Source organism: Macaca mulatta, chromosome 8 (genome assembly GCF_049350105.2).
Source record: "Macaca mulatta isolate MMU2019108-1 chromosome 8, T2T-MMU8v2.0, whole genome shotgun sequence".
NCBI lineage: Eukaryota > Metazoa > Chordata > Mammalia > Primates > Cercopithecidae > Macaca > Macaca mulatta.
Window position 1 is genome coordinate 33,433,275 of NC_133413.1, and position 72,089 is coordinate 33,505,363.

Consider the following 72,089-nt stretch of genomic DNA (forward strand, 5'->3'; position numbering starts at 1 on the left):
CAGTCCTGAAGCTGGGATCTGGCAGGTACACTATAGCATCCACTCCGGTAGGTAATGTAATGATGAAGGTTAATAGCACAGTCCAAGAGACAGATACATTGGCTTGAAACTTGCTTCTATCACATACTGGTTATGTAGCCTTGGGCAAGTTACTTAACCTTTCTGTCCCTATGAAGTGGGGATAAAGATACTGCAGGTTATCTCACTGAGTTATTGTGAAAGTGGATGAGTTAACACATGTAAAGCTTATAGAAGTTCTTGGAATATGGTGAGAGCTCAACACTCGTCAGCCATTATTATTAGAGGCTGCTATAAAATAACAAAACTGGTTTTCACATGAACTTGCCTATATGAATATTTGTTCCTGTTTAGGTCAGGTGGGCTAGTAACAAATACACTCCAAATCTCTAGTTGCTTCAAACAACAAGGATTTATTTCTTGGCCATGCCACATGTATATCATGTGTTGACTGGTTTTTCCTCACTTTAGGACTCAACCTGACAGAGCAGCCACTAGCTGGAACATTGCCACTGCTGTGGTGGAGAAAAATATAGCATTTGAAATGCATGCTGACTCTTAACACTTCTACCTGCAAATGAAACATGCCATTTCTACTCACATTTCATTGGTCAAAATGAATCATGTAGGTACATATAACTCTAAGGGTGGGAAGGAAAATGTAATCCCGCCCTCTTCCTGGAAGGAAAACCAGAAATACTTCAGGAACAGCACTAAGATTATGGCAATTTAAGTTTTAAAAGTTATCTGGGAAGATACTTAGTCTGAAAGCTAACTTTTCTTGAGCACTTAGTATCAGCTAGGCATTGTGACAAAGAGCAATATTATGAAATAGATTCTATTGCAGTAATATCCCAATATTGTACATTTCGGAAAAAATCTGAGGCCGGGTACAGTGTCACACCCATAATCACAGTACTTTGGGAGGCCGAGGCAGGTAGATCACCTGAGATAAGGAGTTTGAGACCAGCCTGGCCAACATGGTGAAATCCCATTTCTACTAAAAATACAAAAATTAGCTGGGCGTAGTGGTTTGCACCTATAATCCCAGCTACTTGGGAGGCTGAGGCAGGAGAATGACTTGAACCCAGCTACTTGGGAGGCAGAGGTTGCAGTGAGCCGAGATTGCATTACTGCATTCCAGCTTGGGAGACAGAGCAAGACTCTGTCTAAAACCAACCAAACAAACAAACAATAAACTTACACTTACAGAAACTTGATCAATACCATATATCTACAAGGTGGTGAACACAGGCTCTTACTCAGGCCTATGTGGTTGTAAAGCTCATACTCATAACTACCACTCTACTTCCCCACAAGAATGTCAGTGTTGCCAGCATGACTTGAAAGTTTTTCAACACATGTTCTAAGTTTTTTTCCAGGAACTGCTTTCTGAGTCTACGGTTTAGAGGAATCTAATTCCCTAAATGTATAAAGTCTCACAGGTAGTAGAAACTTCTTTCTTGCTCCCGTGATGGTATCAGATGGGTAGATAGATCAGTAGAGTGGTCCTCTTCCATAGAGCGACAGACTGATGGACACTCCATCTTCTTTGGCACAAGGTATTCAGGGGTTATCTTCTTCCATACGGTCAGAAGGATGCCTGCGGGCCAGGCCTGGAAGTGATGCACATAACTTCTGCTTACTTTCTACTGACTTGAAACTCAGTCATAGCACTATACCTGACTATAAGGAAGGCTGGGAAATGTAGTTTAGCTGTGTTCCTAGTGAGTCTCACCTGTGATGTATGGACTGTGCTGTGTGTTTTCATGGGATTGAATAGAACTTAAAATTGGGTAAATGTAATTGTGGACAGCAGGGAATCTCTTAAAGTGACCTCATTGTTTGGCCTGTAATCCTCTCTCATTTCAGTATTCCAGAATATTGTCTTATTTGAGTTTATTCCACTAACATTTAGTATCCTGCACTTCTTAACATGTTTTATATTTTGGCTTTGTGCTAATGGAAATTTTATGGTTAGAATTCTTTACCTTTCCTTTATTTTTTTTTTAGCATGGATACAGGATGATACAGAGGACACTCTGATAATCATTAGTAAACAACCCTGCATTCTGACCCCAGAGGAGGGTTTCACATGCTCCTTGGCCAGCACTGCATGCTTCAGGGGCCCACAAGGCCACCAGATAACTCTGAGGTCTGGTGAGAAAGCAACATTTTCAGACTTAGCCCCCAGAGGGCTCCTAACAAGTTTTTAAGGAGCTTCATGAGGGATGGAGTGGGAGAGTGGACTTTGAACTGGAAGGGAATTTTGAAAGCTATTGCAATGAATTGCAAAACTTAGCCTTTATTAATGTTTTAGAAACTTGCCTTTGTAGGTTGGGCTGGAGCTGTTTTATTGCCTACTCCCATAATTAATCATAAGGTTACTAAAGGTTGGGTTCTGTATCACGCCATAATTCTAGGGTGCTCGTCATTATTGGAAGCATGAGGAGTCCAGTAACGTATATCACTTAAAAATTTTTAAATGTTTTCACCGGCACTATATTTTTTTCATTTTGTTCACTAGGGAGAGTCAGAGTCTATTCTCTTCTCCCTCTACTTTGTATTTCTAGACTAATCTGGGGTTTTTATATTTTGTTACATGGAACATGTATGCATAATGTCTCTAAAAGTTAATAAACAGATACCTGCAACATTATTTGGTGGAAGAAAAACCGGTTCAGCAAGGTTCTATTACTTTCCTCAGGTCATGTGGTTGGTAATAACATGTCAAATTTTGAAGCAAGTTCTTGTGACTTTTCATTGTTCTTCTCCCCAACTATGTTGCTTATCATATTTGTTAGAATGCACTCAAGAGAAGCAAATATTCACTCTTTGAGGATCAATTCCGGTTTTGAGAATAGCCAAAAGTTGCCTGGTATTAAAAGTTGGTGACTGAGTTAGTTAACATTATTGTGGATAAATAATAAGGTATGTTTATAGACATATTTGAGGCTCATAAACTGGCACATAATACATATCCTTAAAATATTTGTTAGTTTCAATTGACAAAAATGCACAAATATTTAGAAAATGCATAAGCTGACTATGTATCCATGTGATTATTAATTATTTTAAGATCGGAACCGGATCTAAGGAAATTGAAAACAGAAACTAGCTGAAAGAAAACTTGGCAGAGTTCAAACAATGGCCATGCTTAAAAACTGAACTTTTGTTTTGAGTGATTTTTTTTAATGAAGTCTAGTATGCAGCACTAAATGTGTGATTTGGCCTTTGAGAGGGGTTATTTATAAAGATGGAGGGGGAATGAGCAGTTATTCCTATCCATTATGTGTTAGGTGATTTATTTCATTTAATCCTTATATCTGTCTACGAAACAGATAATGCTTCTATTTTAATGATGAGGGAAAGGCTCCTGGTTTTCAGTAACTGATCAAAGGTCACACAGCTAGAATCACACAGTCACCATAGGAGGCATAGCTTGAATTAGAATCCAAGTCCATCTGTTATGAAGCCAAGGTCTTTCTTCCAAACAATGCTGCTGCTTTTCAAAGGGATAAGAAAGGATGGGGACGAAGTAGGTTGAATGGTGGTTTCATCCATGAATGGTTGTTCTGAGGGTCTTAGTCATTGCAATAAAGAACAACAACAAAAATAAAAATTACAAAGATTACAAAAGAAGAAGTGGAAGTGTTCCGTGTTATAGACTGTTCCCAGAGGAAATATGCAAGTCTCCAAATCAACTACATGAACTAATGAATTCAGTAAAGGCACAGGAAACAGAGTTAATATAAAAGAATCAACTGTTTGTTATGTAACAGCAGCAACAAGTGAAAAGTAAAATGATATAAAATCCCATTTATAGAGCACCAAAAATACGAAATATTTATGAATAAATTTAACCCAAAAAGTTCAAGACCACTACATTGAAAACAATAAGGCATTGCTGAGAGAAAAATAAAGAGGGCCAAAGTAAAGGTTCATGGATTAGAACACTCAATATTGATGACAATTCTCCCCCAATTGGTCATAGAGTCAATATGATCTGAATAAAAATTTCGGCACACAGTTTTGTAGAAATTAAGAAGTTGATTATAAAATGTATATGAAACTACATTGCCAAAGAAATTTTTAAAAATAAGAATGGAATTGGGAGACTTATCTTACCTGATTTGAATACTTACAACAAAGCTACAGTAACAAAGACAGTATGGTTTTGGTGAAAGCACACCCATATAGTTTAGATCAGAACAGAGTCCTGAAATAGAGCCACAAGTACTTGATCAATGAATTTTTGACAGAAGTGCTAAGGCAATATAATGGGAGAAATAAAATCTTCAAAAAAAGGTCCAAGGTCAACTAAATACTCATGTGGAAACAAAATTAACATCTATCCTTACATCACCCTACATTCAAAAATTATATTAAAATGAATCATAGATGTTAAATGCAAAATCTGAGATTGTAAAACTTCTAGAAGAAAATATAGAAAAAATATCTTTGCAAACTAGAGATGGGAGAAACATTTTAGAAGAAAAATGCATGAAACATGAAGAAAACAATTGACAAATTGGATTTCATAAAAATAGAAAAAATTGATTTTTGAAAAGACACCACTAATAAGATATAAAGTCAAGCCACAGACTGGGAGAAATGATTCACAACACACATATCAAGAAAGTAACTTATATGTAGAATATGTAAGGAACTTTCATGACTCCATACATAATAAGACAAACACTAAATAAAAAAATAGGCAAAAGGTATGAATAGACTTCTCCAGAGAAGATAGATGGATGGCAAATAAGCACATTAAAAAAGTCACTAGGGAAATATTAATTATGATCACAATAAAATACCACTATATACATACATATTAAATGACTATAAATGGTAAAAAATGACCATTCCAAATGTTGGCAAGGATCTGGAGGAAATAGAAATTTCATAAACTACTAGTTTGATTGTAAAATTGTACAACCACATTGGAAAATACTTTTTGGCAGTTTCTTTGAAAGTTTTATACATACACTGTGGCCGAGACATTCCACTTCTAGGCATTTACTCAAGGGAAACAAAAACATATGTTGACCTAAAGATAAGATACACATGTTTATAGAGTTTTACTTATAATATCCCCAACTTGCAAACAATCCAAAGGTCCATCAGTGGATGTATAAATAAACAATTTGTGATATATCCATGCAATGGAATATTACTCAGCAACAGAAAGAAATGAGCTGTTGATATGTGGAACAACATGTACAAATATCAAATTAATTATGTTGAGTAAACAAAGCCAGGTAAAACCAGGGTATATATTGCAGGGTTCATATTTCATGTTAATATTGTTAAATGTAAATTTATGTATAGGGATAGAAAGAAGACAAGTGATTGCTCAGGGAAGAGGTGAGGGAATGCATGGCTTATAAATAGGCACAAAGAAACTTTTAAGAGTGATGGACATATTTGGTGTTTTTATCATGATGACATGTGTATACATGTCAGGTTGCGGTTGCATGCCTTAAATACGTACATTTTCAAGCACTTCAGTTATACCTTAATAAGATTGAACAAATTAGCACTAATAGACAGGTCTGTAGATTTTCCAGCTGTGGAGCAAGTGAGCATCCATTCTTAAACCCTAGGTTAAATTCCAGATTCAGATGGCATAAATCTAATTTATTTACTCCTGATACTCAACCAAATCTGAATAAAGGAATTTTTTAAAAGCCACAGACCTTTAAGAAACAAGAATAGGGAAATGACAACAATAAAATTTTGAACGCTTGAATCAGACTGAAAAGTAGTAAATTACCTGAGAATGCCAAATCTTCAACTGGGAATGAGTTAAGTCAAGAATCAACTTGCATAATGTTGCAAAAGGCTCAGGAATTATCAGCACTGAGTACTCTTGGAAGTGGGAATGAAAGGGTGAAGGTAAAAAAGAACTGTTTGCATCCGATTTAGAAGCATTAGATGCCTAGATTCCCGCTCACCTGCTCTATGATCCCATGCACTGCCCTTCTCTGTCCAGACATGGAACTGGAAGTTTATTCCTTGGGTCGAGTAAAACAGAGACTCTCTGGACTGGAGATGCCTGGCAAAATTGAGAATAGCGGTATTATACTGACAATAAGGTGCTCAGAGAATATGTACACAATGAATACTGAGGCTCCTAGCCTACTTCCCTTATGGGCTTGAGAAACAATAGTAGGCAGACTTTTCCTTCTGGGCAGGAGATTGAATGCTCTATGGAATCTGACCAGCCCAAGAGGAAAATATCTAAAGAAACTGACATTGAAGGTTCCAGATGAACAGTCCACCCAGTTCTGTTGACTGTGAAATTCTTGGTACAAAAGCTGTGCCGTTGGACTTGTAGCTTCTGTCAACTTTTTAGCTCCCTTTCCTAGATATGAGAAGACAACCAAGAATTACTAGATAGCTGATGAAATTTCTAAAGGAGATATAACAACTAAAAAAGAAAAATCCAATTTGGTGGAAAGAATACTTTTCAAAAACTCTCAATATCTCCAGAAACAGAATTTAAAAATTATATACTTACAAAGAACAGGATGCTTCAAAATGAATATCCCAAAAAACCTTGGAAATTTAAAGTGGAAAAAGAAATAAAATACTCAAAAAAATACTTGAGAAATTAAAGGAATTTCTTCCTGTGAGTACTGCAAAACCAGAACTCAAAGCAAAATAAAACAAACAAACAAACAAAAAACAGAAATGGAAACTAAGAAAAAAAAAATAAGAAAATCAGAAGACCAGCCCAAAGTCCAGGAGTTTCAGAAAGACATTCGAGAGAAGTGAAGGGGAGGAATTCATTAGCAAAAATAATTCAAGGTTATTCCCCAAAACAGAAAGATGTGATTTTCTGGAATGAAAAGATGCTGCAAAGTCATTAAAAATTGATCTACTACCAAGGCTCATCATAATATTTCAGAGCACTGGGGATAAAGAGAAGATCCCATAAGCTTCCAGGGGAGGGGAAAACCAAGTTATATAAAAAGGAAAAGAAATTAGACCAGCTTCAGAGTTCATAAAAGTAATATTGGAAACTATAAAACAATGGAGCATTATCTTCTACATTCTAAGGGAAAATAATTTCCAACCTAGAAATCTATACTCAGCCAAATAGTCAATAGAATCCAAGGACAGTCTCAAAATGTTTACTCCCATGTACCCTTTCTTGGGAAGCTACTAAGGATACACTTTATTAAAACAAGTTTGTGAAACAAGAAAAAGGGAGAGATTGGATGGAGGAAACAGGAGATCCAACTCAGGAGACAAGCAAGCTCCCTTTGTTTGATGGTGAAAGGAAATCTTTGAATGAGAATTATCAGGCATTAAGGGGAATCACTGGAGTGTAAATGAGGTTATAATTTCAGAGGGAGAGATGTCTTCAAAAACACAAAGTTGATAGAATAGTTAAGGTAAAGAAATATATCAAGAGGGTATTTAGCGACATAGGGAAAAACTTGAAGCTGACTTAGGGATAAGTACACACAAAGTTAAGCAAATAGGAGAAAACCAGAAACAATGTTAGCTCCAGGGTAAGTAGGATATTGAGCAGGGAAGAATTTTAATCATAATTTATATTATGGCTCATTTTTGAATTATATACATAGATTTGATAATGAAAATACTGACTAATCAAAATTTTGACTTTACTAGAAAGGAATGGGGTATGGGGAGTGAACATTTACTTGGAGAGCAAAAAGAACTACACTTTTACTTTCTATAGTTAATACATAACACCTAAAACTGAAAAGAAATCTACAAATAGCAATGTGATCATGTTCTTGGGGCAAATACTGAGACTCAGCTAAGAGTTGAAAATGATTATGGAAGGAGAAATGGAAAGTGGGGGTGTCTTGAGATTCCTGTTTGTATTAACAAGTCATAGAAGTAGCTTACTCTTGAACTATGTGCATGTATCACTTAGATAAGAAACACAAATTTAAAAAAAATTGTCCTCAGTTCTAGAATTTTCAACCCTTAGAAATTTCTATTCACTCTGGTGGAAACCTTGAGAACTTCTAACACTCCTCCCAAATGTGTGATGAGATTGTGGATCTCATAAGCTCTTTGCTCCAGGGCAGTTTCAAGCATGGCTTACGTCTGACACAGCCAACCTCCTGGTGAATGATAGACAAATGAGAATATCCAGGTAATATTAGCCCTTAGAGATGTGGAGAGTAACTAAATTTTGTTAAGTTGGGGAGAGAGACAAGAGGAGAGTAGTTCCACCATCAGCTAGTTTGTTAGCAGAATTTTAATTTTTGAAACAGAAATATTAACAGAAAAAAATGCATCATTAGGTACGTGAGTGATATGGTCTGAATGTATGTGTGCCCCCAAATTCATATGTTAAGACATAATCCCCAGGGTGATGATATTAAAAGGTGGGGCCTTTGGAAGATGATTAGGTCATGAGGCTAAAGCTCTCATGAATGTGATTAGTAACCTTATAAAGGGGCTTGAAGGAGCCTGTTTGCCCCTCCTACCATGTGAGGACCCATAGAAAGTTCCATCTTTGGAGAAGAGAACAGACCCTCAGCAGACATCAAACCTGGCAGCACCTGGATCTTAGACTTCCCAGACTCCAGAACTGTGAGAAATAATTTTCTGTTATTTAAAAGTTACCCAGTCTAAGATATTTTGTTATAACGGCCTGAATGGACTAAGATAGTGGGAAAAGTAAAGATGATAAGAACAGATAAGTTCAGAGCAGATTCATTCATTGGATCACAAAGGAAGATCTTATTCTTCATTTGGACCCATAATTAATTTCAAGGGGAAGTTTGCTGTTTTATATAAAATGGGAAATTCTGAAAATATTTCTAGATGAGGCACTATGGCAATATTACTCATTCAAAAAGGTGGAACTTTATAAGGAACTTTTTCTTCTTTGATTTTATGTTATTTATAAAGAATTTAAGGTATCTCTTAGTGTTTCATGCCCTTCGTTTGGAATTCTGGACGTAATTTCCTATGCAAACACTTGCAGGTGTTTGGGTCTACAATGCCAACCCTCTAATGACTCATTCATCTCTGGTTGCCACAAAGCACTGGACTAATTTTTCTATGGAAAAATTCAAATATGCCTTCATATTGGGCAGTCAGGAATACTTGTGACCTTATTTTGTAATGGAAATTAAAAAGTACTGATGATAGGTGGGATCAGGAATAGAGATGCTCTTTAAGGGCAGGAGAGTATTACTATTGGGAAAGGTACAGCTTAGAGCAGTGAAGATTTACAATTCTTCTTCCAGTGCCTCTTGGCAGAAAATACTGTGGTATCCAGACCCCATTCTGAATCTGATTTGATTTAGTTCTTGGGCTAGAAGAGAATAAACATGTAGTTAGGAGCATTTCTAGGCAGTAATAGATTGAAGAGACAGGTAGAGTGGAATCTCAAGAAGAAAGAGGGAAAGAAGGAGATTTCTTTGGTCACATAATATTCTAGTTCTGGCTCAAGATATTTTATTTACATATATATGTATATCTTCTGAGTTGGGTGCATGCACACATATGTTGAGCTCATATAAATCAAAAGCTGTCTGTACACCATTTTGGTATCTTGTCAATCTCACAAAAACTAGTATCAATGAATGTTGTGAAATTTCACAATTCATTAGAGAGTAACGAAGTCTAAATGGTAAGAATATAAACTCTTAAGTTAACATGCTTAATAATTAAGAACTTTTGCCTTGGAGCAGATAAGAAACCCAAGAATTATATATTAACTTAACGAAGAGAAAAATATCTATTTAAAGAACTGACCATTTTCTAAAATTTCAGAACAGTGCACATAATTGGTTGCTCATAACAACACAGAAAAGGATGCTCAGTCTATGAAATTCAATCTCAATCAGTTTTGCATTTTATCTGCATCTTTAATATCAGGATAGATATTATAACTACATGCTTTGCTATTTTCCTGAATATTTCCTTTGGGAGGCTGAATTTTTTCATAGATAAAAGGGAGGTTTACAGATATGTTCAATCCTATTTACCAGAATGAGTTTTTGGCTGATCTTTCATATTGTTTTACTGACTGCTAGGAAGAATTGTCCTCCTCCTCTTTTATTTCATAGAACATTTCTCTTTTCTTTCTTCTCTTTTTCTTATTCTTTTTCTCCTTCTCCTCCTCCTCCCCTACCCCTCCTTCTTTTTCTCCTTCTCCTCCTTATTCTCCTCCTCCTCCCCCTCCTATTTCTTCTTCTTTTCCTTCCTCCTCCTCCTCTTCTTCCCCTCCCCTTCCTCCTCCTCCTCCTCCTCTTCTTCTTCTTCTTCTCCTTCTCCTTCTCCTTCTCCTTCTTCTTCTTCTTCCTTCTTTCTTCTTTCTTCTTCTTTCTTCTGAAATGGCCTCACTCGGTTGCCCAGGCTGCAGTTCCTTAGCACAATCATAGCTCACTGCAGCCTTGAGCTCTTAGGCTCAAGGGATCCTCCCACCTCAGCCTCCTCAGTAGCTGGGACCACAGGTGTGCACCACTGTGTCTGGCCCCTATTACATAGAACATTTTACTTAGTTTTCTCACTGATTTTGTGATGTTGCCCTAATTCTATGCCTGGCACAAAGATTATATAAGCAGTAGGGTACTTTGTGGACTCATGTGTGGCCAGGTTTGTCCTGGGATCTTCACCCTTTCACTCCCTTACTTGTGACCCACCCCAGCCTATACAGAGGGAAGAAACTGAGATGAAGGGATTCACAGAGGTAATGAGCCCTTGGATTACTGAGGAGGGCTGTGGCAACATCCTCCAGCCCCCCAGCCCCTGCCACCTCAGGTAAAGGAAGCAGAGGTGAGAGGAGGCTCTTGTAACATGTCCTTTAAGCCAACCAAGGAGTTGGCTGCAAGGGTACTACTAGGAGACAGTGAGGGTACGTAGAATAAGAGGAAACTCGCCTTCTTGTCCCCAGCTAGAGACTTTCGGAAGTACAGAAGCCCTTTGCCTTTCCTGGGGCTGCCAGGGGAATATAGAATGGGGAGTGAAACTTATCCTGAGTGAGTGCACAGTGCTCCTTGATGATTACGCCTCCGTAAATTCAGAGACTGGGGCTTCCTGATTATCTGGGGAATTCTGAAGGCAAGAGGGCAGCTGGAACAGCCATAACAATAGCAAAATGAGGGGGTGTCTGAGAGTAGCCTGCTTTTTAAAATCCTTTGGCGTGGAAAGGATGTTTGAGTTTCCCACAGATTAAGAGGATGCTGTGAAAGGTACAAGCTACCTTAAAGGTTTCTTGCTCCAAAGGTGGCTTGCTAAGGCAAGAGAACACCCTAGTAATAGGTTGGGATGGGAGGAGATATACCACAATGGGTAGGTAAGGGAGAATGTCAAGAAGTGAGCACAAGCGTATGCTTTCCACGCTTCTAAAGAAACTTCCTGTGTACCTCACTGAAGTGCTAGGATTTGGATGTCTGACCAACCCAGAGGTAACTGATGGCCAGCCAGTATTAACCAAGGGAGAGCTAAAATGCACAGTAATTGAAACCAACAACAAAACATGCACCTTTCCTTTAGTCTTCTCTTCCTCTCTCCTGACCTTAGAGAAGCCAGAAGAGCAGGGGAAGGATAGGAAGGAAAAGAGAAGGAACAGGTCAGTTTCTTCTCCACCACTGAAGCCCTGAGTTAGGGGAGTAGAAGAGAAGCTTTGAATTGGATATGAAATTAAATTTTGATTTAGACTGGACCAGATATCTTTAATCCCTGCATGGATGTCACCATTGATGGAATGGGGCTTCTTTGTATACCTGAGAGAATGCGGCAGCTATGGGATCTGCCTGAGACAAGGACTGAGAGATGCATGTCCAACAGAGAATGCTTAAAAGCAGTGATTGGAGAGAAGTAAAGCCATTTCCCACTAAATTCGGACTGTTCAGTCAATTGATGATACTGAGAGAGATTATGCAGTAAAGTTATTTTGCTGACTGGTAAAGAGTCTCTTTGAGGATGGTATGCAACTACCACAGAAGTTGGTAGATTTCTTCTGTGAATAAAATCAATGTTTGGGGCTCAGTCTATTGGGAATGACTTATTACTAGTACTAAAATTTGTGTGTGTGATTTACTAAGTCTTTAATATGGTCTTCATTTGTTGCTTCATTTATTCAAATGTTTATTAATTGCCTCTGTCTTACACATAGAAAAAAGTAATGCTAAGGCAGTTGTCGCTGTGCTCAAGGAGAAAAATAAAATAACAGTAATTTATACATGTTAGTATGTGCTGGGAACTATTTTAAGTGTGTTATGCACATAAATCTAATGTAATTAATTTAATCCAAAAGGTAGTTCCTCTTATAATTGTTTAATAATGAATGAAACTGAGTTGCAAAAAGGTTAAGTACTTTGCCTAAGATTATGTAGCTAGTAAGAGTTGAAGCTGGAATTTGAACCCAGGAACTCATGCTATGCTGCTTCTCATAATATAAGGTATTTCCTCTAATATAGAATTTAATTTAGACTATGATTAAGTTTAAAGACAAGATTACAAGGAGAAGGATTAATGTGACCTGAAAACATTGGATAAGACTCCAGACTCATATGTTCCAATGCTCCAGGAAGGCCAACCATAAATGGAAGGTATATCTTTAGGACTTGGAATGAAAGGACACATTAGTGTCATTTCCGAGTTTCAGCTGTTTGTAATATTTATTATCTTTTTTGGTGTTATCACCCAGAGACATGTTCTTTGCAATAAAATAGATAGCTTAATAGATTTCCTTAATATTATTTTGGAGTAGACATCATAATTTCATTTAGACTTTAAGCTTTAGGAGATATCTATATATGTATCTATAACATCTGTATCTATATTATCTGTAGCATCTGTATCTATTTGTATTTATATCTGATAATATTGGTGGGTCCTTTGTAGAGTTGTCCTTGAATTCTGGAACAAATCTCTTCTGATGCATTCTGTAAAACATGAGGAAAAAGCCTTTAACTCTTTCATGTCCTAGTTTGGGCCAAGGGAACTCATAGCTATAGAAAAATGACACACTCAGCAAACAGGAACAATTAGAAGGCTATTGCTTGTTGTATTTTGGGAACAGCTTTTGAATGCTGGCTTTGTGGCACCTCTTACCTCAAAGTAATGTGGAATTATCTTATACATGGAGAATTTAGCATTCTAGCTGCTGAGAACTCAACATTTCTAAGGTGCTGAGATTATGGATCCTATCACTTCCAGAAATGGTTTTTGGAAAAAAAGAGTCTAGGCGTGCAACTTCTTAGGAAGGCTTAACACAGCGTTTCTAGTTACACTATTGTGGCTCCTAGGCAAAGTGCAGAAACAAGAGAGCCAATACCTGAGTTCTAAACCCCCTTCTGACAACAATCTGCTTAATGACCCTGGGAAAGGCAAGCCACTTTCCAAAACCCTTTTTTAAATCATATATGAAATTAAGGGGTTTGGACTAGGTATCTAGGATTCTTTCCTGGTCTAACATTTGATGTGTTTCTCTATGGTTCAAAGCATAACCTAATGGGGAAGTTTATGCCATTCTAACATGGCATGCTGGGTTAGGAGTGGATGATAAAATATTTATACCACTCTTTCATTCAGTAAATACAGAAAAAACTGGTGTGAAACTTACCAGTAGGGCAGGAAGTTGATTACTTCTCTTGTTTTGATCTCTTTTATTACATGTCTTTGTTTTGCAGGCTTCTACACTTCAGTGCCCTCCTTGACATCGCAATAAACTCTACTCCACACTGAAGCCTTCACTGAAAACTTCAGAATAGAAGTTGGCATAAAGTATAGTAATTATGGCTTTCATGGAGTGACGTGTATGTTAAGGACTTCAAAGCATCCTACTATTCACATGTGTGGACTGTGCTAAAGTAGAAGAATCTATAAAACCAAAGGAAAACAAAAGTGACAAAACTGGAGGACTTTTATTTTTATGGAGGCAGATGGGCAAAGTAAGGTAGGCTGAATGCCACTTCAGTTCTAAAAGTCTATTTATTTTCTCTTGGTCTGACTGGAAGTGCTGTCTATATAGCCCAACACTTTCAAGGGAAGGATGACGTTGGAGGCTGCCATGGCAAAATAATAAGAAAATTGTCAAATTGTCAAAAATCGAGTTTTAGGATTCAACCTTTGAGACTCATAATTCACAATCTGCTTTCTTTGCCTTCTTTCTTTACTCAGTCGTGGTTCATGTTACTTTAAATGTTTAGACAAAAAATTCTATCGTAAATATGACCATTTAATTTCCTACAAGGTTTTCAAAAGTTTCTTCTTGGGTTTATTCATCCCTATGGAAAATTCCTTAGAGAGTTTTAAGAATCTTCAGTGAATACTTTTGGAATAAAGGGAAAGAAAGCAAAAATGCTGTTTTATCATCGAGAAAAATGAAACTCAAAACAAGCTTAACCATCAAACCTCTTCTTTATTCCAATTTGGCATATTTGTAATAGCAACAAAAAGCTGTTCTTAGAAATAAAATGCATATTTCTTACTCCTAAATACCACTGTACAATGAGATTTCCAAGTCAATTTTTGGGGGAAAATGTGTAACTTCTGTATAATGTATTTAGGGTCTTAAGTGACATATTTCTGTTGGGTGGTTTATATGTTATCTGTAGATAGCACCTCACTACTAAGGCATAAGAAAGAAACTTGTGCTCAAAGAGGAGGGATGCAATAAAAATAGAATTTGATTTCAACAAGTGGATTTGATCATTTGCAAAATGGTGATAATAACCCCTTCCGTACCTCACAGCATTGTTACGTTATTAGTTAATTATAATGTTAATAGTACTAATAGTCATCATCTCAGCATTCCCAAGAGAGTCCCAGGGAGGTCATATTAACATCAATTCTTATATTTTCCAGTTTGTTAGCTTACAAAGTGTAACTGCAGAGTCTTAACTTGATATTCACCATCCCCCACCAGCTCTCCTCAAGTGTGCCCTAGTGGGAACTCAATTTGTTACCCTTTTTCTGTTCTTTTTCCTTAGGGGGTGCTGCCGTGAGAACATAGATCCCCTACTTCTCTGAAAAGTGCCGTGACATTCCCACTGCTGTGTTGTTCCCCCTTAGTTTCTTCAGGACACATCTACAATTTTCCTTCCTCCTAGAATTGGGAAAAGCTCTTTTATTCGCATGGACTTTTGCTTTTTCACCTGAGTTCGAAAGCACCGGGCATGGTTGTGCCTTTAAGTTTCACAGTGTTCTTCACAAAAATGGTCTGAACTGCAGCATTTCTTTTTTCCGTGAGATGGAGTCTTGCTCTATCACCCAGGCTGGAGTGCAGTGGCACGATCTCGGCTCACTGCAAACTCCGCCTCCTGGGTTGAAGCAGTTATCCTGTCTCAGACTCCTGAGTAGCTGGGATTACAGGTGCCCACCACACCTAGTTAATTTTTGTACTTTTAGTAGAGATGGGGTTTCACCATGTTGGTCAGGCTGGTCTTGAACTCCTGACCTCATGATCCGCCCACCTTGGCCTCTCAAAGTGCTATTACAGGTGTGAGCCACCGTGCCCAGCCTGAACTTTAGCTTTTACTTGTAGTCTCTCTCTCTTTCTCTCTCTCTCTCTCTGTGAGAATGAGCCCTTGTTTTGCTAAGCCAGCCTGGGGAATACAACCCATTCCACCCTCCATTTTTGATCATCCTTCTTCCTTTGTTTCTTCTTCAAGTCTCTCTTTTCTCCTTCAGAAAACAGACACAAACACACACAAATACACACACACACAAACACATGGACAAGAGCAACAAACCAAGGATATCCCACACACACACACAAAATCCTCCAAACATCATTAATTTATGGAAATAGATGGGGAGAGACAAGATTGTCAGCCGCACACCAGCAATCACTGACTCAGTCTAAACAAAGAGTAACATAATAATGGTACACAGCAGAGAATCACCATTTGAATTTTATGACCAGGTCTTTAATAAGTATCTTGCAGCCTGTTATAGAAAAGCACTTTCAAATAGTATGATAAGTCTCATAATGGGAAAAGAATCCCCTGGAAGTATTGAGCTTCCAGCAATAAAGGCATTTAAGTAGACATATTATATGATCAACTTTAAGAGGCAGTTTCCAATATGTGTTGTCCTCATTGCTGGAGTGGAAGAAACCTGGGGGCAACGTATCATTTATTTAGCGTAACATTGTATTTTGCATAACACTAGAGTTTCTAAAGAATTTTCACATATACTAAGCTATTTTAATCCTTGCAAGCACCCTGTGAAATAAAGCAAGGATTGTGCTTATTTAATAAATAAGGAAAGAGGTTCAGTATGATTGATAAATTTTCCTGGAGTTTCAGGGCTGGCAAATAGCAGAATTGGAGTCTGATGGCAACCAATTATATCCTTAAACTTTACATATATTGCCCAGTGTAAAAGTTCAACGAACGCTCATTTCTTTGTTGTCTGGAAAGGGCTATTGAAAAAGCAAACCTAAGTGAGACTTTTTGATCGTCCATGCCTGCCCCAAAGTTCCAAGAAGTTTTGAATCACGTAAAAACAATCAGAAAACCCTGTTGGTTTTATTCGTTTTTTTCCTCCATCCCAGCTGGACTAAAATATGCAAAAGCTATGGGATTTCATGTCATACCAACTGTACAAATTAGCGGCACAGTAGATGGTGAGTTTCTTCAGAGTAGGAACCTTTCATCTTTTTATATTTCCCCCTTATGCTACATAGTATTGACTTAAAAACACATCACCACACACATGTAATTAAAGAAATGGATAGATGGAGAGATGGATGGATAGGTGGGTAGGTGGAGGTGACTAGGGACCCTAGAGTCTGTGACATAAGGAACTAGGCCCAGTTCTTAAAGACTCATATTGCAGCTGGTCTTCTAAGAATCTCCCTAACTTTCTCGCTACCATTTGACAGACAGACATTCTGCTACATTTTCTCTCCTGGGTGACCTATAAGGGTTTACATTCACCAGTTCTTGTAACTTGTTCTTCACTCAAACCCAGCTTGCTGTTAATCTGCTGTGTCTAAATAGTAATGGATCCTGCACCTGCTCTAAGACAGGCTGTGAAGTGAGGCTTCTTTCAGAGCCTGCAAATTCAGGACTCCAGGAACCGCAGAATGGTTGTTTCATGATGTATAGCTGGAGGTGTGTACTTCTGTGTGTTGTTGGTCAATGATGATAAAGTAGGTATGAGTGCCTCTGTGAATTTTCTGTTGTCCTTTCAATTACCACCATTTAGGAGCATTTAATCAGGTATAAAGTGCTAGCGGTGGGAAAACCATTTCAGGTTGCCATTGCACTGTGGAGGCAATTGTGGCCTTTTTTTCCCCCCATATTTTCTAAACTACTAAAAATAGTGTTTCACATTTACCTGCATAATTTGATGTCTGCTCTTTCCCTGCTTGAGCAGATAACATGATGACAGCTGCTCTGATCCCTAATTTTCCTTTTATTTTCAACTTTGACCATGGAAACATGTTGAGCCCCAAGGAAGCACTCAGTTTTACTATCAACAGGTAGAGTTGCCCCCTTAACTGGTCATAATGTCTCCTAAATAGTATCAGGCCCTAGTAATCCAGGAGGCAATCCACATTCCCTTACTGAAATAGGGAAGGGGAAGATTCATGATAGAGGGGATATTGAATATTTGAATGTCGTGCCTAAGTATGCTTACAGGTTAGTATGCTGTGGATATTGATGCTTATAAATCTCAAGATTTTGGCAGTTCTCAAAGTACAGTCTCTATCACCAGCAGTATCAGTATCACCTGGGAATTTGTTAGAAATGCAAATTTGTGTCCACCCCCATCCCCAATCTACTGAATCAGAAAATCTGGGGGCAGGGCCAGCAATCTGTGCATTTGCACAGATGATTCTGATGCTCACTAAAAATTGAGAACCACTGGTTTTAGGATGTTTACAAAAGACTGAACCTTTTTTCTGTCTTTTTAAAACAGTGGTGTGGACAAATTAAATTGTCCCTTTTCTGAACAGCATTTAATCATACTGAACAATTATTCATACCTTTTCTCAGGCATATGTTAATCATATTAGAAATGCCATTCCCTTATCATGCAAAAGGGTAAAATCAGCAACATCCTTCCAGTGTGGGTGGGTAAATGAAGGCTCCGGTACAAGAATTGAAATGAAATATGTATGCAAACAGTTCTTAGTACTGAACAGTTTAAAGAAGGCCTACCTTTGCACAGAAAATGTCTATAAGAATTACTCACTAATGCCGCTTAACAGAGAGAGGAAGAGTAGAAGATAATGTGGGAATAGGGTCTTTTTAAAAAGATACCATTTTAAAGAAGAAACTTATGTTTTATCATAGACAAAATGCTTTGTGTAGTACTAAGAGGGGCATATCTATGCCTTTAATGACACTCTAAGCCAGTGCTTTAAAATTTTATTGTTGTTTTTATTGCTTGGAATTCCATTTATCTATGAGAGTGTTGGGTTAATGTGTGATAAGCACATTGCCACATCAGTCCATGATTAATTAGCTGACATTTATTGAGTACTTAATATTTGCCCCAAACTGGATGAAAATTGGGGAATATAGAAACTATCATCTCTGCTTTCTAACAAGTTTGCAATCTAGTTGGAGAGATGGGAGTAAAACTCCTGAAAAACTTGGGGTCAATAAGATAACATGATCAAGAATGAGAAGACATGACATAGACTGCAAATGCAGGGAAAGTGCACTTTGGGGAGTGGTCGCTCCAGTGTTTAGTATGTCAGAAAGTAGGCTTCATGGGGCAGATGGATCTCAAAGGATGTCTAAGATCAGCAGTGGATTGTTTGCAGAAATGGCCTAATTCTTCCCCTGCTTGTATCTCTGCTCTTTGGCATTGCAACTTTTCAGGTCTTTATGTGAAGATGTAGAGTCTACTCTTCTGTCCCTAGAATTTGAGCTGGACTTGTAATGGTGGCAATGTTGACATGCTAATTCTGAGCCTAGACCTCAAAAGACCTTACATATCTCTGGCCACTCTCTTGAAACACAATCAGCTGCCAAGAACAGGCCCAGGTTAAGTCTGTGGGAGGAAGAGACCACATACTTTATGAGATGAGATGTTTCAGCTGAAGCCATGGGAGACTAGATAGCCCTCAGCAGAGCCATCAATGAGATCAACAGAAGAACCCCCTAGCTGAATCCAGTCCAAATTGCCAACTTGCAGAATCTTGGGCTAAATGAACCAACAGGTCACCAAATTTTGAAGTGGTTTGTCATATAGTGACAGATAACTGATAGAAATCTGAAAGGTAGAGAAGAAGAAAGTGTTCTAGGCCAGAGCTGTACCTCCCAAAAAGTCAAGTCAGAAATATGTGAGGCCAGGCTAGAGAGAAGTAGAGAAACTAGTAGGATTGGATGTTTGAACCACTTTCTTTCAGTAAATCGCTAGAAGCACCAGGCAGGGTTCAAGCGAACATATGCTGGAGGCCAGACCTGCCCAGCTATGCTGCTAAATGGTGATCTTCTCCTGAAGCGCTCCATCAGGGAATGAGAAACAGGATCTCCCCTTGCCGAGACACACAGGGAGCCTGATGACCCTGTCCCTCCAAACTGCACTTTGAGAGAACGGAACCTTGTTTTGTAGCCAACTATATTATGCCAAGAACAAAAAGATCTTTGTAGTTTACCTTCTGTTTTTATTTTTTATATAAAAATCTAAAGCTTCTATGACATACTTTCAAGAAACTGCCAGAGGCAACACGTAGAATCCCAGAGTAAAGATATCATGAAGTTAGAGTACTTTAAAATTCTTCAGTTCTCACAATGTGGATCTATCGCCCATTGAACAACAACTTTAACTGTTTTATGAGGTCACTGAATATATTTTTCACCATAAAAGAACATAAGAGGAAATATTTACCTTGAAGTGCTAAAAATGTGTTCCCTTTCTGTGGAGTGGTATTTGTTTGAAAAGAATATCCCGGGAGACGATGGATTCTTGTTTTAGAAATAGCTCTTTAAATGTGGCAGGACATGTGGGGATAGGGGGACAGATGGGGGTGGAGGTGGGGGAGCTTGGTATTCAGGTGGCACAATACCAGGTGGATGTTAAAGACCTACAACTCCTTATGCCTGGGATCTTTTGTTCCAGTAGCCATAGGAGCTTCTTTCATTTCATGTTTTATTTTTTGCAAAACCATTACTTGACAAAGTGCCATAAACTTTATACAAAATGGCCTCGTTGAGCAAATATTTTATTCAAACTATGCTCCTATCAGCAGTACCACACATGTCATAAAGTCATGGTGAAGCAGGAATTTCAATAAAAGAAAAAGCGGGGGTCACGAAGACCGAAGGATCAAAGGAGCAAGGAGTAGAGGAGGCGTTACACCTGAAGTGGACACTGTGTGTGCGCGTTGCAAGGAGAGAGCGCGTTATAAAGTTGTTGTTTTAATCGCTGCTTGTCGCCTGCGAACATGTTGCTCCCTTTTAAGTGTCAAGCAAGCGGTTCACCCGAAACTTTTCTGCACCGAGGACCCGCACGCCCGGGGTCCCACCTGCCCCTCTCTGCCTGCCTCCCACTGGCGCCTGGGCATCCTGCGCCGGCTACAGGTCCTTCCTCACTGAAGCGTCACCTCTCACTCCCCAGTAAATCTCCGCAGCCCACTCGGACTGCAGCCTGTTTGCCGCCCGTCCTCCCATTGCAGCACTCGGGGCGACAGAGAGGGAGGAGGCGCTCGGGGACAGGGACGCCCAGGAGGACCCACTCGCGGGCCCGACTCCGCTCTGGCAGCAGCATGGGGAAAGGACGCGCGGGCCGAGTTGGCACCACAGGTAAACAGACTGGCGAGGCGCAGGACGCTGTCGCCGCCGCGGCCACCCAGCGATTTCCAGGCACGCAACTCCGCCTCCAGGGCTCTCTCCCTCGCGCTCTCTCCCAGCCGCTTGCTCGCAGCCCCAGCAGCAGCCGCAGCACCACTTCACACAAAGGACTGTCACCCGCGGAGCAGCTCCTCCACCTCCACGTCCTCCTCCGGTGACAGCAGCCCCGACAGCAGGGCTCGGGCGCGGCGGCGGCAGCGGCGGCGCGGGGGGTGGGGGGACCTGTCACTCCCTGCAACCAAGGCGGCGGCAGCGGCTTTTTTGCCTTTTCTATTTTGCTCTTTTTTTTTTTTTTGCCGTTATACCTCTTCTCCTTTCTGTGGCTCCATCCACTTCTTCCCCCCTCCTCCTCCCATAAACAACTCTCCTACCCCCGCACCCCCAATAAATAAATAATAGGAGGAGGGCAAGGGGGGAGGAGGAGGAGTGGTGCTGTGAGGGGAAGGAAAAGGGAGGCAGCGCGAGAGAGCCGGGCAGAGTCCGAACCGACAGCCAGAAGCCCGCACGCACCTCGCACCATGAGATGGCGACGCGCCCCGCGCCGCTCCGGCCGTCCCGGGCCCCGGGCCCAGCGCCCCGGCCCAGCCGCCCGCTCGCCGCCGCCGCTGCCGCTGCTGCCCCTACTGCTGCTGCTGGGGACCGCGGCCCTGGCGCCGGGGGCGGCGGCCGGCGACGAGGCGACTCCCGCGGGGGCCTCGGTGTGCTACTCGTCCCCGCCCAGCGTGGGATCCGTGCAAGAGCTAGCTCAGCGCGCCGCGGTGGTGATCGAGGGAAAGGTGCACCCGCCGCGGCGGCAGCAGGGGGCACTCGACAGGAAGGCGGCGGCGGCGGGCGAGGCAGGGGCGTGGGGCGGCGATCGCGAGCCGCCAGCCGCGGGCCCACGGGCGCTGGGGCCGCCCGCCGAGGAGCCGCTGCTCGCCGCCAACGGGACCGTGCCCTTTTGGCCCACCGCCCCGGTGCCCAGCGCCGGCGAGCCCGGGGAGGAGGCGCCCTATTTGGTGAAGGTGCACCAGGTGTGGGCGGTGAAAGCCGGGGGCTTGAAGAAGGACTCGCTGCTCACCGTGCGTCTGGGGACCTGGGGACACCCCGCCTTCCCCTCCTGCGGGAGGCTCAAGGAGGACAGCAGGTACATCTTCTTCATGGAGCCCGACGCCAACAGCACCAGCCGCGTGCCGGCCGCCTTCCGAGCCTCTTTCCCTCCTCTGGAGACCGGCCGGAACCTCAAGAAGGAGGTCAGCCGGGTGCTGTGCAAGCGGTGCGGTAAGTTCCTCGCCCTTGGGGGCGCGAACCCGCGGCGAAAAGGGCGCATTCCGAGCGCGCGGGCACCGGGGCTCGACGGCCCCCCAAGCAGAGCAGAGGCGCTCCGGGTCCCAGTTGGTTTCAGGGTGGGGGGCTCTCAGAGAGGGAGGTTTCGCCTTCTCCAGCTTCCCTTGTCTTAGGCTTTGCCACTGGGGAAAGCCCAAGTTTGGTCTTCAGTTGGGGCCGCCTGAAACTTTTTAATGCTCTGGGGTTTGGCTCACCAAGTACATGGGAAATGTGCCGGCTGCTTTCTTGCATGTGGGTGATATGAACTTGGTTTTGGTTAGGAGTTGCTGATTCTGGGCCTCCTTTGAAGGAGGAAGGGTGAGTCCCGCAGGATTTTAACGCTTTCCCATCACATGGAGTCCAGTGTGGAGATGGTTAGGGGTTTGCTTCTGTGTCTGAGAAGTCTCTGCAAGGAAGGGGCAGTGAACTGACATTCCCCGACAGATGAGGTAGAGCTTTTTGGCAACTCAATGTCCAACAGAGAGGTGAGGTCTGTACCTTGTGACTATGTGCAATAGGTGAGAAGTATAAAGTTGTTATTGGTGGGGTTTTTTTTTTTGGCCAAATCATCTCAAGAAATTTTGTTTTCACAATATTTTGGTTTGGAGGATGTTTTTGCACTTCAGTGAATCAGAACAGATGAACGAAATTATGGAGTATCACATGTAGGCCCTGAAGAAGAATAATTTTGGAAGTTTAGCAGTTGATCTGCTACACCTTTTCCCACTCACCACTGAAAAGTATTCTTCCCGGGTCTGCTTCATATGATCAGGTTTGAGAAATTAGCTGATTATCTCATTATGTTGCCGAGGTAGCGTTATGTTTATGCCATTCATAAACTAATTTCTATGATCTAAATATCTGTATAATTTTCTGATTACCGTATAATCACTAACACATAGCGGGGTTTCTTCTCAAACAGTAAATTAACACGATTACACATCACAAATTCCAACATGCATAATAGCTTTTCCCCCTGGTCTTTATGTATCCGTCTAATAGACGTTTGGGTTAATTGAATTTTTATAAAACTCAGCACCATGCCATGCAGAGTCTGCCTGTGATGGAGAGTATGTCAGTTCTTTTAAATTTGTGTCTGGTGGGGGCCAATTATTTAAATTTCTAGTTGATATTTGTGGTGCTTATGTCCTGCAGTTAATTAATACCTGATGATTTGGTTTTAATGACAGCAAAGATCATTGTTCACCCACCGTTCCCTTATCTGAACAATGTACTTTGTATGCCAGAGACCTGTTAGGATTGCACCACTCAGTGGACAGAAGCTGTTCAGTGAGAGTGGTGCTGAAGAAAGCTGAGTGGCATCGGGATTCCCCGAGACCCACTGATAGATGTCACTCTAAAGCATGGGAAATGCTCTGCTGGGAACTGTCTTATTAGGGAACAGAAAAGCTCAGCACCACTATACTGCAGCATATTTTATTCTCTTATAGAATTGGAAACAAAACCTTTTAAGCAACACCACTGTCCAGTTTTCACATGTTTTATTGTGTATAATTCAGGAAGGATTTTCCCTTTATCCCAAGTCATATGAGTTTTGAATCTTTCACTCCACAAGGTGGGAAGTTAATATAAAGGGGTTGGTAGTCAGCTATGATGCCTAGCATTGGGGGTGCATTACCAGATTATCAATTGTGTTAGTTATGCCTTTTAACTAGAAAGAAATGTAAGACTTGAGAGGTAAAGTTACTATAAACATCCAGAGAATGTTTGGAAATGGAAAGCCCATGTTGTTTGGAGGAATCATATTCTGTTCTTGTGCTTCTAAGGAGAAAAAACTTCACTGAAGGTACTTAGTTTTGTCCCTCAGTTTGCCAGTCAAATGAAATAACACATAGTTGTAAGTTGTGGCACATTTTTAAAAAGTGGGTTTTTAGTGAGCTGGAAATCTTTCTGCATGTAATCGAGTATATTAAGACCACAAAGTGACTGCCCTGGGTTTCTATCGTTATTGTGTGTGCTAGGTGATTTTAGTGTTATGTGATTTAAAGTAGGATATTGCTTTTAACCTCAACTAATAGATTTAGCTAAGTTCTAACTGAAATCGTGCTAAAAGTTTCTCCTCACATTTTTACAAACATAGTGTTTCTTGTAATACTGGAGGATAAAAGTAAATAATACCAGCTATTTTATATAATGTAAATTCAGTAAATCTGTACTTGGAATATTGAGTGTAAAAGTGTGTGTGTGTGTATGTGTGTAAGAGAGAGAGAGAATGAATGAATGAATGTGTGACTTCATCCAGTTGTGTGGTCTAAGATAATGCCATTCAGAATCTGCCAGGCAAAGAAACACACAAAAGTGGAAAAGAGAGAGAGAGAAACGAGAGGAGAGAATAAGAATGAGAATGGGGATTGATTTGTCCTGGTTGAGCTGCTTCTGGTCAGAAGATTTCAGGGAGAGTGATGGAGCAGAAGGCCCTCACCTAACACCAAGCTGCCCTGGGGGCGTGATGGTTGTGTGCAGGCTTGAGCCATAATGCTAGGCTGGAGAACGAATAGAGCAAAGTCATTTTGTGATATCATACCCAGGGGAACAGTTTCCAGCTCTGCTGCTGTCAGCTGCAGTGCTGTTTCCTACAAGTTGTTTGCTAGTGTAGAAACTACACATGCAACAGATTAGCCTTAGGGTTGAGTTAATAAAAATCTTTCCTCTTGAAATTCCTTTTTCTCTTTCCCCCTCATCTAATATAAACTCCTGAATAATGTCGATAAAACAAGAAGCTCTTTGAAACATGGACCTTTGGAAACAGAAACTATTAGTGTATTTTAGAAGACAACATGGAAATTCGTAGCTTGTTTGCTTTGTAGTTGAAGTTTGTATAAATTACACTTCCTTTACAGTTATTTAAAGTTTTTGTAGTCTTCGCTTTTTCTGTTGCTCACTGAACGACCTAAGAAATATTCCTGGGTTTTATGTTCATCGGTATGCAGGATAATTTGCTGTTCAATTAAATCTCTATTATTCAAACAAGTCATTGTTTGATGTGCTACACTTTTAGCTTCCAAAGCATTGTGGTTATTCGAGGCAGAAGCTGATTTCCAAAAAGGAGTACAAACACTGAGGTTGGATAACATCTACAACTGGGCCATGTCAGATTTGTACATCAATTCTGATCTTACAAGCCAATCTAAGTATTTTATATCATATGATGGTAGAATGAAGATGTATGCATGTATTGATAATGTAAACATCTTTGTCAAATATTTACGATACATAGCACTTGCTCTTTTTAATATCTTCAGTCACTATTTAATAAAGTGTGCTAACCTTGTGGTGTTTTGAAAATGAAAGAAAATGCTGCAGAGATTTTCCAGTCAGCATTTAAGAAAACTATTCTTAATAAAAGCTATATTAAGGAAACAGAACAGTAACAGATATAGCCCGACTGCTTGTATGTTGTAAATACACATGTAAATTTAATTTCCCAAGTGTTTGTGACTGCTCTTTTTAAACTTTGTAAATCTTGCTGTCAAAAATATATACTGAATTTAAAATAGCTCCTTCTACTGAGTAGAGAAACTATATATATATTTGTTTATATTTATGTTAAAAATGAAACCTACATAGGTCATTTAGGAAAAGAACTCCTTAGAATAAAAATATTTTAAAAAGTGGATTTAAGTATCTGAGTCAGAATATTTAACTAGCACTAGGGGATCGTTCTCATCAGTTCTGGAGTATCTATATATCCTCCGAATCTAGGGAAAGTCTTACCATATGTCCTGATGTATTAAGTAAGACTAGGAGGTTTAGACAACAGAGAATTAAAACAGTGAGCTGTACTTCCTCTGGCTGGTATATTTATAGCAAATGAGAGCAAAAGACGTGATTGGGCGGGTTATTGCCCTTGTCAAATATAATTTATTCATTGTTCAGGAAATCTCCTTTGCTTCCATACCTATTTTCTTCCTGTTTTTTTTTCTTAATTATAAACATAATGTCTTTTACAACCCTCTTGTACATTTTCATGACAATTTATGAACTGCTTAGATATCCAAAGATCTCTAAATCCCCCTAGCAATACTTAGCCTTTTATTTGTTTTTAATATGGTTGAATGATCTGAAAAAATGATCTCTTTTGATAGGTCTAAATGAATGGCTATTTTGATTAGCTTTATATAGATAAATGATAATGAAAACGAAAAGCATACAGTTAGGGTTCTTACTGATTCAAGCAATTTGTTACCACCCCAAAACAGTGTAACATGGCTTAGTGAAAGTCTTCATAAGAAAGCAAAAACTAATTTATTTCTAAATAAATTATTTCTAAATAAATTATTTCTAAATAAATTTATTTCTAAATAAGATCACATTTGTGTGATCTTATTTCTATATCACAGAAGTGGGCATTGTGGACAGTTTTCAACCCATATAGAATGCTCTAAGTTTGCGCCTGCATATTGTTACTCTGCTTTTATATTATAACACGTAAGTTAAAATTAGTGTTATGAAAGAATATATAACCTGGCTAGTTTACCCCCATCCTCTCCAGAATATTGGTCGCTTTCTAATACTTGAACGTTTGCTTACTGACACATTCTGTTGAAATCTAATGTTGAATTATTTGTGGATTTACAGAATATACAAATTCACAAATAACTGTATGACTAAGACAAAACTTGGTCTTTTTAAGTTGAGGGATTGTCCTAGTTGAGAGGTTTTGTCTTCATATTGCCTAAGTTGTTGAGTGCTGTAGTGCACTTGAAGTAAATCTGTTTCTGAAGTCTTGCCCCCTGGATTTTCATCCCTAAATGCTCCATACAGGTTGAAGCAGATAAAATACAAGAAATTTTGGTAAAGTTGAAGGTGAAAAATAGATCAACTAGCCTCTTCTTGGCATGGATACAATTATTAGGAAACAGTTCTCCCTAACATAGACTTGCCATCCCGGCATCCTAGAGAGAGATGCGTACGTGGTAATTTACTTAAATTTTTGGTCTTCTTCAGTAGAACCAGGATATTTTTCCCTATGGAAAATAGTTTGTTAGGAAGTTCTTTCCTGGCCCTTGATTTACCTCATTTGGACCTAGTAAAAATTTATATCTTGTTTTAAATTATAACTAAAAAATCAAAAAGAAGAAATTTTACCTACAGTCTGGATGGATCATTGGAGACTGTCCTACTACTTTCTAACTCAGACTTCTGTTTTCTTTTTTTTTTCTTCATCTTTATTTCCCCTATGAAGATACTACAGGGAAAGCCTTGGGTAAATGATGGGGCCCAGGAGTAGATTTTGGTGTGTGAGTATAGGATTGCTAGTCATTATCACGCGGACTAGCCTTCTCTTGAAACCTTGAAATTCGGCTGTCTGGGTCCAAGAAATGTTGGAAAAGAGAGGTCTTAGATCACAAGACTGTGAATGCAAATGGTCTTTCTGTTTCTGATGGGCTCTTTGTCTATCCCATGAGGACGTGGATGGTAACCTGCATTGCATCTCTAGTTCAGAGGCTTTCTCTCCAAAGCCCAAGGCTCTGTCTTTGGACATGTGCCCTGGCTTGCTGGGAGCAAGAAAACAGCTCTGAGTGGTGCATGAATCCGGAGCTGGTAGCCGGATTCAGGAGGTAGCAGTGGCCCAAGAGAACCTAGAGGAGGGAATTGTTTCCTTTTCTTTTGCTCTGCTGTGCCAGAATATGTGAGCTGAATCAAGCCCAGTGCGAGGGAACATACCTGATGAGGGCACTAGAGTCTCGGTACTGGGTATACCCAGGAGCCCAGGGGATGGATGAGGGATAAGAGATGTGAAGTACTGTCAGCTTTGCTAAATTTGGAAAACCCATAGCGGTAATACTGTCATCCCAAATGGTTGTCTTTTATCTGGGAATTGCCATTAAGGCAAAGACACCTAAAAAATTGAGGGCATACTAAAACCACATAGTTGTAACTACGACTTATGGAGTTGGTATATTTTTTTGGCCTCTTTGATAGACACATAGAGTTTGATTTTTATGTGTAGATTAAATTCCTGTTAAATAATTAATGAATAAATGACTGAAGCACCCCAGCTGGTTGGATAGTTCTAGCAAGATAAAAACATACTTTTGATTTTTTTCTCTTCTGGTTTCTGGTATGGTGAGTTCGATACCAGAACACTGTTCTCTTCTCTTCCCATCCAGAGCCTTACTGTAATCTGGATCGACCTTTGGGGCTTCAGAGAAAGGTTATTTAATTTCCCAAAACTTTTCTCTCACTTATTTTTAGAACAGTATTTGTTCTGTGTAGCTTATAGCCCAGCAGGAAAAAAAAAAAAAAATTCCAGTGTCGTAAATACTTAAAAGTACAGAAGAGTTTTGCAACAGTCTATGAACCCTTACCACTGTTTTCAGCAGAACCATTTGTAAATCATCCCAACTTATTTTGGGTGACAGATCTCAGTATTCAGAAATTTTATGTTCTCCTTGGATCTCTCCTCACAGGTGTTTAACCATCTCAGTACTATAAGTGATACTTTATATTGAAATCTATTCTCATAATTGAAGACGGAAAAACACAGCTTATATCCCTAAGAAGTAATACAAAGAGATTTTAGATCAGTTCCTCTTCACTTACTTTTCTTGTTTCTAACATCACAAGAGCTCTTGGTTAGCCTGCAGGTGGGGTGGCACGTGCCCATTTGGGCTCTGATGAATAATGAGGTTCTTTGCCTTCACTTCCGTGGTCGGCCCTGGAGGCACTGTGGGAGACGATGTGTTATCAGTGAAGCAGCAGATGTGGTGGCAGCATTTTCCTCCACTGCAGGGAGCATCCCGGCTGTACCTCTGTACAGAGCAGGGGAGCTGTCTACTGAGAAGGAAATGGATGACTGTGTTTGCTTCACATAGAATTTCTCATTAGCCTTGTGAAGTGGTTCTGGCAGTTGGGGCCACTTAGTGATTGCCAGAATGGAGAGGTTCTGCTCAGAGCCGGTGTGCGCATTGTCCTGTCATCAGCACATAGGGCCACAACATTGAGATAACCTAGGCATGCTGCTGCTCTGCAAGCCTGGATACCTCCGGACGACCTTTTCCTCTGTTGTCTTCATTCTCATCCATAGAGATGGGTTGCATCTTGTCCTCAGGAATACCAGCACCTTTCTTTTTGTTGGAGCAGAAATTTTATAAAACACCCTAGCATTTTGGAATATAGTTTTATTCCAATGAGCAGTTTAGAAAAATTTATGGTAACATAAAATTTATCATTTTAACCATTTTTAGGCGTGCAGTTCAGTGGCATTAAGTATTTGCATTGCTGTGCAACCCTCACTGCACTCCATCTCCAGATTTTTTTTTATCTTCCCAAAATGGAAACTCTGTATTTATTAAACACTAACACCCCATTCCCTTTCCCCAACCGCCGTTCTACTTTCTGTCTTTACACATTTAACTACTTGCAGTACCTTTTTAAAGCATAGAGTTCAGAAGTATTCAATACATTCATAATGTTGTACAACTGTCACCACCATCCATCGCCATGCTCTTGACCTTGTTAAACGGAGATTCTATACCCGTTAAACTACAACTTCTCATTTTCTCCTCCCCCAGCCACTGACAAACACTATTCTACTGTTTGCCTCTCTGATTTTTACTAAGTGCATCATTTAAGTGGAATCATATGGTATTTGTCTTTTTGTGAATGACTTATTTCACTTACCATAATGTCCTCAAGGTTCATCATATTGTAGCATATGTCAGAATTGCCTTCTGTTGAAAGGCTCAATAGTATTCCATTGTACGTAAATACCACATTTTGTTGATTCATTCATCCATCCATCAGTGGACACCTGGTTTACTTTCACATTTTGGCAATTGTAAATAATGCTGCTGTGAAATGTCTTCTCAAATCCCTGCTTTCAATTTTTTTTGGGTATAAATGCAGAAGCAGAATTGCTGAAACATATGGTAATTCTTTTTTTCTTTGAGATGGCATCTCACTCTGTCACCCAGGCTGGAGTGCAGTGGCACAATCTTGGTTCAGTGCAACCTCCACCTCCTGGGTTCAAGTGATTCTCCTGCCTCAGCCTCCTGAGTAGCTGGGAGTACAGGTGTGTGCCACCATGCCTAAGTTTTGTATTTTTTAGTAGAAATGGGGTTTCACTATGTTGGCCAGGCCGGTCTTGAACTCCTGACCTCAGGTGATCCGCCTGCCTTGGCCTCCCAAAATGCTGGGATTACAGGAGCGAGCCATGGCGCCCAGCCTCATATGGTAATTCTAGGTTCACTTTTTGGAGGAACCATCACACTGTTTTCCATAGCAGCTGTACTATTTTACATTCCCATCAGCAGTACACAAGGGTTCCAGTTTCTCCACATCCTCCCTCACACATGTTATTTTCTACTGTTTTGATACCAGCCTTTCTAATGTACGTAGAATAGTGGTGAGCAGTTTTTATATTGTTGTTGTTTTCTATACAAAGTTAGTGTCTCTAATTACACTGTCATTAATAAGAAGCAAAAGTTCTCAGAAAAGAGAGGTGTTCATCTATTCAACTCTTAGTTTAAATAGTATGTAAGATCCTGAATCTGAAGCTGTGAAATAAGGAAATTACAATGGATAACAGCTTAATAAAAACAATGGTTTAAAGAGTAAGCTTAGAAATAAAAACAATGAAAGATGTAAAGAATAAGCTTAGAAAATGCACTTACAGAAAACAGTCCTCCAAGGCTATCATAAGAATGTTATATTTTTATTCATATTGCTATCAGTGCAGTCCAGAAAGGAACCTTATCATACTTTGATTAGTTTCAGAACCTTTTAATTGATTTAATGTATTCATTAATTGCCCCTACCCCAGCAATTTCCCTGTCTATATTCCTGTCCATTACTCCAATCCCCTTCTAATCAGTACTGCAGAAGAGGCTGAGTCATTCTGAAATAATACTTTTTTGTTTGTTTGAGATAGGGTCTTTCTCTGTCATCCAGGCAGGAGTGCAGTAGGACGATCTTGGCTCACTGCAACCTCAACCTCGTGGGCTCAAGCAATCCTCCACTTCAGCCTCCCGAGTAGCTGGTATCACAGGCCCATGGCACCACACCTGGACAATTTTTGTATTTTTTTGTAGAGATGGGGTTTCGCCATGTTGCCCAGGCTGGTCTTGAACTCCTAAGCTCAAGCAATCTCCCCCACCTCAGCCTCCTAAAGTGCTGGGATTACAGGCATGAGCCACTGCACTTGGCCTGAAATACTACTTTTCTTAAGCCATGTTCCCTACTCAAAGTTTCAATGGATGCACCATAGTTAACTCAAGATTTCAACGTTCAATGTCCTCATTAGCCTCAATAAAGTCTTATCTTTCTCACCTTCCCATATGAACACTTTATCCACTCTGACTGCTCCCTGAGCAGGCCAGGCACTTTCGTAACCCTCCTGTTTTTACATATGCCATTTCCTCTGCCTCAATCTTCTTCCACCCTCATTTCTACCCGTGGAATTTCTGTTCTTCCTTCTAGGAACAGCTCAAATCCTACTGCTTCCGTAACGAAACTAGTAATGATTCCTACCTGAGATATGCACTCTAGAATTTGAACACAGAACTCCTCTTTCCTGTGTACTTTATACAAGGTACCGTTAAAATTTTTCCTCTGCCATATTGTGTTTGTTACAATGTATGGATTTTTAAAATTTTCTCTGTTTTTGTGTGTCTTGCCTCACTGGCAGCCAACGCTATTCTTGCATTTGGACACTAGCAGGGTCTTCAGCTTACTTGCCAGTGAAAAGTGCCCTGGCCTCAGATTCAGAAGAATCCTTTCCACTTTCAGCTTTGTAGTTAGTACCTGTGTGATTGTGGGACGCTGACTTTATTCACTTGTTTGGGTCTCAGTTTCCTAATATGCAAAATGAGAAGGTAAAATGCTTTTCAAGGTCCGTTTAAACTGTATTTGGTCCTCAGAAATGACCCAAACATACAAACCTCCTTTCTCTAGAGCTTTTCTCTTCCTCTCCTCTTATTTAGTGTTGTTCTCAGGAGAATACACGGAGGAAAACAATTGTCAAACTTTTAGACACTCTAAGAGAAGAGAAAGAGAGCTGAATGAGAGGGAACCTTCAAGGGAAGGTGGCTTCTTCCTCTAAATCTTATCTCCATGGCCTTTCTGTGTCATTTGTAAAAATACTAACAGTTATTTGTATTTGCTGGCATCGTCTTTTCAAAAAGCAAATACCATTGCCTCTGCAAGCCTGTCTTTGAAATGATAAAGTATGATTAATCCACAACTGTATACTTTAGAATGAGAAAGTTCAGTCATTTGTGGTGCTAAAATGAAAAATAAAGATTTGAATGGTTTTACTATTTACTATGAATTTATTTTTACAATGTAGATGGGGCATTGTTTTAGGTTCTAATAATTAGCATTGTTGCTGAAATGGATGAGGTCGGCACGGGGAATGTGGAGACCTTGGTTTTCAGGGAGATGGCACCATTTCTGATGGCTGCAGGGAGATGCCAGGGTTGGGTTCTTTCTCAAATTATGATTTTTATGGTTTCGGCAAGAAAAGGATGCATTTAAGCCCTTTTGTAAGTAAAATGAGCAATGCTTAAACAGTTGTCAAATAGGAATAGTTTGATCTGACTTCTTACATTTCTGCATGAAGAGGTATTGGCAGCTCCATGACATTGGGGCAGGATGGGCAGGGCTTAGCTGGGCTAGGTCCCTATTTTTTTTCTTTCAGTTTGATGTCTCCGACTCCTGGTGGATTCGCCTACTGCAGAACAGCCAATGCTGCTTATGAAGTATGTTTCCTCAATCTATATCTCTAGCCCAGACCTTTCTTTTTGGTTCTCGATCTGTACATCTAACTACTTACCTGGTAACCTATGTCCTACAAACACTTTATGTGAAATATTTTAACCAGTGCCTCATCTTCTCTGCCAGTCCCTCTGCACATTTGTATCCTAATAACGACTCTACCCTCACTGCTAGTATGAGCACAACAGTTATTCCCAGTGACTTCCTTGGTCAACTCTTATCTGGTGCCAGAGTAGTAGGTGCTGAGATAAATTCAGTTAACCCCTCACCATATGGCAGCATTAATATTTTTTAGTTACCTCAAACCAGAAACCTCTCCTGCCCCATACCAGATTAGTGACCACATCCCATTGATTCTATGTCCTTAACAAATCTCAGATTCATCCCTTCTTCCCTCACTTCATCTTCTCTGTAATAGATTCTTACAGCAACTGTAACAACCTCTTTACGCATGGATTCTTTCCCTCTTTCATCCATTTTCTATACTGTTGCTAGAATGGTCTTTCTAAAGTAGAATAGATGGTACTGTGCTTTTACCTAAAGCTTTTTGGTTGACATCAGGATAAAACTCAGACCCCTTTGAATGGCATGTAAGGGCTTTTAGCTTTTGTCCCAAGTGTTCTTGTCCAGTTCCTTCTCCTCTCTGGAACCTTGTGCTACACTGATGACATTCTCTACATGCTCCAGGCAGCTTTAGGGCTCCATGGATTTGTACGTATTGTTCTCTTTCTCTTTTCCCAGAATAGTCTGCTTCTCTGTCTACCTGTTTGTTGTACTGTCACTACCTGTCATTTCAGATTGACTGTGCTTCCGTGGAATGGTTAAATAACACTGGATAACTCTATAACGGATTGTGCTATCGTCTTTACAAATCTTGTTTTAGGAGAAAATATGATGACTTAGAGATATGTTTATAGCACATTGTCAAGTGAAAAGTGTTGTATAATATATGTGTGATTGACTTTTCTCTTTCTTTTCTTTTCCTTTTCTTTTCTCTTTCTCTCTCTTTCTCTGTCTCCTTTTTTTCCCCTCTTCCTCCTTCCCTCCCTTTCTTCCTTTCTCCCTTCCCTTCCCTTCCCTTCTCTTTTCTTCCCATTGATCTTTCAATAAAAATAAAAGCCTAGAACTCTGTATAGCTAAATGTTAACAGTGTTTATCTCTGGGTATTGGGATTATTGATCTTTAGAATTATCTTCATTTTGTATGTTCTAAAGTTTCTATAACGAATGCACATTACTTTTTGACAAGAAGTAGTAAATGCTATTTTTAACAAAAAATAGTGACTTGTGGCAAGTACTATGTCTTACTTATCTTTGTCTTTTTAGAACATTGCCTTCCTCATGGAAGATGTATTAGTTAGGGTAGACTAACTGCTGTAACAAATGATACCCTTAATACATAATAAGTAAAATGCAATAGTTTATTTCTACCTATTGAATGAACAGAACACAAGATGTTCTGGTCCTAATTTTCCCCTGAATAAAATCTGCACTACCACCTGAGGCATAGCCAAACCTCACCTCCAGACCAAATTGGTTGAAATAGGCAGGGTTCCAATTTGTGATGGCCATTTATTTTTAATGGCCTTTCTATTCCCTGAAATGTAGACAAATTTGCCCTTTGCTGCCTCATTGCAGTGGAAGAGCCCCATGCCGGTGTGCAGAGCTGATGATGAAAGGCATCTATGTGTATTGTAGATAAATAGTGTATTAACTATGTGTAATTCCTTATGTTCAACTTAGCATTTTATGGGTGAGTTTTGCAATAAATCTTCAACATTTAATGCTCACTACGTCTTGTTTCATTTGATATCACTGAAAAATGCAGAGGGTCAGGCTACATTCACTCTGTCTCTCCCAGGCATGTTAGGTTGCCTTCTAGAGCTCTGTGTTTCACAAATCATTTTGATGTAGAGACTGTGGAGAAATATTCTCAGGCTTTATCACCGCTGACTTAATTGAGTTTCATGATGCACATTTTTTTTCATAGTAGGATAAATTAAAAATGGCTGATAAAGCTGCCTGTAAAAGCAGAATTGTTAGGTTAGACCTGCCTGGTGTATTAAATGTATTGATAAATAATTTGGCCACCATTTTTAATCACTTTTATTAACTCTCAAGTAGTTTTATTTCCAGTAACTTGCAAAGTAACTGTCATTATGGGCTCAGTCATATTTCTCTTTAAAATACTATTGAAAAGTCCATGAAAATGATTAAAGTGCCAATATCACCCGCCTACTTCCTGTTAGCAAGAATTGTTGGTGATTTTATGGTGAGCTGGGTACATGGTTGTGCTTTCTTTGTGCAACCCAGGAGGAAACACAGCCAGTTCATCCCAGGTGAATGGAGATAATGAATGGGTTTGAAGCCGTGTAAAAGGAGTAGTCTTTTGTGCATCTGTCTCATGTATGTTATTGCTATGCTCTCTTTAAAGCATTTTATTAAATGTTGAGAAGACAAGATACTTGTGAATTATGTGTAAAGTATAAAGAATCATGATACATGCAATGTGCCTTTCAGTGTCATTTTTGCCATCAGTCATTTGGCTTTGTGAGGATCTTGAGTTCAAGGTCACTGAAGAACAGCTTAACACATTGTCTTGCTCACAGGTCAATAAGGAATGTATCTCTTCATTAAAATAGATGAGAAGTTTGTCATTACTCTACTGCTTTGGCTAGATATGGTGGCTCATGCCTATAATCCCAGTGCTTTGGGAGGTTGAAGCAGGAGAATTGCCTGAGGCCAGGAGTTTGAGACCAGCTTGGGAAACATGGTGAGACCCTGTCTGTACAAAAAAACCCAAAAAAACAAAAAAACTAAATTTGCTGGGCTTGGTGGTGTGCACCTTCAGTCCTAGCTACTCTGGAAGCTGAGTCAGGAGGATCCCTTGAACCCAGGAGTTTGAGTTTACAGTGAATTATGATTGCATCATTGCACTCCAGCCTGGATAACAGAATAAGACCCGTCTTTAAAAATAAAAAATAAAAAAGAATACCCTGTATTCTTTTCCAATCCATTTGCATAGCCTCCAAATCCTATTCCTTTCCACTCAGATTTAGGCATTCCCACCGTGTGGGAGAAATTATTATAGGTGGCATTCTTAGCATGTTTCCTAAATAAATTACAAGAATCATGAGATTGCTAAACAAATGTAGGTGGCTAATAGAAAAAGAGAAGCAGCAAGCCTACTTTTTTCATTTACTTACTCAACAAATGTTTATCAGGCATCTATTATATGATAGGCTTTGTACTGATTTTTGGCGTGACAATGATGAAGAAATTAGACATGCCCCTTTCTGAGCTAAGAAGATAGAGAGGCAAAATGGTTACACAAATAATTATATAATTACAGTTGTGCTAAGCCTCGTGAGGGAAAAGTACAATGTCCTAGCCAGGTGAACATATAACAGAAGAATCTATCTTAGTCTGAAAGATACAAGAAGGACTTCTTGAGAAAGAAGCATTTCTGTTAGGGTAGGGAGGAGGAGGGGAAATGAGGAGAGGAAAGATTTGCATTTCCAATCTTGGGGCAGAGGGATGAGGAAGAGCAGAAAGGACAGTCAGTGCAAAGGAAGCAAAAATGGGGTCTGAGAGGTAAGGAACAGTCAGACCATTCTAGACTTTCCAGGATTCCATATTTTATCTTTAAAACAGAGGAACCCAATGAAGGATTTTTAAGAAGAGGAGTTATGTGGTTTTCATTTCAAAAACATCACAACTGGTGATTGTAAGGAGAATGGACTGAAAGGGAATAAGAGTGCATTCCGGGAGCTGAGGTAGGGCTCCAGCTGAGACTGGATGTGTGCCTGGACTAGAGTGGGAGCCACGGAGGTGAAGAGAAGTAAAAGATTTGAGATGATTTTTGGAAGCTTCTTTTAGCCTTGACTGTGATGGGGCAATGCCTGCAAGGGGCGGTGGGGAGGATGGCCCCGAGTGTTCTGGCTTGAGCAAATGGTATGCGCAGTAGATAATGTGATGGTGAATACTGCAGGAGAAGAAGGCCTTGTTTAGTGTATTGTTGATATATCCACATGGAAATACCAAGGAAGCATGTGCATGTTTGGAGCTGGAGGTCAGAAGAGAATTCCTGGTTGTCTTTTTGAGTGTGGTGGTTTTGGACAAAGACATGACATTTCTAGCTCCATGAAGTAGATAAGATTGCTTAGGGAAGGTGGGAGAGGGTAAGGAAAAGTGAAGAGAAAAGGAAGCGTAAGGAACAGCCACCTTTAAAGGTGAGGCAGAGAAGGAGACAGAGTGATGGGAAAGAAACAATTAGGGCAGTGAGAGGAAGACCCAAAAAGGATTCAGGAGGGAAGAAGTGGCTGCTGCATCTGAGTCCTTCGAACATCCTGATGGAAGAGGGCGAAGAGAGAGCCCAAACCAGGACTTTTTGATTGCTGAGTATTGCCACACATTTTAAATGTAAAAGTGCACATCGCAGTTAGGACCAGTGAGGACTTAGGACGCAGTTCTGGCCAATGCCAGAGGTGGAGCCCAGACCAGGAGCAGACTGAAGTACTATTTGCCAACTTCCGGGTTAAGATTGGGTTTTAGTAATATTTTTACTTATCTGGACATAAGTAGCACAAAGCTGTTTTAAGTACTCCAAGGCTTTCTGTGGTGGTGGGGTATAAGTCTAGGAAGAATGGCTAAATTGAGAGACCCAATGGATAGTTTGTATAAAGATAAGATTTTTCAAAAAATCATCAAAATTGATTGTTACTAACATGTTGCTGAAGGTCACTCTTTTATGTGTTTTTCCCCTGAGCTAAGAATTCTTTTCTATGTACTACATAAGCTGCTTCAGGGACAAATTATTGTTCAAATTTTTCTTGGCACACTGACTTGAGAATTAACTACCATTCATAGCTGGTACCCAGGTCCTACGAGAATACAATGCCTTGTCGCATAAATACTTGTGAAGTGACATCTATCAATCTAATTTAGAAAAATATTTGAGTCAAAAGGTCCTTGAACCATGTATTAGGTTGACACAGGAGCTCCCTTTATCTGAAGCTGTGACTGAGCATTTTAATGAATGGCAGTCAAAGAATTCAAAGTTGTTATTCTGACAGTAATTGCATGCATTTTTCCTGCCCATCTATATGCAGCCTTCTCATTGTCTAGGGGGCTGCTGATTTGATGCATTCATAGCTATTATTTGCATAGGGAGTTTGAACCACCATGGGAAGAATGATTTTGAATTTCCTGTTTCATTTATTTACTTTGAGTGCAATAATAGTGTTTTCATGGAAGGATATTTTATATTGGGTTTTTCCTAATTTTAATACAGAGTAAATAAGCTAAGTGTTATATTTCTGAAAACCACGCATTATACATTTTTAAAAATGGGGGAAAAGATGAAAATGAAATGAAAAAATGGGAAGACAAGTTCTGAAACCTCCGACCTTACCTGTGGGCTCCTCCCTCCAGTTGACCATGGAGAACCATAGATGACGTATTGGGCCAGACATTCTGATCTTGGACAGACCAGTGGTGTGTAAAATGGGTTGTACATTATAGTTTGCAGATTCCTGGACTAGACTTCCAGAGGTGATAATTCATGTGGCCCAGGGTTTGTCCTGAGAATCTGCATTTTTGAAAAGCTCTCCAGGTGATTTTTAGTGTGCACTTAAGTCTCGTAGCTCTTGGACTTATTTTTTTTTTTTTCAACTAATAAAGTTGAAGACACTCTGCACAAGATTAGAAGATGAATAAGAAAAGAGAGAATTAGAATTTACTGAGTTTCTATTATGGGCTGAACATGTTTACATATCTTACCTCATTTATTCCTTAACACCATCTTGCAAGGTATATCATTTTATTCCAATTTTAACCTGAGATTCAAAAAGGTTTACAGAACTTTAAAGGTCACACAGCTTCTGGGAGGCAGAACCTTTATTTGCCTCCAGGTCATCTGATCTGCTATGTAGAACCACGATATGGCTGGAACAAGAAGATCTGGATAGAATTCTAGTCACACCATCACTTGGGTGAGGTCCTTTTGCCCTCTCTGCCATCGTGGGTACCTGTTGCTAAAGGTAGACTTTCCTGTTTATCTTCAAAGAGTGCATATGCGTAGATGAGTAGGGAGAACTGCATACGTTTTGCAAGTAGTCAAATCAGATCCACTTGGACAAAACTGTCTTCTGTAGTCTACAATGAACATACCATGTTATTGTGACATTGACATTGTGTCTCTATCCTACGCTGACAAGTTCATTGTCTGAGTGAGGAAACAGCACACATCACACATTTATATTTCTCCAGGAAGGAAATGAGACATGGTAGAGTCTAGTGGGGAATATCTGGCTTCAGGGTGGACTTAGGACGTGAATTAAGGGTCAGGCCTTGGCTCCTACCTCTCCTCTGTCACTCATGACCTTGGGAACTCCATGTTTCTAAACTTTTAAATTTCTCTTTGTAAAATGAGAATAATGTGTCTCTCTCAGATTGGTGAGTGCCAGCTGAGATCATGTCTGTAGAGTACTAAGATCATGTCTGTAGAGTACTTAGGTGCCTTCTTTCTGTCTTTGTTTTGAGACAGAGTCTTGCTCTGTTGCCCAGGCTGGAGTGCAGTGGTGCAATTACAGCTCACTACAACCTCCACCTCCCTGGATCAAGTGATTCTGGTGCCTCAGCCTCCCGAGTAGCTGGGATTACAGGCATGCACTACCATGCCTGGCTAATTTTTGTATTTTTTGTAGAGACAGGGTTTCACTATGTTGGCCAGGCTGGTCTTCAATTCCTAACCTCAAGCAATCTGCCCTCCTTGGTCTCCCAAAGTGCTGAGATGACTGGTGTAAGCCACCGCACCTGGCCACAGTAAGTACCTTCTTAATGTTAATCAGCAGAGAGAAGGGAGAGTGACTCTCTGCAGCAGGATTCAGTGGAGCTAGAGATCCAACTGGCAATAGCAGCAGAAACAAAATGAATCTCGACTACTTGATTGCTGCATTCTTCATTCTCTTAGGAACCCAGCGGTTCTCCTAACATGCATGCCAAAGGTCCTTTGACAGGGTGCTGTTCCAGTTGTGGTTTGTGGTTCAGCAGTATTGTACCACCCGGGTGCTCATTAGGACTGCAGATTCCCAGATCACCTTCAGATGTGCCACTCTCCAGGTGTTTCTCAGGCTCACTGCAGTTTGAGAAGCACTACTTTAACAGGCAACCTCCTTCGGGGAGAATCATGTCTGGAGAAGTTGCTTGGTCAGAGAGATACTTGTCCAGGCTCAGCCATGCTGGCTCTGCAGTGAGGGTTCCTTCATTAGAACACTATGCATTTGTGGTGGCAGCACAGGTAGAAGACACTGAGTGGAAACAAGAGGAGTGAGAGAGGGAGAGAGAAAGAAACAACTTTCCCGGAGAAGTTAAAATGATAGCATGACTTTTCTGAATGGACTTTAGGACATGACACCAAGAATGAGCAATAATGAAATACCAAGGAAGGAGACTCCTTAGGAGAGCATCCGGGAACCATGCACCGTGCAACAAGAGGTGATGCAGGGATGGGGGTGAGAGGGTGAACTGAGGCTCCCCCAGGGAGGAGGGGGGATATCTCCTTTCTGAACCTCATGCTGAACCCAACCCTCACCAGCAACAGATTGGGGTGGGAGCTTTTGGGGGAGGGGAATTGAAATGGCCTTGTTGGCAAAATGACTCTAAAGGAAACCTTCCAGCACACACAGGAAAAAAAACGAAACAAACTCACCAATCTGCCAGACTCCACTTGCTCAACTGGAGGGCAGGGTGGTTGCTCAAACGTTTTGGGCTCGGGGCTTTGGAAAGATTTCTTGTCTTGCTGCAATGCTGTGTGGAACCAGGCTGAGAGCAGGAGTTTTGCATTTAGAATATCTTAGGGGAACTGGGCAAGATGAAAACCAACCTTTTTGTAGCTATCAAAAGGTGGACACACTTCAGCTTTCTGTCTTCTCCTTATTGACTTGGGTGTATTTGGTATGCTTTCTCTGTGCTAGGAACTTCCTGTCTCTTATCTCACTAAATCTTGACAATAACCCCAGAGATTGGCGTCATTATACTCGTTTTACAGATGAAACTGTCTCAGAGCGGTTATGGAATTTGCCCAAGACACACAAAGTGACTGGTGAAGCTGAAATTCAGAACCGAGTTCAGCTTATTAGAAAGTATCCTTATATACTACATGCAGAAATGAAATGCAACATATGTGACAGCCATTATAATGTAAACAATAAAAGTAACAGGATTTTCTCCTTGCCCTCCCTAATTCAATATACTTGTTGATTATTTACTGCTTCTGGCATGCTATGATTGATTGCTGTTCTGTGGGATATGGAGAAGTTTGAGGAATTTATGATACAGCTGGGGAGAAAAGACGTATTCATGCTTGACCAGGATGAAGCCATCACATCTCACAGGTGTTTAGACAAAGGAGAAGGCACCTCTGCTGAGGCACATCAGGGAAATCTCTAGGGAAGATACTGATATGACATAGCACTTTCTGGGTGTATAGGATTGTTTCATTTTGTTTGCAGTGTGTTAAAACTGTTTGCAGGGTGTGTTAAGACAATTTGCAGAAAAATGTTGCATATATTATTCGTTTTGATTTGGAAAAACAATTAAAACAGGGAGAGTCTTAATTATTTGCCCCATCTTTGGATAACTTCTGTACTAACAAAATTCAGGCTCACCAGCCACTAGAGATAATAAAATTCTCACTAAAGAAATTGACTAAATGGAAGAGAATTTATTTCCGATTTCCTTTTGGATGTAAACGTGTATCAACACTTTTCCTTAGAAGAAGTGTGATTTCTCTTTCAGTAGAAGGAAATAGAATTATACTCTGGCTTAAATTCTATTATTATAAACATACTTTTGTTTTTATCTTGAGGTAAGGCGTTCCTATATACTGTTGGAAGTCTGTAGTGATATAGTCATTTTCTATATTATTTGGCCATCATTTATTCTTTTAAATTCATGTCTCCGGTCTCATTTATAATTGTTTTTGCATTTTTTGTTGCTAACATTTAATAGTGACCACCCATTAAAGCTATTGCAGTACCTAAGTATATTATAAATTTTTCTGACATGTTATTGCTTCTGGATTATAAATTGGGAAATCATTAAGATTCTTGTTCTTGTTGTAATGCTATTGTGGTGATGATTTAGTATTTCCCCAAACAGTTTATATAACTTGGTCTTTTTCCACATTTGTATGTTTCTTTATTTGCTGAACAGGATATTTTAATGGTTACATCTAAACAGAATAAACTCATAGAGTTGTTGATTTGAGAAATCCTTCTGTAATGCCATATTAATCTATTTAGCTCCCAGACCTTCCTTAGCAGATCAAAGGAATTTCCTGGCCACTCCCAGAGGTCCTATTGCCTTTTATCTGTCTTAATGAAGGTAATTAAAATTCCTCAGCTTATGAGGGTCCAGTCCTGGACCTAAGTGAACTAGTCCCCAGCAGAAACTGAAAGAGGACCATAAGCAAGCTGCATTTATTTATAAATCTTTAACCTTATATTTCCATTGATCCTGATTAAGGTAGTTCCTGCAGTGTGAGGGCAAACTTAGGTTGCCAATATTTTAGGGAAATATGGGTTCTTCTTTTTTAAACTCTGGTGATTATTCTGATTCCTGTATCGTTCATTTGAAATGAACCTGCAACACTTTGTGGGTACATAGGAATGAAGCAAATGCATCTCTAACCAATTAACCAGTTGTGCCATTGATTTCTACTGATAGTTGTATAGCAAATGACTTTACACAAAGTTATTAATTAAATGCTGTGTTCTGATATTATCTAAACAAAGTCCTCTGGATGTCCACAGCTTAAATCCTCAACAAAATGTTAAAAGTCACAGAAAAAGTCTTTGACATAGCATGACTTAGGATCTCCATATTCATAGTTATTTGTTGAGTAAATATGCTTTGAGCACTTATGAGGCAAACACTGGGCTAGGTGTTACAGAGACAGTGCTGAACAAGGACCTCGCCAGTATGGTGCATATTCCCATTTTACAATCTGTCAGCTCAGCCAGTCTCTTAAAGGCCGTCTTTTCCTCAAAGTAGTTTCTGAAATGAAAAGGAAAGGAGTTATTTTAGGATTTAATCTGAGTTCTGGTCTTTAACATGACCACACAATGGGCCTCAGGGAGAAGAAAGAACAATAAGACAAAACCTTACTAAAGCAAAATGACTTCCCATTGTAGGACATGGTCTGGCACTTCCAAGATAAATGAAGCTGTAAAGTTAAGTTGTACAATTAGCGGACAGAGACAGGTAATTTGTGGGCGTGGAGGAGGTTTCCAAATATTCACAGCACCAAGTGATCAAATGCTCTAAGTAGCATTTGTGCACTTTTCTTCATACATTTAACATTAAGAAAAAAACCATAGGTTTTTATTAAGGTTGATATTAGGTTGATATTGAAGATTGATATTAAGGTTGATATGAAGCAGCTAACTGAAAATGAACTGTCCTTAAAAAGTAAATAAATAAAAAACAGTACTTTTCCCAATGAATGAAGAACTATGAAAAAGCTGTAGTGGGCTTAGCCTATGTAGTTTCCAGCATTGTCTTAAAAAGATGAAGAAAAGAATGTTGAAGCCTTTGCATTTTCAATGCCTACCATGTGCACCTGCCACTCCTGCATCTCTGGGTTTCACTTCTGTCCATTGCTAGCTCTCATTTGCTCTGCAAATGTTTCAGTATTTTCTGTGTTCCGGGAGCTGTTTATATAAGATAGATGCAATGGTAAATAAGTCAAGGTCTTCATATTTTAGGACCTTATCCTACCAACTTAATAGGTGCTAGCAGAGACTCGTTGTGTGTCTTGTATAGGGTAACCGAGTGAAAGCCCTCCTTAGGTAGGTTTCATCATCTCCACCTGGATGGAATAAATTCATGAATGTTCTTAGAAGCACTTATAGAATTGAGAAAAAGAAACACATACTAAAAACTTACTGTTGGGATGAGGAAGAGTAAACAGGGAAATTCTTTGGGTTCCTTTTCTCCTCACCCTCCTTACAACTCCTCCCTCAGATAAGATATTTAGTCCTATGATTGACCCAGACTGTCATTTTTTTGGGTCCTTCTTTCCATGCCTGTGGCCAAGCCCTGCCTGGGTTTGTATTACCAGGGATGGCTTCACATGCTCCTTGCCTGCTATTCAACAGAAGGCCCACTTGTCTTCCCTGCTCACTGTGTGGATGGAACACCCAGGCGATGGGACACCAGGGGCCTGTGTGTGCTGCCTGTGCCAGTGTTCTGAGAAGCTCCATGAGACTGGTTTGGCATAAGGGCTGTCGGTCTGCTCCACAAACCCAGAATAAATTGGATTGGAAAAGTAGGAAAGCTCATTTAGCTTTTGTGCCTAAACTTTGTATACCCAAGCACTGTTTACCGAAAAAGTTCTGGATTTGGAAGTAGTTAAGTATTCAAAACATATTCAACTATTTACGAAAGTGATGCTTATTATTCTGTGTTTATTTATCTCACCAGGGAAGCCCAAAGAGTAGGGGAGATGAGGAGTAGATTGTGGAATCAACACCCTTCCCACTGCCTCCAAACCACCAGCACTGCCCAAGGAGGGGCCCACTCTTTGTTGGGTGCCCATTATGTATTTAGCTGTGGATGAGGCCATATATGTGTCTTATATTCCTGCTTACATTATGAATAGAAGATTGAAGGTCACACTTTTGTGGGTGTCCCACTGTACCCAAAAGGGTATTTTTACATAAAGCATGAGTAATTGCACCTTTTTCCCCAAATGTAATATACTTTTATATAACATTTTGTAGAGTTAGGAGTCAGGCTTTCATGGGGCAGAGGGCTGGGTTATGTCCAGTTAATGGGCAGGCATGTAGATTATACTTTGCTTTTGATAGGTGAGGGACTCCTTAATGTACTATTATACTTCCTCTGTGGTTAGTTTTTTTCCCCCCTATTCTTCTATTCTTTTTCATCTTTGGGGCTGTAAATCAGGGGAGGAGGGTGCTTCAGGTCACGATTATAATGGGAAAAAATGAGAGAGAAAGCAAAGAGAGTAGGTAGTTGTACTCAGCTTTATTTATTTTATCCACACCTCAAGCTCTGATTAGGAAAGGGTGGGTTTTTCTTATAGAATAATTACTCGTATTCTCTGGTTGATTAGCTAAGAGATAAGAGAGTCAGGGAGAAGTACTTTACTCTTTTCCTATGTTGTGTTCATTGGTTGTTTTTTTCTGTCTAGTACCAAACTTTTCACCAACCACATACCCTCTCCCTGGTTCCCCTCCTTCCTTCTCCAACAGGGAGAGGCAAGCATCGGTAGATTCCTTTGTAGTCAAGACTTAACCAAGAATTCTTCCTAAAGGAAGAAGCTATCAATTAGCTAATTATACTTCTCCCATCCCCAATTTGTTGGACTTCTTTGAAGATGGGATGATTTAAATGAGTGGAGAAGGCTTACCTGGGTGGAGGGAAGCAGGGAGTACTTACACATAGAGTGGGAGGAAGGTTGGAAATATGAGTGAGAGAAGATATTGATAGTGAAAGGTTGCAGGGAAGTTGTCTGATAACTTATTCAGAGCCAGATGGAGGAATTGTCCTACTGATTCTCAAGAAGAATTGAGAGTTCTTCTTGCAGCAATTATTAATATCTGGTTTTGTAACTTCTCTATAACCTCTTATAAGAGTAGTTTCTCTTAGAAGGGTAGTCAGTATACCTGATACTTTAATTCCACTTACCATTATGAGAAAATAAATTGTGTCATTAGATTCTGTGCACCAAGGGGCAAGACCCAAAAACAGGATGGAATGGTGTGTAGCAGGGGTGGCAGTTGATCTGCAAAATCAGGCATGACAATTCTGAACTTTTACTGGAGCACAAAAAGGAACAAACCACAGATAACTGGTAAAACTCAATCATGTTATAGGTTAATCAAGACCATAGACTGTGTGCTTGGTACTGTGGAAGATAAAGTGATATGGAAAGCATGATCAATGACCAGTGGACTTGTAATCTAAATGTAGAGGCACCTGGACCTTAGAAAATAACTATCCCATAGGATTATTTTTGGCAAAATGTCAAATGAACAGTTCATAGATAAATGCTTTAAGAGTTCAGAGGAGGTAGAGCTCACTTCTACCTGGAAGGGTAAGAAGCTTTTGTTGAGGGAGAGAGGTTGGAAGTGGACCTTCAAGGGTGAGTGGGACAGAGATTTGTCAGCAGACCTGAATATGGGGTGCTGGGTTGGATATTTTACACATCACAGTGTGGATACAACACCCTGGAAAAACCTTATCGCTCCCATTTTAGAGTAAGGAAGCATAGGCTCAAAAAGTATAAATATATGACCCAAACTTCCTCAACCATTGACAGGACAAGTTATAACTGAATTTCAAATTTAAGCCCTTTGGCTCCAAACCCATCCTATTCCAGTACCAGTTTGCCTTTATGACCTTCTATAGACAGAAATGCTCTGAGAACAAGAAAGCAAGTATTTTGCACCCAGGATGGAAACCACTTCATTCTGGTGAGGGTACAGGTCATTCGGGAAAAAATGAGTGATGAGTTTGGAACAGTGGTCTAGGGTTGGAAAAACAGTCTAGAACCATTGAAGGAATTTCAGGCAGAGAATGAGGTCAGCCAAACTATGTTTTAGAGAGAAGGACTGCAAAAGGAATGATTTTGTAGATATGTCAAAAGGTTTATTTAACTTGCAGCATTTTAAACTTGATTACTTTTAGCCTTGGTCTGCATCTGAAAATCGATAATTTACGTAGTCAACCTTTATGAAAGTTTACTTTGATTAGTCAATCTAGAAAAGCATAGGCTTTATTTTTTTTTATTTTTATTTCTCATGGTTGTGTTTTGTTGCATTGCGTTCATCCTGGATGCATTAATGACGTGGTGTGATAAGACCCAGGGCTCTCATCTGTTTAACTTTACTAATTTGCTCCATTTTCAAATGAGTTTCCTTGGCAGGAGCAGCAGCAGAGCATGAACTCTGCTGAAAGGGATTTCAGTTACACCTCTAGTGCCACCTCTTGAGGCCCCTGGATAATTTTCTTATCGTCTTTTTGCCATTTGGGAACACAGCCACGTTGTTTACAATTGAAATATAGTTTTTAAATGTGCCTCCTACTGTGTTTTTATAGAAAGAGAGCCTCTTCTCCTGGAAAATAAAACACCATTGATTGAACCAACAGCCCTTTGAAAAGGTTTAATTATTGCGTTAATTACAAACTTCAGGACAAACTAGGGACGACTAGTAGTGAGCCATTGAGCAGATTTCTGAGCTGCTTTAAAGAAAATGTTAAAAGCCTTTTAGATGTAAGAGCCTGAAACTGAGAGAAGGAGGTGAGCATGTGAGAGATACTACCTTCTTCAATCTATAAGCTTTGCATTAAAAAAAATCCCTTTCCCTCTCTGATTTGTGTTTCCTGGGAAAGCTCCAATGACTCATTGCTCTAAGGCCTCAACCTTTTCTACCCTGACATAGATGAGAGATAGGAAAGTGGGGAGGTGGTCTAAATGTCATAGAGTAGAACTTCTCCAAAATATAGGTCACTGGGAAAAAAAAAGAAATACTCTTGGAATAATCCTTTAACATGATCATCTTCAAAATGCTCACTTTTTTTTTCTGAAGAAAAAAGAAAGAAAAAGGCAAGTAATTTCTTTCTCTGTCAAAACATTCTCTGAGGCGTTTTCATTCAGTTACTTCGATGGTTGGCTGTCGGGCAAATTATCACAATGTGAATATGGGTCTGGGAACTACTAGAATTTTCTCAAAGTTGCTTTTAATGATCTCTTTCCCAGAGAAAATAAGTCATTAAATACTGAGGTGGCTAGATGAAATTGAATGCTACACCTCAGTGATTTATTCAGAATGGGCTCTTCCATCTGACATCCTTTTGATAAATTCTACCACATGTGGCATTTCTGGCAGGTATGAGGGTAGGTTTCACATTCTAAAATGAAACTGGCAGTCACACGTTTCCCTGGTTTACAACATTTTAGCACTTACTATGTGCCAAATAGTGCTCTAAAGCTGTTGGCGTGTTAACTCATTTAATCCTTACAACCATTTTGTGAGGCAGGAACTATGATAACTATTTAGCAGGTGAGGAAACTGAGCCTTAGCAAGGTCACAATGGAGAACAGGCTGTTCGGCTCCAGTGTCTACTTAATTCTAACAGAGTACTCTAGAAGACAAGACGTTCGTCTCAATTCATATCATCTTGAATATTCATTGACAGTTGATGATTGTTTTTCTTAATTCCCTGCAAAGACTCACCCAGTCAAACAATTAATCAAATACTGATTTACCAGTGTTCTGGGCACAAGATTAGGAATTAGGATATGAGAAAAATCCCATTCCTACATTAGGAGTTCCCAATTTAATACAGAAGATGGATAAGCAAATAGGGTGCCAGAGGTTGGAGTTTTCTGGCTCAGATTTGGGAGGATTCATTTATCAATTCATTATTTTAACAAAGTGTAGTGCTAACATATGCCAAGCCCTGTGAGTGATTCCCCCATCCCCCCTACCCAGTGGTTACAGCCTGATTAGGGGAGATGAACAAGCAAGCACCATGTTGCATTTTGGTGTGATAATTGCTCTAATTATGGACAAGTACATGCAGGAGTACCACATTTGTAAATGTACCAAGGGAGGTAATGGTCTGTTCAGGAAACTGCACTGTGACTTAGCATGGCTGGAGGGTCCATTGTAAGCAGAGAGAAAGAGGTGAGGCTGCAGAAGGCCCCAGAAAGGGTTGGGAGTCAAGGGCATCGTCTGCCCTTTTAGAGACTCTAGACTCTCTTAAGACATTGAGAATGTTACTTGGTATCCAGTATTAAGAGTTCCTTTTCCTCCAAGCTCTCAGGTCACTTTAATTAAAAAGTAGAAAAGCAGAATGAAAGAGTAACCTAAAACTAAGCAATGATAAGACATTGCAAATTTCAGAAGATTGGAAATTGCCACTTTTTTGTAGAGCTTATGGCTATTTTCTTGCTGGAGACAGACTAAAAAAGTGAGGTACATATCTGTGTCTATTTCTGGGATATTGGCTCAGCAATAAAGATGTTAGAAAATATAAAATGATGGGGTTAAAAATCAACGCATGTCACATTAATTTCTGATTCTTCTATTGGAAGAAGGATCACATTTCAAGGTCAAAATATGGAGCAGTGAGATTTGTAGGGAGAAAATTTACGGGCGGATATTTGAAAATTTTCTATAAGTAAGCATTGAGAACGTTACAAAACTACCAGATTTTGTAATTTTCAAAATTACAAGGAATGTAGTGGAATTGGATAATGGATTGTGGAACCTCTTATTCTTGGATCATTGGTTTAGATAGATCCCAGATTGGCAATAACGGAAATTTATTTCAATTTTATGTCTGCTCAGTGGCTGAAATGAAGTGGGTTAATAGGTGCAATTTTTCTTTTTGTGGGGGAATGCCGTAGTCACAGAAATCCCTAAAGCGACTGGCCTTTATATCTCCCCAGATGTTTTTCCAGGACAGGTAGTCACAGAGAGGGATATCTCTCTGTCTTGGATTTCCTTTATATTGTGTGTCCAAATGGACAGTATACCAAGAGTACTATTCAGAAGCATGAGACTAATCTCAGTTTATTGTGAAATTCAATGGATCACAAAGTACTGTGTCCCCAAATAAAAACAGACGATTGGAAAATTGAAGACTAGATACTTGGAATTGCCTGAGTGCTGGAGGAAGGTGTGGGTAGGGGTGGAGGCCTGGCTTTCTGGCATGTAACCCTAAAGTCCTTTTTATCTTTAGTCTTGTCTTCTACCTGAGTAGTAGGTATTGTGAAAAGTATCTGTTTTCTCTGAGTTTACAGATACAGTTCCTGGCATAATGTATGGCATAGAGCAGGAATTCTGTAATCGTTGAAGGGGTTAATAAATGATATCATCAGCATAGAACAGTTTGGCTGCTTTATGTATAACCAGGCTACTACAGATTGGGTATCTCTTATGGGAAATTCTTAGGACCAGAAGTGTTTTGGATTTTGGATTTTTGTGGAATATTTGCTTATACATAATAAGATACAGAGGGGATGTGACCTGAGTCTAAACATGAAGTTCATTTACGTTTCATATACACCTTATACGCATAACCCAAAGGTAATTTTATATAATCTTTTTCTTTTTCTTTTCTTGAGACAAGGTCTCGCTGTGTCACCCCAGGCTGGAGTGTAGTGGTGCGATCATGGCTCACTGCAGAGTTGACCTTCCGTGCACAAGAGATCCTCCCACCTCAGTCTCCCTAGTAGATGGGATGGGTCTACAGGCCTGCGTCACCATGCCCAGCTAATTTTTGTATTCTTTTTTTTTTTTTTAAATGAATCTCACTCTGTTGCCCAGGGTGGAGCACAATGGAGCAATCTCGGCTCACTGCAACCTCCGTTTCCCAGGTTCAAGTGATTCTCCTGCCTCAGCTTCCTGAGCAGCTGGTGTTACAGGTGTGTGCCACTATGCCCGGCTAATTTTTGCATTTTTTTGTAGAGATGGGGTTTTCCCATATTTCCCAGGCTGGTCTCGAACTCCTGGGCTCAAGCAATACTTCCACCTTGGTCTCCCAAAGTTCTGGGATTACAGACATGAGACACTGCACTTAGCCTTATACAATATTTTTAATAATTTTGTGCATGAAATAAGGTTTGTGTACATTGAACCACGAGAAAGAAAAGGATCACTATCTCAGTCTCCCATGTGGACAATCTGTGTTTTTTTGGCATCACCATCACTCCTGACTCTGAATTTATATACTACTGATAAGCTTTGTTCTTACACTTATTCACGCATAAGTACTTAGCAGTAAAAAATATGACATGCATATCTGGTGTGCACAGAAAAGATATATCACAGCTGAAGGAGGCTGGGAGGGCCTTTTTTCCCTTGGGGACATTGAACAAATTGTGTGTCTGCACCTATGTTTTGATTGCGACTAGTCACATGAGGGTTGGGTGTGGAATTTTCCATTTGTGGTGTCATGTTGGTGCTAAGAATTTTCAGATGTTGGAGTATCTCAGGTTTCAGATTTTCAGATGAGGGATGCTCAACCCATAGAGATAAGGAGTCTTGGTTTAACATGTGCTTTATAGAAAGGAAAATTTTAGGTCTCAGTTGTAGACTTAGAGAAATTCAGGACTAAGACATTTCTGTGCATTTAGTTCCTTTTCATTTTTACTTTCCTACCACCCTCCCTGAGCCAGCTTTCATCTTTTTCTCTCAAAGCCCTGCAAGTCATTGAAAAAATTTTCCATGTTATTTTTTTAGGATGAAAACTTACTAAAAGCCATCCATCCAGGACTGAGTCCTTACTCACGGGAGTCACCACTGCTGTGTTCTAGTTCCTTTGCTTTTGTTTTGTTCACTGGCCCCTCCTGTCCAATCCCTGAGCTCCTACACTGCAGGCCCTTCTTTTTATTTTATGTTTTACACTCTCCCAACCTGACTTGATCCTTTCAATCAAAGATCATTAATAAATCTTGTATTACCATTACCTCATAAAATAGGTATTTCATTTAATCACATTATCTATATATCTGAAATCAGGAAGATATCAAAAGGTGGTAAATAGGAAATGGGATTATTGGCAGAAATGCACTACTGTACAGCTGAGAATTGTCATTCTCTTTGATTTTTTTTTGTTGTTGTTGAAAATATACCTTCTGACAGAGATGATCAGAGAAAGGGATCCTAAGTGGTTTCATACGAATATCAAGATTGGCTCCCATTCCATTTTGGCACTCAGTGTTAAGTTTGTATCTCTCTGATCCTGATAGGTGGTGGTACTTGGTGGGCAGTGTCATGAAAACCAAGAGAACCAGGGCCTTACATTTCTTTTATTTTAACTTGTTTTTTTTTTTTTTCTTTGCAACTTTTATTTTACGTTCAAGGGGGTGCATGTGCAGGTTTGTTACTTGGGTAAATTGCATGTTGCAGGGGTTTGGTTTACAGATAATTTTGTCACCCATGTAATCAACATAATACCCGATAGGTACTTTTTCAGTTCTCACCCTCCTCTCACCCTCAATCCACAAATAGGCCCCAGTGTCTATTGTTCCCATCTTTATATCCAAGTGTACTGAATATTTAGCTCCCACTTACAAGTGAGAACATGTGGTATTAGGTTTTCTGTTCCTGTGGTAATTCACCTAGGATTGTGGCCTTCACCTCCATCTGTGTTGCTTCAAAGGCCATGATCTCATTTTTTTTTTTTAAATTACTGTAAGGAACTCAAATCAACAAAGAAAATATAACTTGAGTTTTGAGAGGTGTTTTCTACTAGACACTTTCCTTTGAGCTTTGTATATGACTTTCTAGAGAGAAAGTGTGTTGAGGAAGTTCACTAGTCTATTCTGCAGTCAGAGAAGACAACAGGCTACCAGGGAAAACACAGAAGATCAAAACCTGTTTATTTATTTTTGTTTGTATTTAAAGTATCTGTTTCCATATGTATACTATCGTGTAACCAATTAGCTGGGGATAGCAGATTTTTATGTAGTTGGCAAACTTATCAGGGAGAAGAGAATCATCATGTATATTTCAGCAGCAATTTATGAACATGTTTGTTTCTAAAGGATGTGCATGTATTTTGGGTTTCACTCTTAGTTTCACTCTGGTTAATTTGTTTAATAAGTCTTCCTTCTTAAAGATAGAGCAGAGGCAAACACAAGTCAAGCATTTGTTCTAACCAGTAGATTTATGATTCATGACTTTTGTTGATTTAAGAAGCTTTCTGAACAATTCTTGGAATGCAGTGGTGGCATCATAAAAGGAGCATAGAGAACATTTTTGTGGGACATAAGTAAGATTTCAGGAGATGGAGGAGTTCACAGACTATTATTAATTTTACAGGAGGAGAAAAATCAGTGTCAGTAGGAAAAAAGATACATACAAGAAGATGACTTCTGGATTTGAGGAACCATTCTCAACAGCAGAACATAGAGCTGTTCTCAAGACATATGTTAGGTCTCTCACAATCTATCAGAAATAAAAAAGATAGCAATATAGTGATGAAAGAAAAAGAGAGAAGAAGGATTAAGATCGGCTGTCAAAATGTTGCATACAAGAATGTATTGAATGTAACTATTATAAGAGGTCTTACTGTAATTAAATTTCCTGTCTATTTGGATTTGCTCATCTTAAACCTTTTTCAGTTGTCAGTGTGAGAAATGTTTCCTATCTAGGTGTTTTTTCCTCCCTGTTAAGTATCAGCACAGTGTAATTCACCATAGTTGGGTAGGGTGGTACTGAGAATGTTTCCTACCTCAGCAAGCTTAATGTGTATGATTGCTTTTTGTGAAGATTTTTTTTCCCATTTATACCATTAACAAGGTGTTAGACACTTAGCTTGGTAGTAGACAAGCCATTAGATCAATATTCCCAGAACTAGAGAGTTCTGAAATTGGCAGAAATTACTTATTCCGTTAAAAAATGACATACTCATTTAACAAAGATGGAATGCAGATAGTTTCACCAAAGTCATGACTGTGATAAAGGATATAGACAAAAGATTCCTGTGAAGTAACCGTCTGGACCAGTTTAGGTGTTAGGATTTCTGAGGTTCTTAACAAGAGCTATGCCTGCTAGCTCATGTTTTAGAACCTGTATGCAGGAAAATTGAGGTTGCGTTTAAAAAATATGGCTTGTAGCACAGGAAATATATGTTTTCAAAGCAAATGATGACTTAATGTTAGCTCAATAATTTGTAAGAATACTGATTTTTTTGTCATATAACCTATATATTTTCTTGAGGAAGATAGGTTTGTAAGGAAAAATTGCAATAATTAAACTGAACATACCAACAAGGAAAAATAATTTAACTATTATGATGACTCATTTAGTTGGCATCTTCAGGTAATGAGGTGCTCTAGATTAATTTTCCTGAGAGCAGAAATATATCCCTTTAAATGATTAAGCATTTTATCTTCATCAATCTTTGAAGAATATATTTCCAAGATATATTTTACATTCCCTTGTGTTGTAAATATGTTTTACAATTTACAGGGCTAGAATCATAATTCTTTTTTTTTTTTTAAAGAGTTTAAAGAAATACTGGAAGATCTTGGAAAATAATATTACCACATTGGAGTGCAACATTCTTGTCTCCGATATATGAGGTTTTGATTAGTTGGTCATCAAGGTTCCTTCTCTTTCTAACATTCTCTAAATAAACAGCCATCTATGGTTTAAATTGTAGTATATACAAGAATCAGCTAGAGTTCTTGTTGAACATGCAGATACTCAGACGTCATCCCTAGAGGTTCTGATTTAGTAGATTTGGAGGAAGAGAAGAGAATCTGTATCATAAATAATCACCTAGAGCCATTCTGATGACCTCATTTTGAGAAACACTGATTCTCTTTCCACTCGTGTACAGCAGACACCATTACTCTTGCTGGCCACATGGTCCTTGAAAAGATCATTGCTGCTTTACCCTCAGTGGCATTGAGTTGTGAGGGGCTGATGAGACTCTAATAACTATGGTTTGATAGTCTTTGCTTTCTGAACCTTTCCTCAGTATTACCTGTCACTTTGTTAATGTTAGCTACTGAGGAAAACCAGGTCATCAAGCTTATTAAATCAGATGCCCGGTACTTGTACATTTAATAAGTCATTGAGTTCTAATCTTAGGTCTGGGTAGAGGTAAGGGAAGGACTTTCTATTTTCTTCTGTAGTCTAAAGTGCATACATTTAGCAGTGAAGATTATATTCCCTGTTTGGAGGTCTTTTACTCTTTTGTCATATTCTGGTCGTTTTAAGAAAGTGAAGTTTTCTGGAAGCGTGACATCAGAATAAGTGGCACATTACTCTATAAATATCTTAATTTTCATGATGAGATTCATAGTCAGGGTTGTCTATGACTTTAAAAAAATAAAAATTTAAATATACTATAAAATTCTCCTTTAAAGTATACAGTTCAATGATTTTTAGTAAAATCTGTAAATTTAGAGTTATGTGAAGCTATCACCATAATCTAAATTTAGAACATTTCCATCATCCCCCAAAAGAAATCAGGTAACTTCTGTTCCCACTCCTAAATCCATTCAATCAATAATTTACTTCTTATCTCTATAGATATACCTTTTCTAGACATTTCATATGAATGAGATCATACAGTATGTGCCCTTTTGTGTCTGGTGTCTTCCAGTTAGCATAAAGTTATTGAGGTTCATTCATGTTTTAGCATGAATCAGATTGACAAATAATATTCTGTTGTATGGAGTTTACCACATTTTATTTATCCGTTTACCAGTTAACGGACATTTGGTTTGTTTCCACTTTTTGACTATTACGGCTAATGTGTTCAAATCTTTGTGCAGACATATATTTTAATTCTACTTGAGTAGTTTTAGCTAGGAGCAGACCTTCTGGGTCATATGGTAAATCTGTGTTTCAAGGTAGCAGTTTCAAATGTTACAGTTCTACCCGCAATGTATAAGGGTTTCACTTTCTCTACATCCTTGCCAATGCTTATTATTATTATTGGATACAAGTCCCTTGTTGGATATATGATTTTCAAATATTTTCTCCTAGTCAGTGACTTACCTTTTTACTTTCTGAATTATGTCCTCTGAAACACCGTATATTTTATTTTGATGGAGCCCAGTTTATTTTTCATCAATGCATCTGGGTACTTTTTTTTTTAAGAAGAATCTTTAACCCAATACTCATGCCTTCTTGAGGCTTACTCAAGATCTTGTAAGCTTTGTTTAGTATGAAATCCCTAGTGACACCTAGCATATAGCACCTAGTTTAAACAGATTAAAGATGAATATTCAAAGTTTTTGACCTGAATTTACTGTAAAGTCAACAGTTACTCTAAAGCCTAAAGCCTTAAAGATTACCAAAGCCATGATAGACTCAGCCACCATCATGCAATGGCTATGTCCTTCTTAGCATCCTTTCTTCTCATTCGTCTTTGCTTTCAGCATATAAAGGGGAATGTAGGTCTTTAATTTACCTTATACTGTGGGATAGCACTATCCTTTTCTTACTTCATTTTCAGGTCCTTGGTTGTAGGACCCTTCTCGGAGGCCCCGCAAAGGTGGAGGCCCAGCCTGAGCTTTTACAGGTTTTAGAGTAAGATGTCAGGACAGCAATTCACACTCACCCACATCTCCATTAAAAGAAATAAAAAAGTGGCTGGGTGCAGTGACTCATGCCTGTAATCCCAGCACTTTGGGAGGCCAAGGTGGGCAGATCACTTGAGGTCAGGATTTCAAGACCAGCCTGGCCCACATGGTGAAACCCTATCTCTATTAAAAATACAGAATTAGCCGGGTGTGGTGGTGGACTCCTGTAATCCCAGTTACTCGGGAGGCTGAGGCAGGAGAATCACTTGAACCTGGGAGGTGGATGTTGCAGTGAGCTGAGATCGTGCCATTGCACTCCAGCCTGGGTGACAAGAGCATAACTCTGTCTCAAAAGAAAAAAGTTACAGCCGTAGAGTTTTGTCATAAGAACATGCTGGTTGCAGTGTCCATAGGCAAAGATGAAGCTTTACTGAGGGTTAATATACTCAGTACTTCTGCCCAGTCCACTTGAGTCTGTCTTTGCCTAAATACTAAATTGTTCGAATTCTCCTTTAGTTTTAGATTTTCTCCACTGAATTGACATGGAGAAATGTTATCAGGTCCCATTTGCAACAATGCTGGATTTCCACTTGGAGCTTTTGTTTTCTTGGGCCTAGAAGGCATCTCTTGTTTGTAAATAAACACTGGGCATCATTGTATATAAGAAACCTAAAGACAGTGCACATCTGGTAGCAGCTGATACACAGTGTATTATTCCTAAATGTAGTAATAATAGCTTACAATTGGAAAAAAAAATGAGTTACAGATGACCAAATGCTTCCATAAATATGATCGCATTTGGTCCTCCAATCTCTGTGAAGAATTATTATTCCTTTTTTATGGGTGAAGATAATGACTTGTCAGAAGTCATTTATTTCCAAATATAGGACGTCTGATACCAAATTTTGTGCCTTTTCTGTAGTGCCATGCTTCCTCTCCAAAGTAATAAAGTTGAATTTCTGCAGTTTTAAGAAAATCATATATGTCTTGTTATATTAGACCTGTGGCTAATCTAAAAGCAGTCATTTATATTTTAAATGAAATCCATTAATGATATGTTCACTTTCGAGGGCTTATTTCCATCTCAAGCTTCCATTTCTGATTGTGATGTGAAATGTTGCATTTCCTGTGAAAGGAATTCCAGGCGTTGGATTGTAGGTGGGTAAGATTAGTGGTGGGTCTTAGAGAGTGGGGAGATCCTGAGCATGGGAACTGCCTTTTGCCCCTAAGTTTATACTGTGCTCAAAGCCAGTCTGAATAGTTTAAGGCTGTCTGGGGTCCCAAGAAGACTTTATGCCCCCCATAGTAAATTTTGGGTCCCCAAAGGCCCAAGAATATTTCCATGTGATCATAGCTTGACCCCAGTTTATAGATGCTTCCTTCCTTTCTTCTTTAATCCTTGACAACTTTCTTCACCAAGATTTCCTCTAGTCAGGGACCCAGAGGCCATTCTTACTATGATCTCTTTCTTTCCCATTTCATTCCCTATGGTTTAGACCATTTAGGTGGGGCAGTGGTTCTCACAGTGTGAACCACTCATCAGCAGCAATAGCTTGTTAAAAATGCAAACTCAGGACCCACCCCATACTGCTTTATCAGAAAGGCCTGGGAGGTTGAGCCCTGCAGTCCGTGTTTGATACACCTTCCAGGGGGTCTGGTACATGCTCACATGTGAGATCCACTTGTGCAGTGGTTAAGGGCAAGGATTCTGGAATCAGCAGCCAGGTTTCAAATTTTAGCTCTGCCATTCAGCAGCTCTACTTTCTGCCATCCATTTACCTGTATGATCTTTGGGGAAGTTACTTTCCTCTCTCGACTTTAATTTCCTAATCTGTAAACTTGTGGAATAAAATATGAATTACTTACATGGGAAGTTGTGGAAATGAAATAAGGTAATGTATACCAAGTGTCTCACGTGGTGTCTGGCATCCTGCAAGCATCCCTGAATGGGAGCTTTCATGGTTGATATGGACTCTGACCCTAGTCATTGCTTGCACAGTGCTTGATGACCTTCCCTTGCTTATCTCTAGCAACTTGGCATTTAACTACTCAATTCTAAACCTGAATGTTTGCCATGTGGTCCACTTTCAGTAGTATGAAAACGAGACTAGTTTTCTTGCTAAAATCCCTATATGAAATATATTTGAAAATTTGCTGAGGTCTTCCTTTTGTTTTCTGCCACCAAACCAGTTTCCTATCTGGGATAGGACATCTCTTTTGATAATAATTCAATATTTAAAGACTTTGTTTAAGAATGTGTCTTAAGACATGTTTAAAAGTCCAAATAAACATATCCTGTCTCAATTTATCTACCACTTAAAAAAATTTCAGGTGTTTTATATCTATCTATATCTATTGATATAGAATCTATATATGGATACAGAATCTATGGATTCTATGTAGATTCTATATAGATATTGATAGGTTTGATATCCCTATCTGTGGCTTTTCTCCTATAACATTTTTCTAACTTCATTGTCAGAATCTGTTCTCTAGGAGAAAATCCACTGATGTCAGAGGATCACTTGAGCCTGGAAAGTTGAGGCTGCAGTGAGCTGAGATCATGCCACTGTACTCCAGCCTGAGTGACAGAGAGACCCTGTCTCAAAAAGTTCATCGACATACACTATACTTCCAACAAATCCACAGTAAAATTTAATTTATTGGATCATTTTCAGAGTTGCAGCAACCAGTCCTTGGGCTATTTGTATGAGTCTTTACGTATCTTTGACTACAAATTCGAAGTTGTCCTCAAATCCACTAGAACTACTGGTTGGATACCATTCAATCCTGGTGATTTATTTTACTTTTATTTGTCAGTTAGGTCTAGTACATCCCTTGCATTTATTTTTCCTGAAGTTAGCATATTTAGACTGCTTACTTCAGAAGAGAATTTGTTTTCAAATATTCTCTTTGGTAAAATATACCTCAGAAGTTGGACTTATTCCTTTTCCTATCTTTTATTCATCTATGTACTGCACTCATTTTTACAAGTTCATTTGATTCTTCAGCTGGCTTTCTGCCAATGATAAATTAAAAGGAAAACCTACACAGAAAGAAACAAAACCAACAACCAGAAAACCCTTTTAACTTGTTATTCATTCATTTCTTTTGTTGTTAGCAACCTTTAAACTCTTTGAATTATGTCATGAATTTCCTCTGACCTGTGAGCTCACAGGGCAGCATTTTCTAATAGTGTTTTGTTTTTGCCTGAAATAAAAGGTTCCATGGTCAAGTCAGCATAGGAAAGGCTACATACTTATGCATACTTATTCTATGCCCCTTTATCCCCTACCCTCTGAAGCAGTTTAGTAATTCATAATTCACAGTAGCATTTGAAACACTCTGAGATGTCCTGCATAAACAAACCAGATTAACTTTGTTTGACCTAATTTCCCCCCCAACATAAACACTTATTAACATTCCACGAACTAGTGTTCCATAGACCACCTTTGTGTCCATTGAATTTAGAAGTTTTCTTATTCTCATTTGGCATATCTTGATGTTTTTAGATGTGCTTTAGTTTTTTCCTCTTTACCTATTTGTTTCTATTTGGTTTCTTCACTTATGCTTTTCCCGTATATACTTTTTGACAAGTCCGTGTGACCCAATTTAAACTTTTCTGATGACATTTACTTCGAATTAAAAAACGATTTTTTGTTTATTACTTATCTTCCTGTATTCTATATTGAAATGATTATGTTAATATTTAATGTTATAGCATATTAAATTATTAAAGTATCAAATAATATTTATATTATTAAATATATTTTAAGTTAAATAATTAAATAATATTGATATTAAATATTTAAATAATGTTTATATTAAATAAGTAAGATTTAATTTTAATTTTATATTGATATAAAATTATTTTAGTATTGATAAGGATATTACTTCGGTAGTACTAGTGGTTATAATGTTTTTAACTGTCTTTCTTATTCACTGCATATATTCACTGACTATTTCATGAGAGGGTTTTAAGCTTTATTGCTTTTATTAGGGAAAAAATGACTAAAGTTATATATTAACATTTACATTTCTAAGTTAATCTGTTCCATAGGTAATTTTTCCTTTTTAAAATTTGTTGCAGCACGCTATATTGCCTTGCAATACTTTTCTGTCTTTGCACATGCTGCTGCTTTTGCATGAAGGCTCTTGTTCCAGATACCCACGTGTCTGTTTCCTCTCCTCCCTCAGTTCTCTTTTCACCTGTTATCTTCTCAACGAGGCTCATTTTTGCCGCTACAGTTGTTTTTAGATGTATTTGTAAACATCTAGACACCCTACCCCAACACTACCTATTCCCCTTCTTGACTTCATTTTTATTTTTTGTGTTGATCAATATGTAAAATACTACGTATTTCACGTATTCATTGCATTTGTTCTTTCTTAATAGAAAATAAACCTCCCAAGATCAAGGATTTTTGTCTGTTTTGTCACTGCTTTGTCTCTGCTGTCTAGAACAGTGTGACACATTTTAGGTGCTCAGTAAATTTTCAATTGAATGAATAAATACAATAATCTCAGTAGATGTAAAAACTGCATTCCATAAAATTCAAAATCCATTCATGGTACAAAATCAATGAACTATGATTAAAAGGTAAAAACACTGAGCAAACGTGATATTTAATGGTGAAATATTGAAAGTATTCTTTTTTAAGATTACAAACAAGTTAATACATCTTTAATCAGCAAGATAACATTTCTATGCAGCATTATTATATAGGAAGTTCTAGCTAAAACAATACAATAAGAAAAAGAAGTAAGACTTATTAGTATTGAAGAGGAAGAAACAATGCTATCACTAGTCTTAGAGGATATTTTGTCTGCATAGTAACCACCCAAAAAAATATGCAAATTAAGTATTAGAATGAATAAAAGAGGTTACCAAATATGCCACAAACAAAATCGATGTACAAAATCAATTGCATTTCTGTACTTGGCAACAAATGTTTGGAAAAGGTAATAAAATACCCTTTATAGTAGTGTACAAAATATAAAGTAGGAAAAACTCTTAGAGAAACAGGAAAGACCTGTGTGGAGAAGATGATAAAACTAAGATCCTCGAGAAAACCGAAATGAATGGTAAAATAGATCATATTTCTGAGGAGAAAAATATCAATCTGCAAAAGATATGATTCTCCTCAAATTGTTTTAGAAATTTTATGGAATAAAAAAATAAAAATTCCTGCACTTTTTTACCCACCACGGAACATGCAAGCTCATTCCTGACTGCACATAGAACAGCAAATGGGGAGTTTTGCCCTCCCAGATATTAAAATTGTGTACTGCTATAAAACTAGCCATGAAGACAGTATAGTATTGAGTAGAAAAAGAAAATAATAGATGATTTCAGAGAGACTAGAGGACCCAGGAGGAGACCCACACATTTATGTAAAATTCTTTATAAAGACTTGGCTCTTAAGACAGGTAAATGCAATAAATGCTACATGACAATTGGTTAACTATGTGGAGAAAAAAAAAAAAGGATACTACCTCACATCACATATAAAAAATCAATTCTGGTTGAAAGACAAATCTAAGAAATTGTTAGAAAAATACATATATAGGAAGATAGTTTTATGATCCTAGATAAAGAAGAATTTTAAAAACAAGATACAAAAAGCATGAGCCATATGGGAAAAGATTTAGTTTTACTATATTACTACTCTGTTTATCCATGTTAAAACATTTAGTAGCTCCAAATACAATGGAAAAAAGACTGGGACCAGTATCTCATAAAAGAGAAAACACAAACGGCTAAAACTAATATGAGAAGATACACAACCTCATTAACAACTAAAGAAGCTTGCATTTAAATGACTATGACATACCAAGTTCCAGCCAGTGTATTGGAGAAGCTAAAATGAGTAATAGCAAGAGCTGCAGAGGTGTGGGAGAAACAGAACATTGTTAGAAAGGAAGCAGGTTGTTAGAACTAATTTGCAAAGTACTTTGGGTTTATCTTGACAAGTTTAAGATGCCTTAAATCCCACCAATTCCATTCCCATGTATAGACTCTGGAGAATATTTTATATTTATATATACTTATGTTTATTATATATTATATAATAAATTATATATACATACATATACACATACACACATGAGATGACCATAATATTCACAGAATACTTGTTTGGAAAATTTTAGTAGACTATTTTTAGAGCAGGTTTAGGTTCACGGCAATATAGGGCAGAAAATAGAGTTCCCATATAGCCTTCATCCCCACAAAAGGGCAACCTCTCCACCATTGACATCCCAAACCACAATCATGTATTTGCTGCAATTAATGAACCTATACTGCTGCATTAGTATTACCCAAAGTCCATAGTTTACATTAGGGTCTGCTGTTAGTGCTGTGCATTCTATGAGTTTTGACAAACCTTTAATAACATGTATATATCATTGTAGAATCCTATAGAAGAGTTTCGCTTCCCTAAAGAGCCTATGTGCTCTGCCTATTCATCCCTCTTTTCCCACTAACCCCTGGCAAACACTAATCTTTTCAATGGCTTCACAGTTTTGCCTTTTCCAGGATGTCATATTGTGGCAGTCATACAGTAGGTAAACTTGTCAGATTGGCTTCTTTTGCTTAGTAATATACAACTAAGGTTCCCACCAGCTCTGAATTCCCACCAGCAATGAATGAGAGTTTCTGTTGCTCCACATCCTTGCCATTATGTGGTGGTGTCGCCATTTGTATTTCCACCATTCCAATCTGTAGAATCATTGTTATTAATTGGGGGGAAAGACAACCAACAAATAAAGGAAATAACTCAGCGGTTCGTTAACAGAATGATTTTAAAAATTGAGGGCTGTGCATATAATAAAATGACATCAAACTATACACACACATTGTACTAAACTCAATTTGCTGTTTTGATATCATACTATAATCAGGTAAGATGCAAGCACTGGGGAAACTGGGTGAAGGGTACATGAAGCTTCTCCATACTATTTCTCCAACTTTCCGTATGCCTATAATTTCTTTTCAAACCAAAAAGTTAAAAAAAAATTTGAATGTTGTTTTCTCATAGATAAAATACTGTCCAGCTATGGAAGCAATGAACCGCTGATAAAAACCACAGGGCTACATCTCACAAATGTGATATGGAATAAAAAAAAATGCAGTTGAGTAAAAACAGATACAGTATAATGCTCAAAACACACAAGCTAAATGATATATTACTTTAGGATACAACTATGATAAAACTCAGGAAAAACAAGTGAATGACAAGAAACAGAATTGGTTATAATGCTTATCTCGGGGGAACCCCCACGCTTTTGTGAGTTTTACATGCAGGAGACTATCAGGTCCTCACAGTGAATATCAGAGAATAATTCAGAGGGATTGGAAAAGGAACATTTTGAAATATACCAGAGCATTCTGTGTATTCTTATTAACTAGACCTGCCCACAGGAGAAATGATTTTCCTAGAGCCTAACCTGCTGGGGTTTTGTTAGAGCCTGACTTACCTGGCCTAAGAGAAAGGAAGGAGGTTTCACACAAAATGAAGCATTCTCTCACCACGTGATCCAGCAATCACATTCCTTAGTATTTCTCCAAATAGTTGAAATGTCCACACAAAACATGCATGTGGATATTTATAGCAGTTTTATTTATGATTGTCAAAACTTGGATGCAACCAAGATGCTCATTAGTGCTCATTAGTAGGTGCATAGAGAAATAAATTGTGGTACATCCAGACAATGGAATACTATTCAGTGCTAAGAAGAAATGAGCCATCACGCCGTGAAAAAACACATAGGAACCTTAAATTCATATTATTAAGTGAAATAAGCCAATCTGCAAAGGTTACGTACTGTATGGTTGCAATTATGTGATGTTCTGGAAAAGGCAAAACTATGGAGTCATTAAATAGATTGGTGCTTTAGTGGGGAGGGGAGGGTGAGTAGGCAGAGCATGTAGGATCTTCAGGGCGGTGAAACTATTCTTTATGATTCTGAAATGATGGATGTATGCCATTATACATTTGTCAACACCTATAAAATGTACAGCCCTGATAGCGAATCCTAATATGAGTTACGGACTTTGGGTGATAATAATACATCAGTGTAGGTTCACTGATTGCAACAAAGGTACCACTGTGCTGGGAGATGTCCATCGTGAGGGAGGTTGTGCATGTGGGTTGGGGCAGGGGCTATAAGGGAACTGTCACTACTTTCTATTCAATGTTGCTGTGAACCTGAAACTGCTCTAAAGCTTATAAATTAAAAAAAACCCAAAAAAACAAAATTTGATGTTTAGCATTTTACAATATATTTTATTGTAAGGAACAAATAAAAGTTAGGATTAGGAGAATTAAACATTTTTCATGGAGCGTATAAATATAGAGCATCTAAGAGAAGATTTGATTCTCATTTAAGTTTTGATCTGTCTCTAACTTTCGCTTCGCTGGTTTTAGTTGATGGTTTTTGAAGGATGGTCCCCAGACCAGCAGCATCAGTACCACTTGGATATCTGTTCGAAATTTGTAAATTCTCAGACCTCAACCCATACCTATTGAATGAGAAACTCTGGGAGAGGGACTGCTATGGCATGAATATTTGTGTTCCCTACAAAATTCATGCTGAAGCTTAATCTCCAATGTAACAGTATTAAGAGGTGGGGCTTTTAGGAGGTGATGATTAGGGACTAGCACCTTATAAAAAGGCTGGAAGGAACTACATTGGCCTCTTTTGCCCATCAGTCTCTTCTGCCACATGAAAACATAGCATCAAGGTGCCATCTTGGAAGCAGCGCTCATCAGACATTGATTCTGCTGGGACCTTGATCTTGTACCTCTCATCTTCCAGAACTGCAGGAAATACATTTCTGTTGTTATAATTACAAAGTGTCAGGTATTTTGTTATGCAGAGGGAACAGACCAATACAGGGACTCAGCAGTTTGTTTTAGCACAAGTCTTCCAGGTGATTCTGATGAGCAGAGACTTTTGAGAACCACTATTACTTTCAAACTTTTCATCTATAAAGTTATAGGTAACACGAGATCACTTTTTTTCAGCATGTGATGTATATATTACTGACCATGTACAGGACAGTTTTAGGTGGCATAAATAAGAGCATTTTAAGTTTTACCAACTATGTATTTATCTTACACTTTGTTAGAAAAATATAAATAGCTTACCAAATCTCTAAGTTTTCAAAGTTTTCACTGGTGTTATTGCCTCATATATGGCTAAGTTAAAAAAAAAAAAAAAAAACAAAAAGCAAATCAATGGAATCAATTTGAACTTGATGTAAATAGAAATATCAAAATAGTAAGGTGATAGGAGAATATCGCAAGATGCATGGAGTCATTTCTCAAATTTTGAGGCCTTAGTAACCCTGCACTGAATTAATTCCCTACATATTTTCATTCTAAAACTATGAGATTTCGTATGCTTGTTACAGATTTGCCTCCTTAATTTTCTTTTTAAAATTCAAGCTCACATGTTAAAAATATAGTCGATGCTGCTTGAGCTTGGAGGGGAAATGGCCTATTAGTGTGCTTTTTGTACTGGGGGATACTTATCTGAGATTCATATTTAATCATGATTGATGGACATGTGTACAATTTACATGCAAATCATCAAAATTAAATATATTAAGAAGAGATCTGTTCTGAAAACACCATTTAATTTTAGAAGCATTTTCTTCTTTTCACTACTTTAAGTATTTATAGTGGCATAGGCAGATATTTTTATAAAAAGGAAATGAAATGACATTTGGGGACAGTAATAAACATATTTTACTTAATTAGAGATTTAGACTTTGTAAAAGTTTTCACATTATAAATAGCTACAACATAGCTGGCCTTTTTAAGTGGCATTCTTAACAGCTTTATTGAGATATAATTTACATTGTCCTAGAGTCCACCTACATGAAGTGTACAATTTAGTGGTTTTGTGTATTCACAGAGTTATACAGTCATCATCATGAGCAATTTTAGGACATGTTCATTATCCCAAAAAGAAACCCTATGTTCATTATCAGTTACTCCCCATCCCCCATGTAGTTCCAACCCTAGGCAACTACTTATGTACTTTTTATTTCTACGGTTTTTCTCATTCTGGAGATTACATAGAAGTGGAATCATATATGAAGGGGCCTTTTGTGACTGGCTTCTTTGACTTAGCATGTTTTCAAGATTCATCCATGTTGTAGTGTGTGTGTGTCAGTATTTTATTCTAGAATAATATTCCATGGTATTGATATACCATGTTTGTCCATTCTTCAGTTGATGAATATTTGGGTTGTTTTTGCTATAAAATAATGGCGCTATGAACATTCAATTACAAGTTTTTGTGTGAACATATGATTTTATTTCTCTTAGGTATATACCTAGGAGTGAAATTGCTGGGTCAGATGGTAACTATATTTAATAATTCAAGAAATTGATTGGATATAAAGCACTCTTATTCAAAGTAAAATTACGATTTTATTTAAAACTAACTACACTTCTGTTTTAATAAGGTATGAATTTTGTTTGTCAAGGATTTTACATAAAATCTGTCTCCAGAATAGTGTTTGGCAAAAATCATTATTAAAAGACATGTTTTTGAACACAGCAGCTTACAAACTGCTATTCTACATCACAATTTATCGTCATTTATCAAAATTGTCATGTCCTCTGTGACATGTTTCTTTCTCTGAATATTTTATTGTTGCATGTGTCATTAAGCATTTAGGAAAAAAATGGCCTGGAATCTTCTTTCTGAACTGATGAAATTCATGATTTTTACACATAGACATTTACAAATAAATTATGTGTTGTTAAGAAATTAATGGTAGTTTTTCTCCTTTAAAATTCTCATTTCAACATCAATAAATAATGTTACTGAAATGGAAAAATACCATTTTGATATCTCACTGCATCTGACACTTTAAGTTTTGCTGTCCCATTTATTATTAATATTTTAAAGTTTTAGGAAGGGCTACTTTTTATAAAATGAAATTTTATATTCCATAATTATTAATATTTAACTTTGTTTTACTTTGTCACAATGCTTCCACAAAGCTTTTCTGCCAAATTGGTTACCTTTAGATTCCTTTTTAGGAAAGGTCTTCAGAGTGGTACCTTTTTTTCTTTTCTTTTCTTTTTTTTTTTTTTGAGATGAAGTCTCGCTCTGTCGCCCAGGCTGGAGTGTAGTGGTGCAATCTCTGCTCACTGCAACCTCCGCTTCCTTGGTTCAATGATTCCTGTGTCCCAGCCTCCTGAGCCCACCACCACACCTGTGTGGGGAAAAGAAAGATCAGACTATAACTGTGTCTATATAGAAAGAAGTAGACATAAGAGACTCCATTTTGTTCTGTATTTGAGATGCTGTTAATCTGTGACCCTACCCCCAACCTTGTCCTTGCAAGAGACATGTGCTGTGGTGACTCAAGGTTTAAAGGATTTTGGGCTGTGCAGGGTGTGCTTTGTTAAACAAGTGCCTGAAGACAGTATGCTTGTGAAAAGTTATCACCATTCTCTTAATCTCAAGTACCCAGGGACACGTACACTGCCAAAGGTCGCAGCGACCTCTGCCTAGGAAAGCTAGGTATTGTCCAAGGGTTCTCCCCATGTGACAGTCTGAAATATGGCCTTGTGGGAAGGGAAAGACCTGATCGTCCCCCAGCCTGACACCCGTGAAGGGTCTGTGCTGAGGAGGACTAGTATAAGAGGAAAGAAGGCCTCTTGGCAGCTGAGATAGAGAAAAGCATCTGTCTCCCGTCTGTCCCTGGGCAATGGAACATCTCAGTGTAAAACTTGATTGTATGTTCTGTTTACTAAGATGGGAGAAAACCACCTTAGGGCAAAAAGTGGGACTTGCTAGCTGCTGCTCTTTATGCACTAAAAAGGTTTATGAATATGTTTGCATATGTATATCAAGGCACAGCACTTTTCCTTAAACTTATTCATGTCACAGAGATCTTTATTCATATGTCTTACTGCTGACCTTCTCCCTACGATGATCCAATTATCCTGCCACTCCCCTTTTTCTAAGATGGTAAAGATAATGATCAATAAATACTGAGGGAACTCAGAGACCGGTGCCGGTGTGGGTCCTCTGTATGATGAGCGCCGGTCCCCTGGGCCCACTTTTTCTTTCTCCATACTTTGTCTCTGTCTCATTTCTTTTCTCAAGTCTCTCGTTCCACCTAACGAGAAACGCCCACAGGTGTGGAGGGGCAGGCCACCCCTTCACACCTGGCTAATTTTTTTATATTTTTAGTAGAGACGGGGCTTCACCACATTGGCCAGGCTGGTCTCTAACTCCTGACCTCAAATGATCTGCCAACCTTGGCCTCCGAAAGTGCTGGGATTACAGGTATGAGCCTCCGCGCCCAGCCAGGATGGTCCCTTTTTATAGCTCCTTAGGAAATTAGATTTTGGTACCTTGTTGTTAGAAGGGAATATTCCTGAAAAAAGGAAACAACTAAATGCATAGACTATCTGGGGTAATAGAAAGAGAAGTGACAGCATAGAAAAAAGATACCTCTTAGGGAGGAGAAAGAAACAAATATCAATTAGACTTGAATGGATTAGATTTCTTCATTGGTGAAGAAAGTTAAGCCACAATTTAACTTTCCTTGCCACACTAAAAGCAAACAAACAAACCCCAAAGAATAGTCAGGCAGCTGAGACATTCAGTGCCCTTGTAGACAAAACAAGACATATTCTTATTGTTGGAATATAGTTGTGCAGGGCCTGCAGACCCTTTCTTTTGACTGATTTGTTCCTTTTGGAATGAAAATATTTACTCAATGCCTGTACCTGATTTGCAGACTGATCAACTGAAATCATCATTGATTTTATTTCTGATAGGGAGAACTTGTCCTCCACATACCATGGTAGAGTAGTGGGTGTTTATAATGAAGATGCAAAGCTTTATAGTTTGGGTCATGTGTAAGGTAGACTCTGACACAGGGCTTAGAGTGTTTATTAGTGAGTGCTGTTGGAAACAACCCAATGGAAGAGAAAAGAATCAGGATCAGACAGAGGAAGAGTCAAAGTGTTTCTTTGGCCAACAACATGGAAACTTTAGAACTGAAATGGTTAATCAGTTTAGTGTCACGTTTGGCCAAAGTGGCCAGGTCTTTGTAAATCACCTCCATTAGTAAATGGATGTGGCTGTCAACTCCCACCCATTAGGGCATGACCTTAGGTCAGGCATTCTCTGCAGCTCAGACTATTCCAGCTCCTAAAGGGGCTCACAGCTGGGATTGTCCTCTGACAACACTCCCCACACCTGGGCCAAGAAGTTCTTCCTTGAGGATTGGTCTTGGTGGTGTTTCTCCTATGTCTACTGCACTACATCAGTCATTGTCCCCTTAACTTTCACAAAAGCTTTTGAAAATATTTATATTTTTTGTTTATAAAAGTAGTACAATTAGACACCAATCTGCATTCAATAGGGCAATGGTTACATCCATTACTTTGGAGACTATGTGCGCTCTGGTTTGAATGTTCCTGTCTTCCCCAAATTTATATGTTGAAACCTGATCCCCAAGGTGATGGTAGTAAGAGGTAGGAACTGTGGAAGATGATTATTAGATCATGAGGGTGAGGCTCTCGTGATTGGATTAGCGCCCTTATATAAAACGGCCAAGGGAGCTTGTTTGTCCCTTCCAGGACATGAGAACACAGTGAGAAGGAACCATCTATGAGGAAGCGGGCCCTCACTGAATCTGTTGGTGCCTTGATCTTGGACTTCTCAGTCTCCAGAGCCATGAGAATTGAATTTCTGCTATTTATAAGCTACTTGTCAATGATATTTTCTTAGATCCGCCCAAATGGACTAAGACAATTTAGAATTAACATAATAAGGAAATCTGTGTGTACTGATACGAAAATATGTCTATCATGTCATAGACTTACAAAAACCAGTTAGCAGACTATATACACATACACACTATGATTCTATTTTTATTTACAAAAGCTATACATGTATGTAAAATACACAGACACATGTAGATTCACTAAAGCTTTAATCTTCTGAAGACCGGGTTGGAGGTAAACAAGAAGAGAGAATGATAGTTTTCAATTTTTGTTTTGTATGCTCAGTTGATGTGTTCATTTTTCTGTTGCTGATGTAACAAATTATCACACAGTTGGCTTAAAACAACACAAATTGTTTATCTCACAGTTCTGGAGATCAAAAGTCTAAAGAGTGTCTCACTGGGCTAATATCAAAGTGTCAGGAGGGCTGTCTTCCTTTCTGGAGGTTCAGGGGACAATCTGTTTTCTTGCCTTTACCAGATTCTAGAAGCTGCCTTCATTCCTTGACTTGTGGCCTCTTCTTCCATCTTAAAAGCCAGCAGACTCACATCTTCAAATCTCTCTCTTACTCTCTCTTCTGCCTCCATCTTCCACTTCAAGAATCCTTGTAATTTCATTGGGCCCACCCAGATAATCCAGGATAATTTCCTTATTTTAAGGTCAGATGATTAACAGTCTAAATTCCATATGCACCTTACTTCCCACTTGCTGTGTAACATAACACACTCATAGGTTCTAGGGATTTGGATGTGAACGTCTTTGGTGGGTTGTTATTCTGAGTACTACAGTGGGTAAGTGAAACTACAGCTTTCTCACAGCCTATATGCTAGCTGTTCATGCTTCCTTTTCAGATAATACTAGGTAAATGAGAAAAGAGACGCATCTATGGAGAAATAATTATAATTTAGTACATTATTATTCTTTAATTTCTATAGTATTTATAATAAAGTTCAACAAGAATTTATCTATGAGGAAGTGGGTTTTTTAAACAAGTGTAAAGCCACCTTGTTTAGGAAAAATGTCAGAGAGACTATATACCTTCTCTTCTTGCCTGCTTTTCCCATGAGGGCCTTTGTTGTAGCTCTTACTTTTGAAACGTAATCATTGCTTCATTTCTTTATCTCTTTCCTAATTGGAGGTTCTTTAAGATGGGGGCTATGTACTTTAACTTACCAACCTATTCAATGAATATTCATTAAGTACCTGTTATGGCTATTTTTCTGAACATTTGGGATATTTAAATTGATACAAACCAATAAAAATTTCACTTCTTTAATGGAGGAAAGGCATCCTATATAGAGGGTGATGAATGGAAGGAAACTAAAACAGGTCAAGAAGAATCAGAAGTGCCAGGGTTAGGGGTTGTTTGTAACTTTAAATAGGTTATTAGAATAGGCCTCATTAGGACGGTGATTGAGTAAAGGCTTTGATGTGGTTTGGGTGTGTTCCCATCCAAATCTCATCTTGAATTGTAGTTCCCATAATCCCCAGGTGTCATGGGAGGGACCCTGTGGGAGATAATTAAATCATGGGGGTGGTTACCTCCATGCTCTTCTCTTGATAATGAGTGAGTTCTGGAGATCTATAGTTTTCCAAGGGGCTTTTCCTCCTTTTACTCCACACTTCTCCTTCCTGCTGCCATGTGAATAAGGATGTGTTTGCTTCCCCTTCCACCATAATTGTAGGTTTCCTGAAGCCTCCCTAGCCATGCTGAACTGTGAGTCATTTAAACCTCTTTCCTCTATAAATTACCCAGTCTCAGGTATTTCTTCATAACAGCATGAGAATGGACTAATACAGGCTTGGAGGAGTTTAAGGAGTTAGTCATGGGGTGTCAGAGTGGGCTTCATTAGGAAGATGCTATTTGAGTAAAGACTCTGAGGACTTCAAGGAGTTAGTCATGTGGGTAACTACACAACTGCGTTGGAGGCAGAGGGAACATTTACTCTAAAGTCCTTAAGGCAGGAAAATTCCAAGACTGATCAAGTAACAGCATGAGAGCATGTGCAGATGTCTTGGGCCAAGATGTTGAATACAGACTGAAGGGAGTCAAGTGTGGGAGGTGATCCGAGAGTGATTTTTCTGGTGTGTATCAGGGTGGTAGCGATGAAAGTGATGTAAACTCATCAGATTGAGGATGCACTATACTTGGAAAATAGGGCAAGTAAGGTTTGTAGACACCTTGGTTGTGGGATATGAGAGAAAGAGGTTTCAAGGATGATTTCAAGGCTTATAGTTTCACTAATTGGAAGGATGAAGTTGCCATAAACTGAAATAAGGAAGGCTAGGATGAGCAGGTTTGGTAGAGAAGATCGAGAGTTTGTGTTGGGCATATTATTAAGTTGAGATTCTATAAGACTTCCAAGGGTAGATGATGAGAAGTCAATATCCTGATATA

General features: G+C 38.9%; 1 protein-coding gene across 1 annotated transcript; it reads left to right on the forward strand.

The window, feature by feature from the left end:
* The first annotated feature begins 20,891 nt into the window (after nt 1–20,891).
* LOC144329458 (uncharacterized) lies at nt 20,892–27,197 on the forward strand. The gene has a single exon (XM_077943426.1). The coding sequence runs from the start codon at nt 21,308–21,310 to the stop codon at nt 22,226–22,228; it is 921 nt and encodes a 306-aa protein (XP_077799552.1). The 5' UTR covers nt 20,892–21,307; the 3' UTR covers nt 22,229–27,197.
* The last annotated feature ends 44,892 nt before the right edge of the window (nt 27,198–72,089 follow it).

What these genes read in the sequence shown, in the direction of transcription:
- LOC144329458 (XM_077943426.1), top strand. Translation starts at nt 21,308, where the DNA reads ATGAGATGGCGACGCGCCCCGCGCCGCTCCGGCCGTCCCGGGCCCCGG.